Source organism: Vipera ursinii (assembly GCF_947247035.1).
Source record: "Vipera ursinii genome assembly, chromosome: 3".
Lineage (NCBI taxonomy): Eukaryota > Metazoa > Chordata > Lepidosauria > Squamata > Viperidae > Vipera > Vipera ursinii.
The window spans coordinates 194,589,294-194,661,382 of record NC_139516.1 but is presented as its reverse complement, the minus strand read 5'-3'; positions in this window follow the sequence as shown (position 1 = coordinate 194,661,382).

The following is a 72,089-nucleotide window of genomic DNA, read 5'->3' as shown; positions in this document are numbered from 1 at the left end:
TTTTTTCTTTTACTATTGCTGTTCACGTTATATGAATATGTGACTCAAAAGTATACAACAATGAAGCTCTGGAAGCCCATCCTACCTTGCAGAGCTGAAAATGCAACTGTTATCCCCCTGAGCAGGAACTCATAGCTACTCTTGTTAGGGTTCAGCTTAACCTTGTCCTTCCTAGCCAAGCTCCAGCAATCTCCAGGTACTGGAACAAGACCTTGACAGCACCTCTTGCCTAGAAGGCCAGATGTATTGCTGAATTGTGTGATATCTGATTGTGTTGATGAAAGACCTCCTCTAGAGGCTTCATATAGATATGAATGAGCAATACAAGATGGGTAAAACCTAGCAAACTTTACAACTCATTAACATATGTGTGTGTATACACACATACTGTATGTGTGTATGCATACATATACATGTATTACATCAAACTAATTACAAGAATTAGAAAAAAACACATACAAATAGACAAATATAATGTATAATATAATAATAATGTATTGAATTACAGGTTACAAAGTGGTTTGGTAATCTTATTTAATATTTTCAGAGCCTGCCTGTCAGGTGTGAACAACCAGATCCATATGTGAAGGTCCAAATAAACTGATTTATTGTTAAAAGCCTTCACAGGATTTTTCTCAACTAATGGTTAGCACTTGCTTGGAGTTAGATACGAGTCAATAGAATTCAAGGGGGTTGGACTTAGTCTGCTTGTGGCTACATGGGAATTCTAGGCTGATCCCTCTTTTAACTCCATCCCCACATTCTGCCACTCCTTTTCCTACGACTACAATGCTAATGAAGAAATATGACAAAGTGAACTGCTTGGGTGGGGAAGAGCTGTGTCTTGTGGACTTTTCAATTACTGTGGAATTGACTGCAGCTCTCTTTGAAAGCAATATTTGTGCCTAGCCTAGACAGCAGCATTGTTCTTTCTCTCTCTGGACATCTATAGAATGAGATAACTCTTAAATTTTCCTATAAAAAATGGACCTGAGTTTGTTGCATTTGTTTTGGCAGTGGCCTTTCCCCAACCTCCCTTCTTTTACTTCTTTTTCTTTTTTCTTTTTTATGTGCTTGGCACAAATCTCATGGAATTAATCATCCAGAGGCAGCACAGAAAGAAGGAGAGAAGTAATAAAGAAGAAAACTGCATAGTCAAGTTTCCCCCCACACACCAAAAACAAAACAACAAAACCCTCCACTCTTTTCATAGAAACCCTAAGGATTTCCAAAGCAAAAAGCACCTGTCTTAAATTATTTCATTAAGCCCATATTGCCCGGTGCTGGGACAGTAAGATTATGTGGAATCTTGTGAGTTTCTATTCTGTCAAGACAGGCAGAGAAAATAGGATTTTTATTATAAATTTGCATATTGCACTATATAGATTCAAGCCTACTTTGAAGAGATTTTAGCTCCTTTTTTGCTAATAATGTAACAAATATTTTTTTTGCTCCTGAAGAAAAGTAGTAACCCTACTAGAAGCTGTTCTTGCTTCTGAGAATAAAACACATCTCCAGCAAGGTATTTACTACAGAACTTAATCTCCAGAGCAGATTTATAAAGGGAGAAGCAGTCCTCCAGATCATCTGGCCTTAGCCATTTTGGATATTAGAGGTAATACCCAATACTTTAAGTTACAACTAATAAACAGCTGACAGCTAGTACTGTTATTTCACAGTAGAATAATTCTGTATCTTTTTCGATTTAGCTTAAATGCTTCAGAAACTCATCTTTATGAAGTGAGGTTTTTTTTTAAAGTTGAAGATGTCTAGGAAATTCCACGAACTCTTGGTTAGTTAGCCAGTAGCTACCTGTTTTTCTTAAATGGCAATGAGAGCATCTCAAGAGGTACCCTGATCCTAGAAATGTTTCATATTGAATAGTCTAATTTCTTCCTTCAGGGTTTAGTTAATTACATTCTTTCATGTTGTCAATTTCCTCTTTATTTTCCCAGTTACTAAGATAAAGGTTAAGGTTGCTCCTGTTAGGCATCTCTGACTCTAGGGGTTGTTTCTCATCTCCGATTCATGTCTGAAGAGCCAGCATCACCCAAAGATGCTTCTGTGGTCATGTGACTGGCATGACTATACCCCAAGGCACATGGAAGGATGTTATCTTCCCACTGAAGTGGTACCACTTGTATGCTTTCAAGCTGCTATGTTTGCAGGAGCTGGGGCAAGAAACAGAAGCTCAGTACTGTTGCGTTTCTGTTTCTTGTCCCAGCTTTAAGATTCATGGTAATTAGTCTCAAACTGCCAATCGTCCAATCAAGAAGCCCAGCACCTTTACTGCTCAGTCCCTCCACCCCTCCCAATAATTATTTGTTTATAAAACCTACATTGGCTGGTAGATCACAGAATATGTGCAACTGCTATTTGCAATGGCTTTTTAAATTCTGGTGAGATGAATTTATTCAAAAAAATATTTTCGTTCATAATTAACCAATTTCCAGAAATGTGGCTTGTCTGTGATTACACAGACAATTTTGAACATGCATGAATAAAATTTCTAGTGTTCAGAACTTTCAGGCAAGACACAAGAGACTCTTTTTTTTTCCTGAGGAATGGCTTGTTATAAAGAACATTAAGTTTAAAAGGCCCGTCAATACTACTGGGAGGAAAGGTCTGATTTCTCTAAGGCTTCAGTTCTAACAAAAGCAAAGGGTTCTTAGAAGAAACAAGCACATCTAATGCATGCATAGTTTTGCTTTGATACAGATATGTTGATTTATGCAAGGTGTCACAATGTATCACCCCAATATTAATAATAGAATAGAAAGAGACATAAAATACAAAGAGCAAGCCATTTAAAAGAAGTATAAAATATAAAAGAAGTATAAAATGAGAAATTTTGATAGGTGTTGAGAGAACTAAACTTCTCTGGAGAAGAATTCCGTGATTCAAGTGTCTTCTTGGGATATTCTGTTGGTGATAGCTATCTTTCCTTTCACTGAGATCAAAGAACACCAAGGAGGGATCTCAATGGACAAAGATCATCTGTTGTCATATCAGGTGGATCTAAACTGTGAAAACCTTTGAAGTTCAAAAGGTGGCACAGAAAAGGCAAGATTGAACTAGGTTCCCTTAGGTGTGATTATTCATCATCGTCATGGTACCTCTACTACTGTAATATTAATGGAGTACATATTATTATCTCCTAGATACCACTTCATCCACTTGCTTGGGATCAAGTTCAAATTTCAAGGGCTGAGCAAGCTACCAAATGCTTTTCTGACTGCTGTCCTTATTTGAGAGGGTTAATTATATTGACTGGATAAATTCAAAAATAGTAAACACAAAAATGGTTATTGAAAAGGTATCATCTATACCAGTCAAAAATATTCCCCTTTGGGGGGTAAGGTATTTCAGGCAGTAGGGTCTGTGAAGCTGGAGATGCTCTTGGTGGATACTGTCAGTTCTAGATGCAAAGCTGATTTTGTAAAAAAAACTACCTTAAAACATGGAGTACAACTCTGCTTGGACTCCCAGCAGTTTTTACCACTGATCAGTGCTTTTTTTCTAAAAAAAAAAAGTGCCAGAACTCAGAGGTGCTGTCACTGGGAGTGATGCCGGTGTCTTGCTATGGCGTCACCGCCCGTCCTTTGCACCCCCGCCCCTGTGGCTCAGAGCCACATGCCATGGGGATTCCTCTCCCCACAGCCGCTGTGGGGATTCCCCTCCCCGCACTTGCCATGCCGTGGCCCGTGCTGAGCCCCCACCCTGAGCTGCTCCAAACCCCAATCCAGAGCTGTGTTCCTCATGGCAGTGGTCTCCAGCGCCAAACAGCCTCTTTCCAACCACATCCAGAAAAATTTGTAACAAACATTTAAATTCTCAAGGCTATGTTTGGTATTTCCCAGCAATCTGTTACTGGAAGGAAAAAGCAATCCCTGCTGCGTTACTGATTCCAGAGAAGCATTTGCATGTATGCAGGTTTCCTTAGGGTGCCATAGTTATGGATGATAAATATTGGTTGCAAAGTTGGCATTTCTGGATGTAGTACAGATATTTTGGACTTATTTTTGTTTCTTTGCATGTTTGATATTTTTTAAAAAGGCATATGCTACTGACTACACTTATACACATATGTAACATCTTTTGCAAGGATTCTGCTTGTCCAGAATGTGAAAAGTGAAATATTGTGACTAAACAAAATTTTAATGTACAGATAATACCACCAGAAATTATTTTAGCCTTTTTAATAAATGTCATTGATGTTAAGCTCACCATGGAAAACATCATATATTGTTATATATATACTAGGTTAATTATTTAAAGACTGAAGTGCAGCATAACTAGGTTCTAAATAATCTATTTTTCAAAACACACAACAGTCCAAACAGTAAAAGTAAAGTCCAGATTAAGAATATTTCATTTTTAAGAATTGTTTAATTTAAAGTGGTTTAGTTGTAATAGATGGTTATAGATTCAAAATAGTTTTCAAGAGTGTATAAAAGATACTATTTTTTTTCTAAGGTAAAGGTAAAGGTTCCCCCGCACATGCGTGCTAGTCATTTCCAACTCTAGAGGCCGGTGCTCATCTCCGTTTCAAAGCCAAAGAGCCAGCACTTGTCCGAGGACATCTCCGTGGTCATGTGGTCGGCATGACTAGACGCCAAAGGCACATGGAATGCTGTTACCTTCCCACTGGAGTGGTCCCTATTTTTCTACTTGCATTTTTTACGTGCTTTCGAACTGCTAGGTTGGCAGAAGCTGGGACGAGTAACAGGCGCTCACTCTGCTACGGAGCACTTGGGATTCGACCCGCCAAATTGCCGACCTTCTGATCAACAAGCTCAGCGTCCTAACCCACTGAGCCACCGCATCCCTGTATTTTTTTTCTAGCATCAGCCAAATTAGACATATTACATTGAGAAAAAATGTTTCTCATTTCTTTCCTGTTACCTTTTTGATTTCATTGCAGAGATGTTAACATAGGAAATAGATTATTTTGTTATCTAATTTTACCTTCCAAAAGACAGAATCAGATGAAAAACATGAGGTTCTTTCCTGTTGGCTTTTTTGAATTTGCTGTTTTAGATTCTAAAAGTTTAGTTGCTAAAGAAGTAACCTTGTAAATAATTTTAACTTCCTCCTCTAGTGCAGGGTAGGCAACCTTGGCTCTTTTATGACTCATGGACTTCAACTCCCAGAATTCCTGAGCCAGCATGGCTCAGCATGGAAACGTCTCTCTTTCCCCTCAGCGTGGCTGCCTCAGGATTTCTGGGAGTTGAAGTCCACGAGTCATAAAAAAGAGCCAAGATTTCCTACTCCTAAATCCAATAGAGGGAGCTGTTTTTTGTTTTGTTTTTTTGTTTTTTGCAAAAAAAAAGGTGCCAGAAGCGTTCTATGAGAAAAAAAGCCCTGCCACTGATGGTAATATTTTAAGGAGGAACTTCACCTCTATGATTAGAGATTGTAGGTATTATGTTCAAATAGTTCCATTCTATTTGCTCAGACAAAGTTAGAGAAGAATATTGGGTGATTAGGCCTCTATATATCTACATATCATCTATTTATTTATTTTAATTTTTATGCTGCCCATCTCTCCTATAAGGTAACTCTGGGTAGTTTGCAGATTATAAAATGACAAAAAATAGTAAAACTGCAAATTAAAATTTTAAAATTCTATCTATCCATCTATCTATCTATCTATCTATCTATCTATCTATCTATCTATCTATCTATTTATCTATCTATCTATCTATCTATCTATCTATCTATCTATCTATCATCTATCTATCTATCTATCTATCTATCTATCTATCTATCTATCTTTTTTGTTCAAAAGGAATGTTGCTATATCATACTTTAGTTTCTTTTTTTCCTTTGTTTTTCTAGCATGTCTTGTTTTGCTTTTAAGGGAATTTGAGGCTACTAACTCAATTATCCTCATGACTTTGTTGAGCTTGATTTGAGAGCTGCATAAGAATACAGACAGCCAAAGGCAGTGAAGCTGAACAGATGAGAGAATATCAAGAGCATATTGCAAAGAAAAAGAACAGGAGTCATGGTACCAGCTCAACTTTCATTTCAATTGACTGGCTTGGTTATCTGCTTGAAAGCAGATAACCAAGGAGCCGAAAGAGTCATATAATTTCTGGTAGTATCAATTGAAGCAAAAAAAAAGTGTGTGTGTGTGTGTGTGAGAGAGAGAGAGAGAAAGAGAGAGAGAGTGAGTGAGAGAGAGAGAGAGAGAGAGAGAGAGAGAGAGAGAGAGAGAGAGAGAGAGAGAGAGAGATTAAATTGATCTCTCAGGACAGTAATTTTAAATCATGGTCTGCAACAGGACTTTAAGAAGGAGAGATCTGATCAATGAAGAATGGCTAGCAGCAAAGATGGGGAGAGAGACATTCACAGTTGCTGTAAATCATACATGATTAGTTGACAGGAAAGGGTGGGATGGAGAGAATATGTGCACAAGAATAATGTCTGTGGTGTCACTGGAGGCCGTTGAGACAATTACTGACTGTAAGAGGCCAGTGGCTGCTGCTAATAAAACTATTTCAAAGATACAATTTAAATTGTGAATGGATCTGACAAAATGCATGTTAACACTTAGTGAGAATCTTGTACATCTGTGTTTCTGTTTCCCCAAAAAGCAGAATTGCCTTCTGGAAAGAAAAGGAGACCATGGGGGAAGAAAAAAATAGTCTGAATCTAAAGCAGGTGAAAGTTTGAGACTTTGATTGCTGGACTGACATCAAAATAGATTGTCAAAAGTTGCTTAAGGGAAGCTTGGAGGGTTGTGTGTGTGTGTGTGTGTGTGTGTGTGTGTGTGTGTGTAATAGATGTTAGTCCTGCTGTTACAGATGAACTTTAGAGAAGGTAAATCAGAAAGTAGGTACCAGTGAAACAAGGAAGTATAATACTTGAAAAGGGAAGACGCAACAGGGAAAATAAGTGGCAAACTTCCATAATGGAGTTGATGCATCTTGTGGCTTTCAACACAGCTCACTTAATTTATAGGATGACACAATAGTGTAATAAAAAGCCCTGTACTGCTGGATCTAAGCATAAAACAACTAGTTTACCAAATCCCTGATAGACAAACAAGTCGTAATTTACTTCGCAAGATGTTCAGTAAGGCTTTATGCAGAAAGAATAGATAGATATGCATATATCATTGGAAACATACTCACCACTATTATTTTTATAGCACTCTTAATATCTATGGAGGTTTGCAAATATAATTTAGTCCATATAAATCCTATATCAAGATCAGCTTGATTTTGAGGTTTTTTTCCCTTCCATTCAGTTTTGTACAGTTCTGGCAGTCTGCCTGGACAAGTCCCTGCAGTTTTCTTGGCAAGGTTTTTCATAAGTGATTTTACATTGTCTCCTTACTAGGGCTGAGAGAAAGTGACTGGTCCAAAGTCACATAATCCCAGCTGGTTATGTGCCAAAGTGAAGACATGAACTCATGACCTTCAGGTTTCTGGCCCACTACCTTAACCAGTACACCATACTGGTTCTTCAAGTGTGTTTTGCAGAGCAGTAAAATACTGCTAAATAATCTAATAATTGGTGTTAAGAACCAGGAATCTTCTCTACTGCTTCTTCACTTAGTCCACCAGTCATTGCTTCTATACTATGCAGAGATTCCAATATTAACCTTTAAACCCTTCCACCATGAAACATCTTTCTAAGAAACATCTCAATGTGAGTTATTTTGAAAAAAAAATATTAATCATTTTTGTTTAATCTGTTATGTAATGAAAGTGTTGGACATTTATTTTAATTCTATCACCATGAGACTAATATATTTATTTGTACCCAAGAGTGACAAAATGATCATATCCAGCTAATTTTCCCCAAACTCTTTACATACCTTTATTTTTTGGTGAAACTGCAGGGGAGTTCATGAAGAAAACAGCAATTCAAGTGAAGTCAGTTACAGGTATGATAATAGAAAAAGGGGTGGAGCTTCAGTCCATCATGTAAAGTTTTCACCTTGACTTTTTTTTTATGCCAACTTCCCTGCAGATGTCACTGACCAGCTATTATATTGCAGTAGAAAGCACCTTTCTATTGCTGCTAAAGGCTAGCAAAACCAGCATGTGATAAATATTTTTAAGATACCACAATAGTCCACTTCTGCTCTCAGCCATGTATAGCATTTTTTTCTATTGAAAAAGGGAAAGAGAGAAAGAGGGAGGGAGTAATGTAATATTAAGAACAATCTTGAAATCTCTTGGTTCTCATAACCAACAAAGGCCAGTTGCCTTGGTAGTATCACATCTTTTATTTCTTTAAAAAATATGTTTTATTGATTTTGAACATAATCACCTTAATACAGTATTTCGTAAACAGCATGTTGTCTGGGTTAGTATTTAAAACAATAACAATTATTTTCTATGATTCTATAGTCCATATAATGGCTGTACTAGATTTTCTCTTCTTCCAATAATATTCTTTTTTTTGCCAAACTTAAATTAATACAGTTCTTATTATTTGAATAAATGACAATTAAACATAGACATTTTTCTCATGTTTCTGCAAATAATAACCACATCAATATAAAGCTTCTTTTCTAATTGTCTCATCATAGAACCTGTTTACCAAATTCTTATTTGAATTTGTTTTCTCCACAGTATTCAAAGCATTCTTACTGGTTAAGATTTTCTCGAAATTAGTTACACTTAAGCATTTAAGTCTTTTTTCTCAACATTTTTACATTTCTCATATTTTTTTAAAAAAAACAGAGAAAACATTTCTTTTATATAAACCATCCCAACATTTTTATATTTCTCATGTCAAAAACAAAACACAAAGGAAAAAAGAAAAGATACTATGTTACTTGAGGGGTTCATTCCTCTTAAACTAATCTTCATTTATATCTAAAATCTTTCAATTTCTTTAACCATATTCAAACAGATGTTTAATTTTTTAAATATTCCCTCTGTAAATCCCATCATTTAATATCCCTTCATATTCATTGAGAATCTTTTCCTTTCTTTCTTGATTTTATTCATCATTTTTGTCTCTCAAATTCTCATAATTCCCCTGGCAGAATCAATTTTGTCAAATCTTTTTTTTTTGTCCTCAAACTTATTTTGTAATCTTAGGAATAGTCAAGGCTATGGTCTTCCCAGTTGCAATGTATGGCAGTGAAAGTTGGACCATAAAAAAGGCTGAGCGCCAAAGAATTGCAGCCTTTGAACTGTGGTGCTGGAGAAGACTTCTGCGAGTCCCTTGGACTGCAAGGCGATCAAACCGGTCAGTCCTAGAGGAGATCAACCCTGACTGCCCTTTAGAAGGCCAGAGCTTGAAGCTAAAACTTAAATACTCTGGCCACCTATTGAGAAGGAAGGACTCACTGGAGAAGAGCCTAATGCTGGGAAAGATTGAGGGCAATAGAATAATGGGACGACAGAGGATGAGGTGGCTGGATGGAGTCACTGAAACAATAGGCGCGAGCTTAAATGGACTGCAGAAGATGAGGACAGGAAGGCCTGGAGGAACGTTGTCCATAGAGTTGTGATGGGTCAGACATGACTTCGCAGCCAACAACAACAAATCTTAGGAATTCTGGGAGTTGAAGTCCATGAGTCATAAAAGAGCCAAGGTTGCCTACCCCTGTCTTAGGGTATAAGTTACATTTTCCATGTCCCATATTTCCTGTAAGTTTTTTTCCATCTGAGTTAAATCATAGTATCACTTATTTTACTAGAATAACAGAATATCAGTGTTGGAAGGCACCTTGGAGATCTTTTAGTCAAGTCCCCACTCAAGCAGGAAACCCTATACCATTTCAAATAAATGGTTGTCCAATATCTTCTTAAAAAGCTGCAGTGTTGGAGCGCCCAGAACTTCTGGTGGCACTGTTCCACTGATTATTTTTTTATAACTATCAGGAAATTTTTCTTAGTTCTAGTTTGCTTCATTCCTTGATTAGTTTCCATCCATTGTTTCTTGTTCTACCTTCAAGTGCTTTAGAGAAAGGTTGACTCCCTCTTCTTTGTGGCAGCCCCTTAGATATTAGAACACTGGTATCATGTCAGCCTGAGTCCTTCTTTTCACTAAACTAGACATACCCAATTACTGCAACCTTTCTTTGTATGTTTTATCCTCCAGTCTCCTAATTATCTTTGTTGCTCTTCTCTGCACTTCAAAGGCATTTAATATCCTCCATCTTGGGACAGCGTGTCTTTTGATTCTCCTTGCACAATTGTCTTTTCATCAAAGGTTCTATGGACACATAGAAGAGGCTATCTCAAAAAGGAGGACATAATAACTGACAAGGAAGAAATGAGAAAGAATACTTTGGTTGATAAAACTGAAGGCAATAGCTCAGAAAGGAAAAGAGAGAATGGAGGTAACAGAAAAAGTAGTAGTTGGAGAAAACTTTTGATTCCAAGAAACAAACACAAAGAGATGAGCCCAATTCACAGTTGAGGAATGGAAGAAAAATGTTAGCTGAGTGAGAAAAGAAGGAAAACTTTACAAAGCTAAAAACAAAGGGAAAAATATAGTAGTTCACTGAACTCCAATAGCTAGGACACTTGGATTATATTTTATTGCAATAATAAAAACTATACAAAGCCACAATAAAGACAGTTATTACCCCCACTGAGAATTCTGATTCTTCATAATGCTTCTGAAACAGAACAGTAATGGAACATTGGTGGATCATATTTCTAACTTTGAAATTATTTCCAGAGAAGCAAAATCAGGAATATTTCACAAAATACTTAATATTGTTTAAGGGTATAATCTTATCCAGTAAAAGGATCATAGGGTAATTTGGATTTCTTCTTCTGAGACAGAGAGCTTTCAAGGCCACTGTTCCTAAGGCCAGATTTCTCAGTGTTTGAATGATCAGAAAGAACCAGCTGCTGGATGCAACTTCTGAATCCAATATTTCCTTGTGCAGCAGTGCCATTTCCTTCTTTAAAGAGTTTTATGTACTTGCTTATTTAGCAAAACTATGATGACTACCTATCTTAATTTTAGGGCCTAGGGCTTCTATAAAGTAGTAAATGGCATTACCAAATTCTGAAGAGTTTATTGTAAATCTTTGCACGTTAAGTTAAGGATGCGCCTTATCATAGCATTTAACTTTTCAAAGAAGGCCATGATCTCACCCCTTTTCTTGTTAATGTAATTCCAAATGACACTGATTTATATATGAGTGGTAGCTACTTTTTTCACAGCAAAATTATGTGTGAAAGAGCTCTTTCTCCTTAATATTGATGATGTGACTCTTATTTTTCACACCCAGGGTGACTTGTATAGAATGTTATCACTCTTAGCCAAACAGCCTCCTCAAAACTCACTATCAATTATAATCTAACTACAGTTGGTGCTGGTTTAACACATATATACCCGGGCTTCCCATTAAAAATTTTGAATCAATTCCCAATAAAATTCAAAATGTTTTAATTGCAAGTTACAACAAATTCATATAGAACATTCATTAAAATGTTATATAAATGATGCAATGTAATGATGCAATAAATAATATAATAGAGAATAACAGCAATACTGGGGTACTTAAATATGTATGTATGTATGTATTCAGTTTCTATAGCTTTATATCCTAGCAACATGTAATTTAACATATTATTGAAAGGCCAAAAGTCAAAAATCCTGAAATGTAAATGAAGAACTTTTAGATCAGATGTCCCTAACCCCCAGGCCACAGCCCACTCATGGCCGTGGCCCATTTGTAACCGGGCTGCGGGCTGATGCACACAAAGGAACACGCAGCTCAGCTTACACAAACAGTGGGCCAGCATGCATGTGCATGCATGCCTTAGCAGGGGGTTGGACTAGAAGACCTCCAAGGTCCCTTCCAACTTCTTCTTCTTCTTCTTCTTCTTCTTCTTCTTCTTCTTCTTCTTCTTCTTCTTCTTCTTCTTCTTCTTCTTCTTCTTCTTATTATTATTATTATTATTATTATTATTATTATTATTATTATTATTATTGCTCGACTTGTAGTACTGGATCACTACTCATGTGAATTGAACTGCATGCACACGCCAACCCACAGCTTATGAGAGTTGAGCAGTGTGCATGTGCACCAGTCTGCCACTCACACAGCCCAGTTCCCCTCTCCCTCCCCCCAGCCAGGCCACCAAGCCACAAAAGTTGGGGACCGCTGTTTAAGATAACTTTTTTTATAGACGTTTTTCTTACAGAAACGTATAGAACATTTTCCTCTCTATCAGAATCTAGTCTTTGGGAACGTGGCTGGATCATAATATATCATTATATATTATCTTTAAAAATAAAAAAAAAATAGTCAACACTTAAATTAAATTGTAACATTTTGGCATTTACCATGGGACTGTTTTCTGTACCAGACTCCAGATTAACCAATGTCTGTCATTGGGAACAAGTAAGAGTAGTACAGGTCATCAGTAACTTTGGAAAGATACTTCAGAAGAAGTATATGTCTTTAAACTCAATGTTACAACGGTGTGGTGGAAGACATGCTACATTTTCTGTTTTATTGTTCTGATTCCCCCCCATATTTAATAAACGTTTTAATTTATTTTAAAGGGAAACAAACTAGTACAATATGTAGAAAAAGTATTGTCTGAAAACTTCTTGCAATAATGTAATATTACTGCAGTGACAGATTTTGCTTTGCCACTTTCTAACATAGGACATAAAATTTTTACCCTTCCAGCCAGGACTACAGCTATGATGAATATTATCTTGCATGTAATCATTTTGTCAGTTGTATATCCTATGGGTAAATTTATATGAAATTTAAAAGTATTTCTTTTCAACTTCTAATATACAAGGATTGTTGAAATTAATTGTCCTTCATGATATCTGCTGGGGACCAGCTAATATTCTTAAGATGTAGAAAGACTATAAGTCTCAATGTTCTCTTCTAGCATGGTTAAAAAAAAAACAGGCTGGTCAGGAATATTTGGATTTGAAATACTGTATATTTAGGAGAGATTAAAGTTCAGGATAACTAGATCTGGATAATATGAGACGCTTGTCTCAAGCAGAAAATTCAATGATGATCCTTTTTAAGGTTATGTTGTCATTGCTAAAATGACTTCCCTAAACATGTTATTTCTTTTACATGCTGATGCAGCATGTACTCCCTGTAGTTCTTTTAAGTCTTTTCCCCAAAGACTTCATTTTGTTGAGTAGTTTCAAGTTAGATGGAAGTTCAAAAACACAACAAATCTAGGAAGTTTTTAGGATAAATAAAAGTTAGTTGCACAGATAAAGTATTACAAAAGCATTTGGAGAGGTGTCTCATTGTCCAGACAATTTTTATTGCTTCTAAAATATTCTAAAATGCAATATAAGATAAGATAATGAGATGAGATGAGATGAGATGAGATGAGATGAGATGAGATAAGGCAAGGAAAGGCAAGGCAAGGCAAGGCAAGGCAAGACAAGACAAGACAAGACAAGACAAGACAAGACAAGACAAGACAAGACAAGACAAGACAAGACAAGACAAGATCTTGGTAAGGTCACACCTAGAATACTGCATCCAGTTTTGGTCACCACGATGTAAAAAAGATGTTGAGACTCTAGAAAGGGTACAGAGAAGAGCAACAAAGATGATTGGGGGACTGGAGGCTAAGACATATAGGGAACAGTTGCTGGAATTGGGCATGTGTAGTTTAACGAAGAGAAGGGTGAGGGATGACATGATAGCAGTGTTCCAATATCTCAGGGGCTGCCACAAAGAAGAGGGAGTCAAGCTATTCTCCAAAGCGCCCAAAGGCAGGACAAAAAACAACGGATGGAAATTAATCAAGGAGAGAAGCAACCTAGAACTAAGAAGAAACTTCCTGAAAGTTAGAACAGTTAAATCAGTGGAACAAGCTTCCTCCAGAAGTGGTGAATGCTCCAACACTGGAAGTTTTTAAGAAGAGACTGGCCAGCCATTTGTCTGAAATGGTATAGGGTTTCCTGACTGAGCAGGGGGTTGGACTAGATGACCTCCAAGGTCCCTTCCAACTACTTCTTCTTCTTCTTCTTCTTCTTCTTCTTCTTCTTCTTCTTCTTCTTCTTCTTCTTCTTCTTCTTCTTCTTCTTCTTCTTCTTCTTGTTATTGTTATTATATAAGATCATGTCATTTTTTACTGTGGGCACACTGGCACACATTAAAAATGAAATTCTGTTGCTTTAATGGTAAAATGCAGGCTGGGGAGTGCCGCAGAAGAAGTGGGCCAGCAAGGCAAGGCAGGTGTCAATTCATGACTGCCCAGCTTGATTTTTTAGGCATGTGCCTTACCACAAAACTAGGGCTTATTTTTGGGATAAAGCATATATTAGGCCCACCCCTAAAAATCAAGCTAGGGCTTATTTTCGGGGTAGGGCTTACTTTTGGGGAAACATGGTATTTAAAAAAAGTTACAAAACAGACTCTTTCTCCTTTCAGCCATTGTTTTATTAAGTGTAAAAAAAGAGTTTTTATTCAAATACATAGGTCATAAGCAGATATACTGTAATAAGGACTAAAAACTGCTTTTCTACTTTTAAGCCATCTGTCTGTCTGTCTGTCTGTCTGTCTCTCTGTGCGCATGCACACATTTGCTGTTTTTGTGTCTTCGAGTTTTGTTTTGTTTGTTTTTAATCCTATTTATATCCCGCCCTTCTCCGAAGACTCAGGGCAGCTTACAACCTAAAGCACAAATCAATGTGCTTAGCACAGTTTTGACTCTTGACAACTGCCTGGACCAGTCCTGTAATTTTTTTCTTGGCAAGATTTTGGGAATGGATTGCCACTTCCTATAGCAGAGAGAGAGAGAGAGAGAGAGAGAGAGAGAGAGAGAGAGAGAGAGAGAGAGAGAGAGAGAGAGAGAGAGAGAGAGAGAGAGAGAGAGAGAGAGAGAGAGAGAAAAGGTCACCCTACTGGATTTGTGCCTAAATCTGGACTAGAACTCATAGTCTCCTGGATTCTAGCCTGATATATTAACCATTATATCATACTGGCTCTCTTATATGTATATCTAATAGAACATTGAAAATCTTTCATGATATATTCCACAATATTACTCCATAAATAATGGACATCTTGACTTTGTTGAAGCATCTGTGATCTCTCATCTGTTCCTCCCCTTTATCTTCTGATATTTGGTAAGCACCAAATTCAAACAACATTACAAAAAAAAAATGAAAAATGAAATATATCTGAATAAACTACCTTCCTTAAACAGCTAAATTTAATGTAATGACCCATCTTTTTAACACCTGCTATTTTTTCTAACACATTTTTTTCTTGAAACCCATATTGCAAGGATCATTTTTATTTTTATTCCAAGCAAATGTCAAATGACTGTGCATAAGTTGTAAATCAAGAAATGTTCAATTTCATACCATATTCTTCTCCATGCAGGTATCTTAAACTTTGTTTTCTGCACAAAAGAACCATGTCTCTGTTGATACCACCTTAACTCCATTTTAAGAAGATGGTTTCTTTACAGAACAGAATGGTGCAGAATGCTGCTGCGTGAGTTGTGGTGGGAGTTTCCCGATACTCCCATGTAACACCACTACTCCGCGAGCTGCATTGGCTTCCGGTTGCCCTCCGGGTGAGATTCAAGGTGCTGGTGATAACCTATAAAGCCCTAAATGGCTTGGGTCTGGGATATTTGAGGGAACACCTGCTGCCGACATCAAGTTCCCTTCGTCCTGTGCGCTTCCACATGAGGGCCTTCTCAGGGTGCTGCCGGTGAAAGACTGCTGGCGGATAACACCCAGGGGGAGGGCCTTCTCAGTGGGTGTGCCTGCCCTTTGGAACCAGCTGCCCATGGAGCTTAGGACTGTCCCCAACCTTCGGTCATTCTGCCGGGACCTGAAGACCTGGCTCTTTGAGCTTTCCGGCCCAGGCTGAGAGTTTTTAAAATGGGGTTTTATATTTTTCAGGGATCAAATTTAATTATTTTTAACTGTTTTTAACTTTTGTATTGTACTGACGTTTTTAAATACTTTATAAACAGCCCTGAGTCCTACAGGAAAAGGGCAGTATATAAATTCAATAAACTTAAACTTATACTTAACACAATCCAAAGTATTGCATTTTACAAACGTTTCCTTTCCCAAAGGCAATATCTATAGGCCAACCAGTTACCACCTAGTTTTATTTTAATTTATATGTGTGAAACCTCCCACTAGGAGTACTGCTAAGCAAAAATACAAAGCCGCCGAAGCAGAGCATTTTTTTTTACAAGTTTATTCACAGAAGATGCTCAAAGGAGAAAAAATGGTACTTTGAAACTCTAGAGTCTACTAACTAAACTAGCAACTTAATAGATGATATTTGCTGTTTGAATCTGTGAAAATAAAGCTAAAAACCAACAGCTCTCAGGGCAGAAATGTCAGTAAGGTCAACAACCAATAACTCTTCAACTTCAAGGTATGAAATACATCATAAAGAGTCCATTGAAAGGTAGGGAGTAAAGCAGCATGTTTAAACTGCTGTGGATACAAAAGGGAATTTCATTCTCACACGGACAGAGGACAATTTAGCTATTATATGTGGCTTTACTTATCCACATCATTTCTGAGAGACTTTGGCTGAGTCTGGGCCCACCCTCCTTGTGCCAGGATCAAGACGATTTGCTCTTCTTTTTCTGAAGACAAGTGACCATACTGTGGGCCAGTGGGAGTTCTGCAGGTAACTAACGTACCTCAGGCCCCTCCTCCATTTAAATCACAATATTCCAGATTACTTTAACAAAAATACTTTTATTGCTCTTAAAATAATAACAGAAAAAGAGAAAATAATGTAAAAGGAAGAAAACAGGCATTATACAGGTAGTCCTCAATTTACAGCAGTTTAGTGACCGTTCAAAGTTACAATGGCACTGAAAAATGGGATTTGTGATTGGCTTTCACACTTACAACCAATTGCAGCATTTGGTCATGTGATCAGAATTTAGATGCTTGGTAAGTGCCTCATATTTATGATGATTGTAGTGTCCCAGGATCATGCAGTCACCTTTTTTAACCGTCTGACAAGCAAAGTCAGTGGGGAAGCCAAATTCACTTAACAACCATATTACAGATTTAACACCTGCAGTGGTTCAATTAACAACTGTGGCAAGAAAGGTCATAAAATGGGGTAAAGCTCACTTAACAACTGTCTCACTTAGCAAAGAATTTTTGGGCTCAATTGTAGGTCCTAAGTCAAGGACTACATGTGTTGATAAAAACGTAAGGCATACTTAAAAATAAGTGAAAAATACAACAGGGAAAAATGAGATATAGTGTATATGTTGTTACAATGATAAACAATTATAACATATTTATTTATTAAATTTATATGCTGCCCATGTCACCATCAGGCAACTCTAGGTGACTTACAACAAAGTAAACACAACAATACTAAAATTATGTAACTATCTAATGCAAACATTATCCAAGTGATCCCAGGAACAATGTCACTCTTCCAGAGGAGTGCAGTGATGGGAAGATCTAAGACTCTTCAAACCCTCAACACAGATAGGAAGGTCATAGAACCCTTAAACTCCCAAGCCTATGGTAGAGGACCCAAGATTGAGGAAGACACAGGCCACACATACGGGTGAAAAGTGAATTATTTTATACTACACTTATGTGACTAATCATGCTTTTTTTGTTAACCTACTATAGTTTGTACACATGACTCCATCTTTTGTAATATTTATCCCTACGCTCACAACCTGTGCATTTATCCATACATAGACTTTGTATGGATAAATATTAGAAAACGCAGGACTCATTTATTCAAAATACAGTTGGTTTCCAACTAGATAACTTTGATTCAGTTTCTCCTGCCTCAAAGGCAGGCAGGCACTAAGGCAGAGGCTTCATTGTTGGATATCAGAAGCTGCATCTCAGAAGTAAAGGCAGAAGGAGGAGGGACCTGAAAAGGTCCACAATGTTTGTTTAAAGACTAGAAACTAGATGTCTTCTCTAGCAGGCCTCCATAGAAACCTAGTGAGAAAGGCATCACCTGGTGGGAGAAGGCAGCGAAGGTTACCCCTTGAAGTTGTTGTTCCCATGTGGCTTTGAATTAAAAAAGCAAAACAAAACAAAGTTTGATTACTGAGGTCTATTTCCTTCAGCAGCCAAAGCAGAAATGGCAGCAGAAGACTTTGTTTTTTAGTACTCCACCATCGTATAGTCAATATATGATTTATTTTCTAGTTAACAGGAACAGATGCACATCTTAAGTACTTAATGTGTCAGATTGGTTTCATGCAGATTACTGAGCTGCTAAGGTAGAAATACCGACTTTTCATATTCTGTGCCAGGAATGCATCTGTGGTTATTACCTTCTGTGGTTCATCTGTTGGGACTGGGAAACAGTTGGCACCAAACAGTCTAGCTGTCTGTGTTTCTCCTGGATGAGCTGCTTAGCATGACATTCTAGTCTTCGCATTTTCTTTAGATAATTTCTTTCCCTCCTCTTCCTTTCAATAGTGACTATTTTTTCCTTCCTTCATGTAAATCTCAATTTACACAGTTTACTTGTCTGTGCAATTTGTTACAATTAGCAGAAGGTTATTATATTTTGAACTTAGTGTTTTGCAGCCTCCCTGATTTTCACAAAATCATACAGACACATTAATCACAAAATAGTTCGTCCCGTTGCTGTTATATTTTTTTTCTGTGTTAATCACCCATACCTCCCTTTTTTCCATGTTATTCGAAATTGAGAGAGATGTCTGAAATGAGGAATTTCTACCTCAAATTTCAGCTGGAAATTAAAAACTTCCTTAGCTCTATCCATCATTTTAATGTTTCTCAGCATAATATGATAGAGCGAATTTGCATCACGGTAAAAATGGCTTTGCTTAAGTAACATGCTTCCATCTGGACCATTCAACTTTCTGTGATAGCCTGAGTTTCTTATTATGTCAATATATTTTAGTAATCCAATTTTTCACTAAAATTATTATTCTTGTCACCCGCTTCTGCCCTTCTGGCTAGTGGCTATTTTTGTTGGTGAACAGTGAATTATTATGTAGCAAATAATAGGTTTTGAAAGTGTTATTTTACAAGCCTCTATTCCTATCCTTAATATCAAGAAATATGGACTGGCAGTTGAAGAATACTGCTTCTATTTCAAGATGGAAAGGACCATCATGTCTTCTACTGCCCTTGAAGGCAATAGACCAGCATCTGTGACACATAGAAATATATCCGTGGAGGGTACTCTAATAATAGCAGAGCTATCAATTGCTTGAGAACCCTAACCATCTTCAACTTAATATTTGCCATCTTAGGAATGCAATATACTTTGCCTCATGCTAGCGCTGACCCTCCTTCTGGAATTTCTAGAAATGTGAAGAGATTTTTTTTTATTGATGAATAAATGGCCAATGGTATTAATGGTTATTTGAAGCATTTGAAGCATTCCAATTCCAGTGTTTTCCACAGAAACCATGTACTTAAGTAGATTTGTCTTGAGAAGAAACTGAATATCTAAAAAGCCATTAGTTAACAAAGTGTTATGTCTCAAAGGTTAATGTAATCTGTCTATGCTATGCAATAGGTATACCTGCATATTTTATGACTATAGTGTCCACTCGGCTTTTTCCTCAACTTTGTTGGGATTTTTCCCTTCATCTCATGACCAAGTATTCTGAAGAGATTGTGATGTTTTTATTGTCTTGGTCAACTGTTGATTTCAGGTTTTGGATCAAGATGACTGACTTTGTTTTAAAACATCTTTAAATGCACTCCTATCAATATTATACAATATAACTAGGATCCTAGTAAGAAGAGATTTCTCTTTGACTTCTGTTTTCCTTAGGGTTTTGGAGAAAGGGAATCATTTTTAAAAGGTTATTGTCAAGCAATGTTGAAGAGAAGCAATTCATTCCATCTACTCAAAATTTGATTCCCGGATTCCCACTAGGCCTCAACTTATGTTAAGTCGACATATCACTGCTTAAGTCTAACATTTTCTTCCAGATGCCATTCTGGTTGCCAGCCTAGCTATTTTAATTGTAATGAATAATAGCCCAGACAGATCAGATTTTTTGGTACATGTTCTAATACATTTATCAAGAAATAAGTTTTTTTTTTCTTTATGGTCGGCACATATACTTTAAATATATCAATCTTTTATGAAGCATTCTGAAAACTTCTTATGATTTAAATGAAAGCAGAGTATAGCAGACATGTCACATCTGTATCTTTTCTCTCCCCATTCCAAGGTGTTACACTAAGGAAGAATGTTTGGCATCATCTTTCATATCACAATTTAAACATGTTTAAGATTTTACTCTACATATTGGAAAGTTTTAACATGATTCAGATACATATAACAAAGAGAATATAGTTCTGTGCATCATACCTGCAGAAGGATTCAATACAAAATTGCTTGAAGAAGGACAGTGAAGATGATCAGAAGGCAATACTCAATATAATGCAATTATGTTACAGAAAAGTGTAGTTGAATGTTAGGAAAATTCTTTAATATTACAAAAGGCTTCTTAATAGTAGTAAAAAAACTTAAGAGGAGTAAATGATACAAATTTGTCTGCTTTTATTCATTCCCATGGACATAAGCGTGAAGACTAAAATAAAACAATAAAATAATAAAATAAAAGTGATGAAGTTAGACTGTGTGGGGTTAAGTATCTATGTGTGCATGTATATTCATATATTGGCTGAGTCAAAGTATATACTGTACGTTTGATACAATTCTGCCAAATGTTCATTTTTGCCAACTGTTAGATATGTGCTTAAATAATCATTTGTAACAATCAGAAAAGTTTAGCTACACACTATTTGGATAGATAACTGGGGAATTTTACAATCTTTGCTCAGCTTCAGATTATTTTCTAATTATTCCTCCTTTATAATATAAAGGCTCGGGGAAGATTGGGGCTATGGAGAAAACTGATGGGAAAATACTACATGCTAAAAATCTGTACCACAGGCTTGATGATTTAGAATGGCTTTATGTTCATTTTATATTCCTTTCCTAGTTCTGAAAAGTCAACATGCATACATATCACTGAAGCATATTTCAGGTTGTATATGCATCTGAGTATTTTGTAGTGTTTACATTCTAATTCTGTATGACAGCAAAGAGAATAGATTGAATGATTTCTGCTTATGCAATAAAAAAGATGACAACACCACCCTGTTGAGATGTAGATGTCCCAATGATTTGGGGGGAGGGTGTGTTTTGTAGTATAGTCTTGTAAATTTGAAAATAAGTGAGAAAGAAGAGAGAATGCAAAACAATACAACAGTATATCAGACTAACAGTGCATATTTCACTATTCGTTTCCATTCTCTGCTCTTTTTTTCATTTCTATGTCTTTCCCTGAAATAGACTTGCATACTTGTTCTTAGATCTCATTTGGATTTCTCAGTGTGAGGCAGAATAATGTCTGAAGGAAAAAAAAATGGACTAAAGAAATGGTGTTTCATAAAATATTACTTTTAATTATACTACTGTATAATTGTTAAACTGCAACTTTAAACTTCTCAAGCTCTAATTGCACTGACATTCATCTTGATATGTCTTAATACCACCTCACCAGTTATCTTGAATTCACAAACTTTGTTTGCCAGAAAGGTAGAATTATCTTTCTTAACATCTGGTTGCTTATTATTTGATTCCAGAAAACTCTACCGAGGTGGGGAACAATGGCCCTTTTATGACATGTGTACTTCAACTCCCAGAATTCTAATGAGCTTTATTTCTCAAAAGATTATTAAAGGTTTGTAATTAACTTGGAGACTTCAACTCCCAGAATTCCTGAGCCAGCATGGCTCACTCAGGAATTCTGGGAGTTGAAGTTCACAAGTCATAAAGGGGCCATGGTTCCCCACCTCTGCTGTTAGAAGAAGGAATCCAAGTTGAGGTTGTCTCTTGGTAACTTACATGGACTCATCCAATCACCCATGCATTTTTTATTTTATTTTAATAAACAAAAGGAGAGATTTCATGTTATTTTTTTTCCCAGGAGATGATTTTCCAGTTTAACCTGTGATTTTGGAATTCCAAGGCTGACTCCCATACAAATTCGGGTGGAACTGAGTCAAAATCAGCTAGATATTGCCACATGATGAATCAGTTTATTTGGTTAGGTAAACTCTTCTGAAAAATGTAACTAATATAATGAGAACCCTTTTAATAATCCTTTGAGAAATAAACCTCATTAGAACTCTTGGGGTGTATTGTTTTATAATAATTGTATTACAATTAATTGTAAAGCTCTCAGAGCCATTGATTGAGATGGGCAGCTCGAATGAATATATATTAAAAAAATAAAAAATATTCTATTTAAAATTCCTACTTTTTGATTCTAATTATGCTCTTAGAGAAAAAAGAAGTATGTTTTAGTACTTTTGAAATTAATATAAGGCAGCTTTTAGATCACTGAAAACCAGTATTTCTTCTTTTAATATTCTTTTCTCTTGTAAGATTCACTTCTTTCAACTATTTCTGCTGTATCTGTCAGGTTCCCACAGAGACAACGATGACTGGAAACTGCATTTTAGGAAATTGTAGCTATATAAGATAGTTTAAAATTACTGAGGCCAGCAGAAGTGGTTGCAAGAATACTGTATGTGTTCAGATTTAAAATACTTAGTGAAGACTTGGAGCAGTGCAATTTTAAATGAGTTAACTTGGATTTTCTTCTGTGTGTAGCTTCCCTAATGTCTGTTTATGATGGATACTTGTTTACATTCAGATAGGTCTCATTCAGATACATCCCCTAAAATTAGGCCTGCATCTTTCATCTACTGAATTCTTTTTCTTTTTTTCAGAAAATCAGAATAAGAATAATTCCTTTTTAAAAATGATCTATAGCTATGTTTTTCAACTTTGACAGCTTGAAGATGCGTTGACTTCAAGCTGCCCAGATTGAGAAACACTGATCTATAGATTTGAGGAGACATGGAGTCATAATATGATTTTAAAAAGTCTAGTAAGATAACTGCAGTTGTTATTAAGAATATTATTCTTTTTATAAACCTCATTGAACCACTGTCATCAACTCCTACTTTCATTGTTTGAAGTGTTGAATCCTGACGTATAATCCATGTTGATTGTATGCTTTTGATATAAATTCTGAGATTATGATTTTGTATAAGATATTCTTCTTCAATTAGGCCAGAGTTCAAGACAAAATGCAACACCTGACATGCATTCTAGGACTTGTAAAGATAATGATACATCTTATATAATTTGATTTAATAAAGGCATTTCTCTTGATATCTTCAACTTTTGGAACCTTAATTAGAGGCATGTAATTGAAAAGTGACATAGAGAATGAAAACTAAGGACTGCATTGTAAACTGAAAAGGTTCATAATTAAACAATGTGTGATAAGTAATATGTATGTCAAAGGGTGAAAAAAGTAATTTATCTCTGTTGCTCCAAATTATTGTTTATTATCCAAGCTATATTTCTCACATTAACAGACAGACTAAAGTCAACAGGATAACTTTCATTTCTATTATTTTGCTCTAGAATATTATATGCAATTTTTGAAATTTGTTCTACAATATAATGAAATGTAGCTGCTAGGCAGTGAAGCTCATAATTAGCAATGTGGTTATTTTAAAATGTCAGGAAATAAAAGAAAAGATTAGAGGCACTAAGGGGATACAAAGTCATATAGAGTCATCAATTTGTAAAAGAACTTGAATATGGACTCCAGAAGATGGTAGAGGACAGGAAGGCCTGGAGGAACATTGTCCATGGGGTCGTGATGGGTCAGACACGACTTCGCAACTAACAACAACATATACATATACATAAGTGCAAAGTGGCTGAATTTCTTGTTATCTGCTGTGATGCAGGTGGGAAAATAATTGTTGAATATAGAAATGTTTTATGTGTATTTGAGTAAAATATTAATTAGGAACTTTCTAATTAATGGTTGTCCTGCTCTTTCAAGAAACATAGTTCTAAACTCTAGCCTTTCAGAACAGAGGAACATTAATTCAACCAGTATTTCCCTTTCTCATTAGATTTATGCAATCCAGTCTGAAAATGTCAACTATTTAGTATATAAGGAAAACTTTGTGTAATGAAGAAATTTTCATCTGCAAGTAGTCAAAAGAAGATATTTTGCTAAATAAGATATACTGTGTAGAGCTGCACAGATGTGACAGGCTCTCATACAGAATCTCAATTAATTGTTTTACCCAGTTCACATATGTCACACCCTGAATTAATATGTAAATTAAAGTTAATGTGTTTTTACCTATTTTGCAATGGGAAATCTGATTACTAATCTGTTCATTAGATTTCTTGCATACTGAGTCTTTTGTCATCAGCTTGAAAATACTGAATTGGAAACTGTTGTTGTAATGAGAAGTAAAGGTAAGCTACAATTCCATATACCTGGAGTATATACTGAGCCAAGTTCAGGACCCAAATTCTGAGTGTGAATTTGACCTTGAGGAAGCCGCTCCAGGTGAGCCTGTGGAATGTTAGGCTCAGGAAAGACAATGCCAAAAATCATATTAGGCTGATCAAACACAGCACCACCTCAGCAGCTGGAAAAGTCAGTTGAGGTGATGTAAATCTTCCTAGTCCCTGTACCAGATGAGTATTGATGAGAGCAGAGCAGCAAAGGTCTATTAGGCACCTTGTTAAGCAAAGGAATATTGACAGTTTGCTGCAGCCTGATTTAAGAAGCAGCTCTGAGTTGAGCTCTTCATGTTGGAAACAACATTTGACTTGGATGTGACACTCATGTTGATTTTACTCTTGAACCACTGACCTTTGAATTGGAATACAACCTTGCCTTAGCTCTCTTAAACTTGGACAGATGAAAGATGATTCTTCTACATCACTGCATCATGTGATGTGCTGTGATGTATCACAACTTTTTTTTTTTTTTTGCATTGCCAGAGCTGGGGTGGGCACGGCATCTGTATGATACAACTGGTCTGTGGGCTGACAGTTTGACACTCCTGTTCTGCATCATCCTATTTCAAAGCAAACTTTGCAGGCAAAGTTTTGCTTGTTTACATTCCTTTGCCTCATTATTGATTCTTCAGTCTAGAAGTAAAACTGAGAATCTCTTGAGAAACCATGTGTGAATGAAACCTGTGGCTGGATAGGCTCATACATTCTGAATTCAGTGGGACTTATTTTCCACCAATATTCATGCTTCACATAATAAAATAAGTTCTCCCATCAATGAGAAATGAAGTCTATGGTTGACCACCATGTTCTAAATAGAAATATTCAGAATCATTAAAATCTGCTGTGCCTTATGTTTTCTCCCTGTACCTGAACTATCACAGCTGCTACCACAACAAAGCAAAGAAAAGTTCATTGAATTCTTGTACTTTGTCAGCCTTTAATAGTTTTGATTGCCTAATTATCTGCTCTAGTGCAATGGTAAAATGTTGCAACATTTCATTTTCCCCTCAAGGAATGAACACTGTCTCTGAAGAAGTTACCATCTGCTCTTTTTCTTATAAACTAAGCTGGAGAAAAAATTCCATCCATGCTTCTACTATTGTCACCTTTATGTCCCTATTTTTTTTCCTCACAAAAGAATTGAATTCCAGTAAAAAGTAGCTTACCATCTCAGAGAGAGAGACATCATCCAAATATATCTCTAATGTATATATAACAGAGCAATTAGGCTTAGATGTTTTTCCCCCCTCATACTCAATTCTCTGTGCCACATTCAAAGAATGCAGATAGTCCCTCAAGTTTTAGAGAGGATTTGCAGTGTTCTATGACTTTACTATATCTGTAAAATAGACTTTGCATACAAAACTTTGAACTGGAAATGGCAGTTGTGGAGTATGTCTAGCACTAAAATATTCTCCCTGATTTCTAGAACTCTTTACTATCTTGCCAATGTATTTTTTTCTATAATTTGGATCAATAAAAGGCCCTCTGTATATACCTCATTTATTAAAGGCTAGGCTAAGTCTTGGATATATGAATGCTTTATGTTTTAACACTGCTTAAAATTGAGCCATGGTGGCACAATGATTAGAATGTGGTAATGCAGACTAACTCTGCCCACAGCCTGGAGTTCAATCCTGACCCGCCCAAGGTTGTCTCAGTCTTCCATTCTTCAAGGTTAGTAAAACTAGGACCCAGGGAATAATGTGCTGACATTTGTAAACAGTTCAGAGAGTGATATAAAGCATTATTGAGCAATATATAAGTACTATTGCTATTTACTTATTCTATTAAGACTCCTTATCTCAGGACTGGCAGCTTCTAGCCAACTTTTGGCATGGAAATTAAACTGGGCCAGGTTTGGCTGGATTTAAATTAAAGTAGGCTATAGGCTAGATAGAAAGGAATGCCATAGCATACTCTTTTCTCTTTTTATGAAGGAAAGTGCTATGAGCAAGTCTTCAAGGAGCTCGAAGAAAATATTATCTTTCTATCTTTTACAATTCTGAACTGTGCCAGGAATTTATAATTGCTTTCTATTATTTGATATTAACATGAACGTTTCAAAGAAAAAAAGTGAAATAGGAATGTTATCTATAACTGTCAGAAACCAATTAAATATGGAAGATATAATTTCAGATTGATAACATCCAGAGTTTATCATATGGAATGGGGAATTTGATTATTTTACCTTGCACAAAGAATATAGTCACAAATAAGAAATGCATCTTAGGTGAATATTCTTAAGAAATTGCAGGATATATTTGCAATTCACACCTGCTTCCTATCAGATCTTTGCTTGTCTAAATGACCATGGATTATTTTCCACTTGTTTATTTTGTAATCTGTTCTAATGCCAATTGTGCACTCTGTCCCTCACTTAAATCAGTATTAAAGTTCCTGTTGTTTGAAATGAAAGAGGGTTAATAGTTATGGCTAATATTTTATGCAATAAAATAGAAAACAAGCAAATAACATTCATAGAATGTCTAGGACTTCAATTATTTCTTACTTCCCTTCTTTTCCTACCACCAAATTCCCTAATGAGTCACATCGGCTCTGGTAATTTATCTAATCCAGCTGTGTAAGAGCAGGTCTCTAGTACATAATCTTGGTTCAAAAATAGGGTGAGAATTTATTTGTGGTTATATGTATACAAATTCAGTGGAAACATAGGAATTCAGAATTCTGCTCTACATCAGTTTAAACTTTCATTGACTATTACATGAACTTTCAAAGCTCTTAACTTTGAAAGCTGTCAGTCCAGATCTTATCTGATCCTGATTGTTTGTTTCCCCATACTCTCTGTGACAATTCTCTATGCCAAGTGATACCTCTGTTGTTCCTGTGTTTTATTCCTTCCTCTACACTTCTGCATTTTTCACGGGTTCAGTTCTGCCTATATATTTCTCCCAATAGTTATTTATTGCAACATTTTGATTTTCTTCTTGCAGATCATGATTTATATTGTTTTTTACATGGAAATTAATCTCTCAGCTAGTGCTGTTTTTGTATGTTTGTTTGCAGACATGACCAAATAAATTACACGTGTTTGATTATCCTCCAAAAGTTCAAATGGACCAGAAAGCCTTGCTGATGCTCACCAACACCTTGGTTATTTCCCAGTTGGACTATTGCAACATATTGTACAAGGGCTTGCCCTTGAAGACCATCCAGAAGTTACAACTGGTCCAGTGTGCCACAGCTCATACAGTACTGGGCATTCTTTGGTTTGTGTTGTACTTTTGCTATGAAAGCTGCATTGGTTCCCAATTTCTTTTCAGGGGTGAATCAAGTTTCTAATTGCCAGTGATGGGTAGTAGCAACAATCTGGAGGAACAGTTGGAGGAACTGTAATAAAGACAATAGACTATCAAAAGAAACTTGAGTCTGAAACAGAAATGTACTTTGAGAAAGCATCTACCCTGGTTCTCTTGAAGAGTGATATGGTGCAATTAGACTTGTAAGATTGATGAAATTTTTGAGATAGACCAGGCTGTCAAAACTGCGTCTCCGCCGGGGATAACAAGCACTCCGGAAAAAATCACGACGAAGTACGGATGACTGCAGAGAGCACCTTTAATGTCAGGATCTCTAAGCATTAACAAAGTCAGCGTTGAGAGCCACACGCCCTCAACGCACCTTTTATTCCATATCTGTAATTAGGTAGCAGCCCCACCCCTAGGCCCCACCCCTCCCCCGTGCAGACCAGCATCCGCCTGGCCTGCATAAATACTCCACCCCCCTACTCCTTCAACCCACGCCCAGCTCCCTCCACCGGCACCGTGTTTCCCAGCGTGAAGGTAAGTACAAGCCCACCCCCCTCCTAACATCCTGAGCGTGCTCCCCGCCACCACTGCATCTCCCCGCGCCACACCCATGACCCCCTGGCAGCCCCCAAGGTCCGGGCACAGCCGTTCAACACCCTGCGTCACTGCTGGCGTGCCCGTTTCTGCCTGCCTGTCAGCTGACTGTGCCGGCGCGTACTGTCCCCCGGCTGGCTGCCCTGGCGTAGCCTCCCTGCAACCACTCACGACCGCCCTCAGCTGCCTCTCTGATCGCAGCATGCCCGCGGGTCCGGCGCTCGCCCGCCGGACAGCTGGAGGGCGTGGGCGCGGCTGAGCTCTTGGCGTCGCGCGGCTGCTCGTCCGCCGGACAGCAGGAGGATGTGGGTGCGGCTGGGCTCTCGGCGTCGTGCGGCTGCTCGCCCGCCGTACAGCTGGTGAGCTTGGGAGCGGCTGGGCTCTCGGCGTCGCGCGGCTGCTCGCCCGCCGGACAGCTGACGAGTTTGGGCGTGGCCGCTGCTGTTGCTGAGGGCTGCGGGCTGCGGCTGAATCCCTCTCCCGGTAAGTATGTCGAGCCCGAAGGGCTCGACACAGGCTAGGAAACCAAAATGTATGCATGCTAAAACTCCTTTATTATTTATTTATTTATTTATTTATTTATTTATTTATTTATTTATTATTTTATTACATTTATATACCACCCTTTCCCGAAGGACTCAGGGCGGTTTACAGGGTGATTAAAAACAAAAATACAAAAGTTAAAAACAGATTAAAAAAATTATAAGGTTACAGTAATAGAATCTTTGCATTTTTACATCCAGATATCAGTCCTCCTGAGAGTTATCCTAATATTTTCACAACTGCTATTTAAAATCACTTTTTGAATATATTTACTGCCATATTTCTTCTGGAATTCATCTATATGCTGAGGCGGTGTCTCTGACAACTCTCTGTGGCCAACTCTCCATGGCCAACTTGCCACTGCAACCTGCTGCAGCCGACTTGCTGTGGCCAACTCACTGTTGGCTAATTCACCATGGGATAACTCACTGTGGGACAAGAATTACCCTAATATTGAAGAAATAGCAGAATAGAATCATTAAAGATAGGATACCAAAGGAGGAATAGAAGGAAGTGTGAATAACAAAAAATAAAATATTTTTAAAATTATTTTAAATAATTAAATTGAATTGTTGAATTGTCCCACAGAGAGTTGTCTGGTGGTAAATTGATCATGTCAAGTTTTCCTGTGGCAAACTGGCTATGGTGAGCTGGCCATGGGAAATTGGCCGTGCCGAGTTTACCCTGGCGAGTTGGCCATGGCAAGTTGGCTGCAGCAATTTTTTCCATTCTGATGCTGGGGATCTCTAGTTCTGAGGGGGAAAAAATAGGAGCAGTGAATAATAAGTAATCATTAAAGATCAGGACATTTCACAAGTTGCATCATGCAAGCTTCTAAATGTCTCTTTAACATAACAGAAACTATCTAGCTAAGATATATACAGGTATTCCTCATTTTGCTATCACAATTGGGATCAGGAACTTGATTGTTAAGTGAAATGGTTGCTAACTGAAATCATAACTGTGCTTATGAGCTTTGTTCAGTTTTCCTTTGCTTTACAAACCTTGCAAAGGTCGTAAATGCAAGGATTGTAAAATTATTTTTTTATTACCACTGTTATTATGAATGGTCACTAAATGAACCATTTGCTAAATGAGGATTACCTTGTGCCCATCCTCAATTCTATGCATTGCTTCCTTAAATATAGGTCAGCCTTCATAATGTCTCACTTAATAAGGGAGAGGAGAAGGAAGGAAGGAAGGAAGGAAGGAAGGAAGGAAGGAAGGAAGGAAGGAAGGAAGGAAGGAAGGAAGGAAGGAAGGAAGGAAGGAGAGGGAGAAAGGAAAGAAAGAAGGAAAGAAGGAAGGAAGGAAAGAAGATTGGTTCTGGATTTCTCTGATTTTACTGTTTTCCAATTGTTTGTGATGTGATTGTATTTAAATTATTGTACTATACTGAGGAGTATAACTTGCTCAGAGCTTTTTTCAGACTAGAGTGCTTTATATATCTATAATCCATACTTGTAGACTATTAGAAAAAAAATAGTCACTTTGTGGCCAGCTATTTTGAAATTCAAACTTTGTACTCCTTATAAAGGGGAAAAATTGCAAAACTATCTACAGTGCCAGAATTCTCACTCACTAAGATGAGAAGAAAAATTGCTTCTGATTTTTTTTTAAAGAAAGTATACCTTTGACATTTGCAAGACACGATAGAATTCTTTCATTTACCTGAAAGTCTTTGAGAGATAGATGTGAATGTGTTTCACTGCACAACTGTCTTCAGTGCTGTGCCATTGCCCTGCCTTCATTTAATTAAATCCCAAGTGAAGAGATTATGACAAAAACATGGAGCCTTTTTGGATCAGGATGTGTGTGCATTTCAGAAAGATGCAAAGTGATGGAGATGTGAGTAGAAAAGTAATAACCACAAAAATCTTGGCGACTTTACCACAACAGGCTAACCTTGGAAACACAACTGAAAAATGTCATCATAAAGAAAGCCAAAACTACCCTGAGAGTCAAGTATTGATACATAAAGTTCTTTTGCAGAAGAAAACTTTTGGAATATTGGAAGACCAGTTTCAGCATGTTGTTGGTCCATATGCTGAAAACTTATAATCCAAGTATGATAATTTTGTTAATGTCATCCTTGACACCAAAGTATACACTGTACAGATGTCATGTACATATGTCAGTGAAGACTGAGTCACTCTGGATAAAGATTGGATATTAAGGCATTCAGAAAGAATTTGAGAGAAACATGAACCAAATTACATGAAAACAAACATCCTCTTTTGCTTCTGTCCGAACAGTTACAAAAAGTATCACTGAACTGACTATCCACTTAAATTTTCAGGTATTTCCTGATTCATTACTCTGGATTTTTTTCCCTGAAATCCTAAGTAAACATAACAGTGAGCTTTCCTTGTTACCACAGCATTTATATGGATATACGGTAGCTACATCGCCAAACCTCTGATTTTACCACAAACAGGGCAGTCATATCTTCCTGCATTACATAGATAAAAAGAAATATATACCTTTAATGAAATGTAGTAAGCTTAGATTCCCCAGAGCAGCGGTAGGCAACTTCGGCTCTTTTATGACTCATCGACTTCAACCCCCAGAATTCCTGAGTCAGCTATGCTGAATCAGGAATTCTGGGAGTTGAAGTCCACGAGTCATAAAAGAGCTGAGTTTGCCTACCCCTGCCTCAGAGGAAGGGGATGCCTTCAACAGAATAAGAGGCAGCTCGGTCCAGATATTTTGTGTGAAAGAAAGAGGATGATGAAAGCCCTTTCCTAATAGTTCACAGAATATATGTCAGATGCAGATAATAGAGAGCTTCAGTTATCAGATTCAAAAACCAAGAAAGGCACATGGTGATTCTTCCAAGCAGAGTTCTTTATAGTATCACACTGATAGACAAAATCTTCTTTCACACAAACTATCTGAACTATAAAGCTGCCTCTTATTCCTCTGGAATGTAGCCCATTCCTCCTTGGAGTCCAGCTTCTAATTTCAATTAATGGAACAGAATAACAGAGTTGGAAGGGACCTCAGAGGTCTTCTAGTCAACCCCTGCTCCAGCAGGAGACTGTATACCATTCAGACAAGTGGCTGTGCAGTCTCCTTCTTAAAAGCCTCCAGTGATGGAGCACACACAACTTCCTGAAGGCAAGCCATTCCACTGGTTAATTGTTCTCCACTGGTTAATTGTTAATGCTTCTCTCTTTGGTTGGTCTTCATCCATTGTTTCTTGTCTTGCCTTCTAATGCTTTGGAAAATAAGTTGACCCCTTCTTCTTTGCAGCAGCCCCTACAATATTGGAACGCTGCTATCATGTCACCCCCTGGTCCTTCTTTTCATTAGACTAGAGAAACCCAATGCCTGCAACTGTTCTTCATATGTTTTAGCATCGCCCCTAATCATCTTTTTTTTTTTTACTCTTTTCCACCCTTGTTTCAGAGTCTCAATATCTTTTTTATAATATAGTGACCAAAACTGGATACAGTATTCTAAGTGTTGTCTTACTATGGATTTGTAAAGTGGTACTAGAATTTCATATGAGCTTCATACTCTGTTAATGCAGCCTCAAACTGCTGGCTCATATTTCTTCATATTTCATCACATGAAAGGATTTAATTCTACATCTATACCACATGGATAAAGTCTTGACAAAGTACCTAGATGCTGATGCTGATGATGTCAGTATACTGTACATGACATATAACATAGTGTAGTAAACTCTGATCTATCATATATGAAAAGCAAATGGGAGAGTCTTTGGTTTATTGTCCAGGCTCTTAAACATGATTGTTTACCAACATTATGTTTTGTGATAAATCCATTTTAGAAGAAACCAGTCTTGAAATAGTGTCTGGAATAGACAGCCTGCTAAAATAATCAATGCAAAATAATTTTTAATCTCTAGTGATTAATGTTGTAAGCCTTGTTAAAGGTCTTTCTCATATGCATAAACCATTTTTTTATATTTCCTTTTTAGGAAGCCCAAGAGAATGTAGAACAGTTATGTTCACAGTTATTTTTTTAACTTTCATTTGTCATTTTTACAGGACAACCTGATCCCGCATATTTTAGTGCTTGTTTGCACATATAGCTAATGTGTGCTATAGCCTTTCCTTTCTCCTTCATCTGCTGCATTCTGTAAAAAAAATGGTATATCCAACTGTGCATTATATGGCAATTCTGTCTTAAGCCCCCACAAGCTCAGTCCTTGTAAAAAAAAAAAAACTCCAACAACAAACTAAACTTGGAACTCAGTTTGTTATCAATCTGGCTAGAGTAACTAGCGATGTGTAACCTTTTTTTCCTGGATTAAACAATATTTTAATAATCTATTTTTAAACAAGTTTTAAAAAAGTTTCTTTTCACTTTATATAGAGTAAGAAACTAATTGTACAGAGATGGCTGTGTCACATCCAGCTATTAATTTGCTTGCTGTCAGTGTAATTCTTATATTTTCCTTTCATAACTCCTCTGACCCATTTCTTCATCCACCACCCTTTCCTCCAAATAAGAGCTTCCTGAGCTGACTCATCCAAAGTGCAGTGAGATATTAGATCATTCAATGGTGTCAGGCTAAGTTAAGAAATAGTTACCTCAAAGATTCAAGGAGTATTACTTCATTGTTCACAGAGATCTTACAGATTCTTGAAAGCTTTTTCAAACCTTCACTCCCCCCTTCTAAGACCAGCCAAACCAATGAAGAATCATTGTTCTGAGATTTTGAGATTGAGCAACTGTTTCTTTTTATCTATCTCTTCTTCAGGATGAAAACTAGATTTTTGCATAAGTATTAGCCCTAATAGGAATATCTTATCTGCTAGTAATAGTTGTATATAAAATTATAAAGTCTGTAATGGAAATGGAATTAGAAGACACTATGAATTAGAAGCTCTTTGTATACAGTATGTCTTTTGAAAATTAGAGTATGACTATCTTTATAAAGCTGCCCTTTAATGCATAAAATGCATTATCTATCTATCTATCTATCTATCTATCTATCTATCTATCTATCTATCTATCTATCTATCTATCTATCTATCATCTATCTAATCTTAACTTCCCATCTCCCTCAGATGCAACAAGAATCTTTGTAATTTAAAATCAACTAAATCATTTATAGTCCCCTATGATCTACTTGTTCTTCCATTCAGCTTTGATTTCTGCAAGTCTCTTCCATCTCTAATCATTTTATTCTTGTCATCAATTTTCTTTGCCACTGAAACATACTTTGTTGCTATGTAAGTGATTACCGGTATGCTTCATCAGAAATTAAGATATACTGCCCAGGAAAAAAAAAGAGAACAAAAGGAGGGAACAGGTATGCACCAAATTTTCATGTGCCAAAGACTTTAGAGACATATTTAGAAATGATCACTGTAAGTTAAATAGAAATATGCAGTAGTATAACTCAAGAACAAGAGAAAGGTGCCTTTGCTAATGCCAGAAGTAGCAGCCAATCACTTGTTAAGTGATGATTTCATCATTCAGCTCTTTTTAAAATATCTGAATAGGTGACTCTTGTTCTTAATGCATCCGTGTTTGGACCAGTGTCCTATATAATGAACTCATATGTATTATGAACTCTCAGCAAGCAATGCTGTTATCCTGTCAACTTCCTTAGCTTATGTCTTCATTTGATTTCAGCATAACCCTTTAACTGGTTCGTTTTATATTTGACAAGAGATGTTGATTAGTTACTAAGTTGCAATTAATTATGATTTGAAGATTTCTTTTAATTGTTCTTGTTTTGAATGAGCAACAAAGTTCTGTAAGTTCACTTATATATGAATTGTCTTCTATCAGAAAGCACACTATAAATAAATTTAAACATAGAAATAGATAAGTGGAGTTGAAAGATTCCCTGAATCTTTTTACAAATAAAATCCTTTAGGTTAGTATTTTCTAATCTGCACCCTAGTCTGAATGGTTCTCTTGTTACCTCAAGAACACGTAAAATGATACAAGTCATTTTTATTGAATTGACATCTTTCTTTTAATGACAATTGGACATTATGGAGATTTATGTTCTGTAAATAATGCAATGTTAGCCGCTCAGGTATGATAAAAGAATCAAAATGAATTACTTCCAGATTCAATAATATAAAGAACGGGGAAAAATACAATAAAAGCAGCATGAAAAATGTTAAATGCTGTCTGCAATCAAATTGTTCACAGGACATGAAATTTCTTTAATACCAGTCCAGACTTGTTTTGCTAATAATTCCCACAATAGTTCTCAATTACCATTCAAATCTTATTTTACAGATTTCAGACGATGACATACTATGAACCTATTGTCCTTATTCCATTAACTTGCTTCCTAATTACAAGTTTTCTCCCTGGCATTGTTGCACTATTCTGTGACTTTTGAGGGTGTTCTCCAAATCTCAATATTATAATTTTAGAGAAAGATTGTTCACTTTTTCTTTTATAGCCATCAGCTACAAAAAAGATTTCGATTGTTGACCAACTGCATATAACAATTACCTGGAAGGTTCAACATTTTATACTTTGATGCCATGCATGAGAAACATTTCAAACATGCAAATACAGGTAGTCCTCGACTCATGACCACAATTGAGCCCAAAATTTATGTTGCTAAGTGAGATTTGTTAAATGAGTTTCTCCCACTTTTATGACCTTCCTTTCCACAGTTGTTAAGTGAATCACTGCAGTTGCTAAACTAGTAACACAGTTGTTAAGTGAATCTGGTTTCCCCCATTGACTTTGCTTGTCAGAAGGTCACAAAAGATGATCACGTGACCCCGGGACACTGCAACCGTCATAAAGATAAGTCAGTTGCCAAGCATCTAAATTTTAATCATGTGACCATGGGGATAATGCAATGGTTGTAAGTGTGAAAAACGGTGATAAGTCACTTTTTCAGTGCTGCTAAACGGCCACTAGATGAACCCTGGTAAGTCAAGGACTTTACTCATTTATTCCTTACCTATTTATTCCTGGGACACTTTTCACTGAGCTAGCTAACATTTATCCTCATTTTTCTCCTGGCCACACAATCACATTATTGAAAGCAGAGCATGTCTAAATATTGATAAAGGGAAGAGTTGATCCTGTAGAATGGACAAAAAGAAAAGAATAAAACCTACAGAAAATTTTATATTGAAACAATGAGTTTGAGATGTACACCTGGGAGAAAGTAAAGAGATTCTCATAGTTGTAATTTTTAAAAAATCCAAAGGAGAATGGTAGTAACTAAGGCTTACGGTATGTGTTTTTTTTTAAAAAAAAATAAATGTGGTTGATTGAAAAAGTTACTGCCAGATTTTGTTGTGTCTCATTTTGCCTTGGTTTGCAATTGGGGGAAAAAATGGCCCAATTATTTTATATGCATATTAATATCTTGCTTATTTCATACATGCATATATGCATCTCTTATAAGTATTTTCCCTTAAAATATGCAATTTAAATTAATTTCAGCATTAATCCTTCAGTCTTTTGCAATGTACATGAATTGGAGTTCTGCTTGCAATAATGTGCTTTTTTGATAGAAAGCATTATTTTTACTGTGACAAGATAAGCTATGGCATATTCAGGCCCTTCAATATGTATAGTAAATGTAATTACAGATAATACAGGTTCACCTCTAATACCTATATCAGATGCCTGGAACCAAGTACTAAATGAACCCTCTGCCCCTCCCTCCCTCCCTCCCTTCCCTTCCCTTCCCTTCTCTCCCTCCCTCCCTTCCTCCCTCTCTCTTGCTCATCACTTCTCTAGCTTGCAATACCACCAATCATGTTGTCCAAATGAACAAGGAAATAAAGAAAATTCCATTTAGTGTGGATACAGAGTGATATTTTCCCCTCTGATATTAGCATTAAAGATGATAAGTAAAACATCCCACAAGCTGAACTTCTCTCTTGATGAACAGGAAGACACACAGAGGTAGCTTTCTTAGCAGAATTACATGTTGTTTGCCACTGACTTCTTCAGGGATATTTTTGTTCACCTTCTCACTGTAAACTATATCTGTGAGATTTTCTGATATTCTTCCTTCCATAGACTATCCGGTCTGACCCTGCTGAACTTTTGTGACCTTAGTCAAGATCTGGGACATGATGTCACTTGCTACAATAAATATCATAAGCTTGTAATTTATTTCAAAATGTTATTAATAGGAGAGAAATGGTGGTGGACCTAATTCCTTCATTCTCTGTAATTCAAAGATTACAGTAAGTAATAACACTTCAGCTGTTTTAAAAGTGGCTTAAATGATTAGAACTCTGGTGCTGGATCAATCATGTATGCATCACTATAATTTAGCTGTAGTTGTTCACTTTATTGGATGATTTTCTGAAAGTAATTAAAATAACCATTTTAAAGATTTCACAAAACACAATTAGCATTATGGTGAAGTTAAAATAACCGGGAAAATCATAACATAGAAGTTAATACAATTACACTGAATAGCATCTCTATATATTTCTGTATGTGGTGTGTTTTGTTCAATTGCCTAAAAATATCAATAGAATTAGCCTAATAGAATTCATTCTGATAAATTCCTATGCTTAGGAAGACTTTAGGATACTGCTTATAAGCCTATGTGCTTAGAGCTCAAAGCATTGTTAGAGACCCCACACACCCACTTCATGGTCTGTTTCTGTTGTCCCCCTCTGGGAGGAGGTTTCAAAGTACTTATAGCAGAATTACTAGATTCTGTAACAACTGTGTTCCTTATGTCATCTGTCTTGTAAATTCACAGGATTCTTTTTTTTGCCATGTATTTGAACTAGACTGTGATGTTTCTCTGTTATATATGTGTGTGTATCTGGATATATGCATAATGATATGAGAGTGAATGAAATGAAATTTCATTTTAATGTAGGCTGATTACTGTAGTGTACATTTAAAGTGACAACATTTTTTTCTATTCTATTCTGTTCTGTTCTACTTGGGTTTTTTTGTTGTTGTTTTTGTTTCCCTATACAAATAGTGGAACCATATTATGTAATATTATTACAGTTTGTCTTAATTAAGAGCCATGGTGGCTCATTGGTTAGAATGAAGTATTGCAGGCTAACTCTCCTTACTGCCAGCAGTTTGATTCTCACTAACTCAAGTTCGGTACCTTTGTAAACTGCTTAGAAAGGCTGTAAAGCACCGTGAAGTGGTATATAAGTCTAAGTAGTATTACTATTCCTAATTCATTGGAATTATTTATGAGAAAAGATGTCTCAGATCTCAGTCAGATAGTGCTAGATAGATCACAGTGAAACCTTCCAAATAACTTTGAAAACACAATAGAAGCATTGAAGAAATGTTATGCATGAACTTCTGTGAGGTCTTATCTCAGACTAGTCGGTTTCTAAACTGTTTTGAAATACAATTCATTAAAGAATTTGAGGAAATTTTTTTTCCACATCATTCAGATTTGAAAGCAACAGTTTTATGGGCATAATTCAGAAAACAATTGATTATGACCCATTAATGGATTATTAAAATGAATATAACCAAACTAAAAACATATTGCATATAATATCCTCTGACTTCATCAGTGTGCTTTTCTCTCTAATCTACTTCACTAAACACATGTAAAAACATTAAGCTTTTAAAAACTTATTATACCGTATACTACTTTTACTTTCTGCTGGCATTTGATCCAAATCATTCTTTCATAACCTCTCAGTTCCTTTATCAATCCCACTTAGTACAGTAAACTTATTGCTCTGTTAATATTTCAAGAGTAGTTAAGTTGTAGGAAAAGAGAAGGCAAGACTCAGAGGTATTCCTGTAGTTATATTACATAGGAAATAGTGGATTGAAGATATCAAAATGGATAACCGTTAACTTCCATATTTTATATTTTCACATGACCTATCTTAATTAAAGGCACATAAAACAAACAAAACAAAAAGCAAAAGCTTGGTATCATTACAATAAATCACTTTCACTTTTTGAAAAGCAGAGAAGATTCCTGCAACACTCTATAAACCTTGGCATTCACTTTTAAAACTGTTTTTTCCCCCCCATCACAGCAAGAAATGAAGGGAAAGAAATAAAATGCCCTTTCAGTATCCCAAATGTACTATGAGTTACTTGTTTCCAGGCTATTAGTATTGCAGGTAATTTCTAAATTGTATTCTATTCTGGAGTCAATAAATATGTTTTATTTCCTTGTATTATTTAGCTGGGAGAAAACATTGTTTACAATATAAAGTAATAACTGCCATATTTCATTGGAGCAAAAGAGTGCATATATGAAAATCTAAGAGAACAAGCTGTTCAGCTTTTTGTGATTCAGATACAGTCACTAACAGGATTCTCTTGTTTTGTTTTGCTTAATTTCCATAAAATATGAACTTGCTCTTCACAAAAAAATGCATAACAACTTTACCAGAAAGGAAAAAAAAAACAAAAAAACTTGAACTTCTCATGTCAATTTCCACTTGCCATTACATTTTTAAATTCTTAGTTTAAACATCTAGCCTCTATCACTAATACTAAATATACCATTTCCCTAACAGGAACATGATCTTTAAACTTTGAAAACACCGGGTTGCCTAAAGCTTTTAACTCTGCAAGACAAGTAATTCTTTTTCTTAGCACTAGTATACTGAGCACGATAGCATCTATTTACAATGGTTGATTGTCCTTAGTTTTGTTTTTTTTATTCAATAAAGTTGGATTGCCTTGCTGAAGAAAACTGAACAAATTGATTACGGTATTAGAGTTTTTATTTAATGGAAGACATTTTTCTCTTGTATTATTAGAATATTTTGTAAATATTCAACATTTATAGTTAAGCCTATGACCTATCATCTAGGTAAGGTATTCCATTCTAAACTCTTGTGGCATATTAACTGAAGTGTTGGATTTTCACCCTGGAGCATTTTATGCAAAGTTTAGTTCATTTGTGTAATTTATATTGGCATATTGAGCCATCACTCCCTCTTAGCTTAGCAAAGAAGGTTTATAGGTTGATTGGTTGCAAACCTGCAAAGCAAAGCAGATTTATAGGTTGATTTCTGAGTCAGGTGCATAGGAATTTGGGACACCTGGAATATAAAAGGTAAAGAAATCCTGTAGAAGTTTGCATTTGGCCAACTTTGTTGGAATTAACATGTTTGTAACACAAGACATACTGCATGTACAATGTACTACCTATAAAGTTGTATTATGATTCAGTTCTGTACATGCAACCTTAAGAGCCATGGAAATGTTTCTCTATTAATTTTGACTATTATCCTGTTGAAATCAGTTTGAAAATGAAATTGACTAAAAAAAACCCCATTCAAACCTTGGAGTGAAACAATGTGTTGGGTTGAAAAAGGATGGATATGAGGATATTTTCTGGACAGTGCAGTCCATTAGTAAGTACTCAGCAGTAAACATTTTTTTGGGGGGAGCATTTTTGGAGCACTTGGAGATGCTTGGCCAACTTCATACAATAAGAGACATATAGTACATTCTTATTAATGGTCTTCAGCATCATTTTTTTTTAAAAATGTTATAATTTGTTCCTGTTCCTTTACAAATACTTTTGTCAAGCAATGTAAAAGATGCCCCTAATATTTATTGTTTATTTTAATCATATACAAGAAAGAACCTTGGGTGGCAGATGGTATGGCATGAATAGAGGTCTGATCTTGGACGTCCAAATAAGCTGTGGTTGATAATTATACTTCATCATCTTTGTTGGAATAAAGTGAATGGATAGAATAAATAGACACCTTATCTAGAATAGATATGAGTATCATATTATCATTCATCCCAAATTGTGAAGTGCCTTGGGACTAGGTATTATTGCAGTCCCAATATCGCTGCAGATTCATTTATAATCAACATGTGGGTTTTTCCTGTTTTTGCAGATAATCCTCAACTTACAACCTCAATTGAACCCAAATTATTTGTTGTTAAGTGAATTTTGCCCATTTTATGACCTTTCTTGCCGCAGCTGTTAAATGAATCATTGCAGTTGTTAAAGTAGTAACACTGGTGTTAATTCCAAATTGACGTTGTTTGTCAGAAGGTTGCAAAATGTCATCACAGGACACTTGCAACCATCATAAATGCAAGTAAGTTGCCAAGAGTCAGAATTTTGATCATGTGACCATGGGGATTCTGCTAGGGTTATAAGTGTGAAAAATGGTCATAAGTAATTTTTTTCAGTGACATTGTAACTTTGAGTGGTCACTAAATGAATGGTTGTAAGTCAAAGACTACCTGTATTTGTTAACAAATTGTCCAATTAACTTCAGTGACACCATTGTATTCAGTTTGTTTCAGGGGGTTTAAGATTATATGCTGGAGCATACCTTAAGCATAAAAGGACATTTGTGTTATATTAATCATTAATTGAACACTTAAAATGTGCTCTGCTGGCCAGTCCCTTTCATCTCTCCATTATTAATTCACTATCTGATTTGATTGCACTCTTTACTTTCTCTAAGATCTTTCGGAACATTTGGTATTTACGTTATAATTCCACCTAATGAACTGCATGGGGCAGAGAAGTGAAAGAGTTTTCAGTTATTAAGTTGATGCTTGGGTAAATGAAATCTAACCAAATTTATTCTAATGCCCTGCCTTGATTAAGAAACTTGCAAATTTCTAACAAACTCCCCAGTGACATCTTGTGTTCATTCTGATAGATTTAACCAAGCAAATTTTAAGTTTAGAAGAACTGTGAAGGAATACTTCAAAATGAGGTAGGGACAGAATAAAATTATGTAAGGTGCTATCATACAGACAGCACTCATTTTGCATCTTGGTTGCCATCTGTGAAATACTCTTAACTTAATATTTGTTTTAATACTTAGATTTTGCTATTGTTATATTGACCCAATGTTTCTAAAAACAGTAGTGTCATAAATACGGCGAAGTCATCTACACACAAAAATATGGAAAACTACATAGCTCTCAGGATCAGACAAAACTGGCTATGTGTTGTCATATCCTGGTACTAAGAGTTAAAATATAATAAAACAAATAATTCAGAACCATAGAGAAGACACTTATAGTAATTCTCTAATCCAAAGGCATTTTTATTTTTTATTTTTTAAAAAACAAGCCTAAAATATGGCTATATCTGTGCAAAATGTCTTTAGAGGCCTGACAAATGTCAGGTAGGAATTCTGAGTTGCTGAGCATAGAGATGAACTTGAAAGGAAGGGTGTAAAATTGCCCAGTGAAGAAAGTAGACATTCAAAACCATTGTTCTTAACTAGCATCATGGCACAGTTTCTTCTTATAGGTTATGTTACATTTTACTTCTTCCAGCATTCAACATCCATCTTCCTAGAACAGGCATGTCAAACTGCCAGCCCACGAGCTGGATGCATCATACTGAAACCGCGCCCACCCCATTGCCGACAATGGGGAAAAAGTTGTGATATGTTGCACGATGTCACATGATGTCGCGAGTTTAACATGCCTGTTCTAGAAGAAGATGGAAATGTTTTGGCCTTCTCAACACTGACTAGTGAAAAAGAGTGTTACAAACTTGTTTACAATTTATATTCACTGTAAACTAGGCAGATGACATGGTGGTGATGATGAAGATGATGATGATGATGATGATGGCCACCTAATCAAAATAACTTTGTTTTGTGGTAGAAAAGGTACCATCCCCACATGTATTACCAAACCTATGAGATATCCTCTCCATCCCCCAAATATATATGTCAACTGCTTAAATGGCCCTTGTAATAAAATATTGTGCTGTAATAAAATATTCACAACAAGCTGAATCAACCCAGAGTTGTGACAAGGAGAGGAATCAGACAGGAACCAGTGGCCCAAGAAGCCATTTCTTTATATCACTGACTATATCTCAAAGATAATATAGCTAGAATGCTGTCATGGTAGAAAGAGATAAATCATAACAAGGTCATCCAGATGTGCTTATAAAAAAGGACCAACATTATGCTATAATTTACACTGTTTTCTGCATTCTTCCTTGTCTTGTCTTTGTAATGTACAAGGCCAAATGTACAAAAAGTGTGATTCTGGTTTTACTCAGAGCTGCTCAGCAAGCTGCCAACGGAAACTTAACAAACACTATAGGTGTTTGCATGCTTAATAAATGTATGTTAGACCTTGAAAGTAATTTGGTTGAATTGATTCAGGTTTGGCCACAACAGTAGCATTTGTCCAGAGAACAATAGCCTTTAGAGGAGATGAGAAGGAAAAAAACCAACCCTCACCCTTGCAATTTAAGAATTTTATTAAAAAATAATAAAAAGGAAACTTGCTTATAGTTTGATAGCCAAAATGCCTGAACAATTGCCATGGGATGAAATAGTGCGGATAAAAATACAGAGTCTCAATATTAGTTCCCCAGAGAAAGCATAAGAGATCCAGTAGGAAACATCTGGATTGAAATCTTTTAAGATGGAAATATTTAATGACAATTAGTGCTTGAATCCTGGTAAGATACATTTTTTTAAATATGCACATTATAAAAGTACTGAGATGGTATAGCACAAAGACTATGGTCCTGAAAATGACTGTGTATGTCAAATTTCTGACCTCTTTGCTCCGTAAAGTGAGACTTTAGTATATGAGCAGACACATGGAATACAATGGAAATGAGTTATTTAAGAAGTGTGTGTGTTAAAACAATGTGAGAAGGCCAAGAATAAATGAGGACTAAATGAATTTGACTGACAAAAATGAAATAGGTATTTTGAATGTATAGAAAGAAGGAAAGAAGATTAAATAGCAAAGTTATATGTAGAAAGAGCAAAGGAGTTGACAGGAGGGGTGAAGACTGGTAAAGTTGTTGCTGGATAGATGTGGTGAATAAATGAGAACTGTATAGCAAAATAAATATATGAAGAATTACTGGGATTGATAACATGGGGAAGCCAAGAAAGCTATTGTTGGATATCTTTGTAGGGATCTTCAGAAAGAGAGACGTTAGAAGTTTTAGGAAGAAAAGATTATATATGAAGCAATAAATGGATGGGCTGGAAACAAGGAAGGTTTGCAAGATACAACAATATGGAAAAAAAAGTTGGTATAAACAGCTTCAGCTATATTTTCTTTTCATTTGCATTTGCATACTTACAGGATATGCTGACACTACTGCCAAGATACTGGGAAGAGTCTTATGATCTTTCGAGTATATTTCTTAATTGTTTCCGGCCCTTTGCTTAGCACTATCTACACATAAAGGGATGTATGCAATTTTCAACAAAAGTATATATGCAATTTTCAGTATGTATAGAACTCTTTCTAAATTTTTATGTTGCAACTCTGGTAGGCTATTCCAAAACAAAAAAAAAAACCCTGCTTTTTATTATTCTTACAGCCACTGTTGTTCCAATGTCAATTATAGTGTATATTCCAATAATACACAATTAGTATGATTACAATATAATAGCCATCTGAGGCTTTCCTAACTCAGTAATAATTATATATTTGGTTGATATATATACTCTTGGCCTTGGAGATTATTAGCTTGCACTATGGATATTATTACCCTGTAAAAAAAAAAGAAGCATGATCAAATTATCAAAATAAACTCCACTATTTTGTCAAGTCAGATATTAAAGACTCTTACTAAAGTGCCTCCCTTGTATTTTGCTTTTCATTTGTAGTTGATCCCATGGTTCTCTGTTGTTGTTTTTTTAGCAAAGAAAAATCTGTTCACCCAAAATTAATTTCTTGAAACATTGCTAATTTGCATATCACACTCTTAAGATAATACTAATTGTCATTGAACTCCTCCAAGCTAATTTAATGCATGTTCCTAACTTTTCTGAAGGTAGACTTTCTTAAATTGATAGTCAATATGCAACTTCCAGCACAAGAGAAATATCACCATATTGGAAGTCAAAGGAGTAGTAAGTGAACTGAAACTTCCAAATATGGTGTAAATGAAATGTTATACTTGAGCTAACACATTTGCTTGCAGGTTTAGCTACTAGATGTCTGCTTTTCCTGTTTAATTTGGGAACACATGAAATTAGTTCATAGATTGACATTAGTAGATTTATAATTCCCAAAGCTATAGCAAATGCAGGTTTAGGCTGAATTAACAACAACATCAGCCAAAAGCATTTATGCATTAAAACTTACTGATTATTTTTTTCCAGATACTGCTTTTTCCTTCCAATTTGCAATTCATAAGTTTTAGGACTATTCTGAACTCCAAAGCTACTTCATTAAATAATATCCATATGAGATAGTGGTGGTTATCAGGGGTTTCCACAAAGAAGAGGGAGTCAAGCTATTCTCCAAAGCACCTGAAGGCAGGATGAGAAGAAATGGATGGAAACTAATCAAGGAGAGAAGCAATTCTAGAACTAAGAAGAAATTTCCTGACAGTTAGAACAATTAATCAGTGGAATGACCTGCCTCCAGAGGTTGTGAATGCTCCCACACTGGAAGTTTTAAAGAAGAGACTGGAAAGCTGTTTGTCTGAGATGGTATAGGGAAGACATGTCAAACTCACGACATCACATGATGTTGCATGACTGTTTTGCCATTGCCGGCAATGGGGTGTGTGCGGCTTCCATGTGACACATCTGGCTCATGGGCCAGCAATTTGAAACCCCTGGTATAAGGTTTCCTGTCTGAGCAGTGGGTTGGACTACTAGAAGACCTCAAAGGTCCCTTCCAACTGTATTATTGTTATTTTTATTGTTATATAAACATACACACATCTCAACTTACAACAAAGTAGTCATGCCTCTCTCATGAGGTCTTCAGTAAGTTACAAAAGAGGTGCAAATCTTTTTGGAAAGATTGTAGAAGCAGTTTGGAAATTAGGGAGACAGCAGTTGGTGAGTTTCATTGGGTAGGAAATTGCCCAGTGATTATCGTTAGGGATGAATTAAGACTTGGAAAGCCAAAAGATATAGAAGCTGATAGACCCAGACTGGAGGTCTAGCATAAGAAAAGGAACTATGAAGAGATTAATAGAAGAAACTCTATGCGAGGGTTTGCCTATCGGATTCATTACAATTGTCTCGGCACAGAACGTAGAAACTCTTTGCCAGGGGTGTCCAATCTTGGCAACTTTAAGACTTGTAGACTTTGACTCCCATAATTCTGCATCCAACCATGCTAGCTGGGGAATTCTGGGAATTGAAGTCCACAAATCTTAAAGTTGCCATGTTCAGACATCCCTGGCATAAATTTCCTATGCAGTGCAATTCTATGCAATTACAACAAATCAGGTAGAAGTAGGATATGGGGTAGGATATGGGGTTGGAATTGGATTGTTTATATAATGTAGCCTTAAGGAGACCATTCAAACTGTTACATAAGAAAGACAAGTTTAGCTTAGAATAACCCTCTCTGTGTTGGGAAATTCATCCCCTTTTAGATCAGTAACTTTGTATTGTTTAAAACTCCTGTACTTATGTTATATCTTCATAGGCTTATGCATTTTTTTCTATTTTAATTATTTTTCTACAAGTAAAAGGTGTGAAAATCAGCAACTAGATGTGACATGTTTTTCTTCCTTTTGGATGTGACAGAAATCATTATATAAACCTTTAGACACAAAAAACCTGTTTGTAGAAGGTTTGGCAACAAGATGGATGAAAATTAATCCAATAAATGCTAAAAGTTAATCTCCTTTTTGGGAAATTCTGTGTGGGAATCTGCTGTCCAATCTAGGACCAACTTGTATTCCAGCAGAAGCTACACACACACACACACACACACACACACACACACACACACACACACAAATACCTTCAACAGAGAAAAATAAAATTACTTTCCCCCTGAAAATTTCAAGGTTTATATTGAGTATAAATTATTTTAAATTAAAGCTTAGACACTTTCACAGTTAATTTACTTTGTAAGTGAAAAATAAATCACTTTATAAAATAACTTTATTTATGAGGAATTACTAACTGGCATAAATAAAGTGGCTTTCCATTTAATAAATGTAAGCTAATACTGGAATGAGATGAAGCTATGTCATCGGGATGAGACTAATACTTATCTCAGCTACTGTTCTTGAGTGATCAGCAGCAGTTAGAAACTCAGGTTATTTGACTAATTAACACTTTTGCTTAGTTATTCCTAACTTAGTACAACAGCTGCCATTCTCATGCTGATGCTAACTGAATAATCTTCAACACATCATTCTAGCACCATAAGTCTAGAGTGGAGTCTGGTCTCTATGCGACATGGCCCATGAATGTATTTAGATGCTAAACCCTTTGTTCAAAAAAGAGGTTTCATGCAATACAAAGCACTACAATCTATCTGCTTAAATATTTCCATCTCCTGAGGGTTCTTGCCTAGCTGGAATAGGTTTTCCTGCAGTTTCCAATAAACACATATGGTTCGTTCATTCATTCATTCATTCATTCATTCATTCATTCATTCATTCACTCATTCATTCATTTTCTATGGCTGCCCACTTGTATACAGCCCTGGGAAGGCTACGAGGGTTAAAACAATAGTACAAACAATTAAGACAGGAATCAAAAACTTGGGGAAGAAATTACATTTTGCAAAAATCATTCAGACTCAATGGCTTGGCCCAGTACCTGTGGAAAGAGCCAGATCAACAATGACTGAAAAGGCTCAGATGATTGCAACTGTAGAGTCTGACATAGAGGGAAACATGACTAGCTCTTATGAATCAAGATTGTCGTAAAGTTTATGTAGTGCTTCAATGTCACAGGTAGAATTTTAGATTGTAAAATTAGTGACTAATGCTTGGTGTGCTCTGTTTTGTTAGGCCACAGGGTCAGATATGTCCCTTCAAACGCTTCAGTGTGGTTTCAGATATGCTGGTTTATCTGAGGATCTTGAAATAATTAGAATAGGATTACACTTTCAGAGTAGAACTACTTTTGGGCTTTGATGGAGCAAAGCATTCTCAGGATCCTGGAAAGCTCAGAGCAGGAAGCAATGCATTGGTCAACCCTCGGGGCATGAACTGTTTTTTCTAAACCCTGACAGTGTTCAACCTAGGGGTTAATAAAATTGATGGACGGATGGATGGATAGAATCCATGCCTGTGACCTTCATGGATGCAGAGGCTTAGGAAGCTGTATCTCAGCTTTCATTTACTGGAAGGGCTAAATTATAACTTTAATTGTTAATTTTTACCCCTCATTTTTTCCATCTCAATTTCTTCACTATAGTAATAATCTTACACATTAGGTTTGGTTGAGTGAACTCTGTTGTTAAAGGGGACTAAGGTCTCCCAGCTCCTCATTCATCAACTTAACCATTGCATCTCAGTGGTTTTAGATGGAATGCTGTGAACTTGGATCACCCAGGTCCCTTATATTTCAAAGCTTTGCTAATCTGCTGGTAGGGAACATAACAGTCAGAGTTCATATAAAGCTTTTCACGGAGATGCAATTGTTAATTTGATAGAAGACCCAACTTATTAAACAACATGTGAAATGATGATACTATGTTTAGTTTAATAATTAAACTAAACTAAACTTATTTATCATATTTATGCCTGCTGCAGTCACAAAACTCTTAGTAGTTTACAGTAATTATGAGTAATACAAGCATTTAAATTAAATTTCTATTAGGAACTAGATGCTGTATATATAAAATTCCAAAATCATAAACCAGAAATATAACAAATAGCCTCAATCAAATTGATGTCGTACATTCACCTCTGGGGAAAATAAAAATAAAAATCAGATTTCAGAATATGGGGCCAACCTCCTTTCTTAGGAGAACCTGCTCCATAAAGCAAGTCACCAACATTTCCTTCCGATTTGCTAACTATGTTTTAGTCTGTATAGAAGCAGTAGGAGAAGAAAACACAGAGAGAGACACACACAAACCCCTTAGCAGCATTCACATGGTATCATTTGTCATTTTGGCACATAACAGTAAACAGACATTATAGATACTATCTAAAGGTCAAATCAAGGAAAGTAATTGATAAATTTTATCTTCAGGAAATGACTGAATAATATAATAAGGGATTAGTTTCTCCAAGTAGTACAGCAGGTGACACAAGCTAGCTGCTACCAGTATATCCCCCTAGATAGGATCTCTCAAGTTTCACCTTACTTTGAACAAGCCTGCTGCTGTTTCTTCAACCAGCAGGGGGCTCTTGTGCTCTTGCCTTATACTTCTTGTTTATTAATAATTTACTCTTTCCTCTTTACATAGTTCTTTCCCTGGTTTTTCTAGCGGTTGCTCAGAACTAAACATCTGCTGCATTTTTTTCTCTTCATATATGTGCATCTTGCATCTGCTCCACACCTTACTTCAGGCTTTCTAACTCAGTTTTTGAGTTTCATTTTCTGCCTCTCTTTTTCTACGGGTGGCCTGAGGGCCCCAATTCTAAATTCCTCCATTGTTTCTAGTTGTCTAACGTTTCTGTCAGCAGCAACAAGTCAACCCCTCTTACCTTCTATCTTATCTTTGCTGTATTCTTTTTTTTTTAGTAATTTAATCCTTGGATTATGACCATTCATTAATGAAGGTTTGAAGTTATATGGAAAATATGTTTTACAACCCATTTTCACAATTACAACTATAGTACCACCTCATGAGATTGCAATTCGGATGCTTGGTAACTGGCTCAAATTTACAATGGTTGCAGCATGTTACAGACACATAAAACATGACTGGTGACTTTCCCATCGGTTTTAGACAAATAAAGTGAATTGGGGAAGCTGGATTCATATAACAACTGTACGATTCACGCAACAGCCATGTGATTTGCTTGACATCAGTGGTAAAAATGATAATAACATTGATTTTGGTCAAGAGGACTCCCTTAACAACCACATCTCTTAGCAACTAAAATTCTGGTCTCATATCCATGGCATATGGTGAATTTTGAGATTAATATAATAATATAATAATAATATTATATTATTATATTAATATAATATAATAATAATTTTGAGATTAATATAATAATAACAAATGAAATGAACGAAGATAAGGAAAAGGAACACAGTACATCTGAACAAAGTTGATCTGACATGGTGGTCAGTGGCGTAGCGTGGGGGGTGCAGGGGGGGCCGGCCGCACCGGGCGCAACATCTGGGGAGGCGCACTCGGGAGGGATGGAAGACGCGCCGAAGCGCCCTTCGCGCGGCTGGAGTCCCGCGGGGGGGATCCGGGGCTGAGGCGCACTCGGGGAAGCAGCAACTCACAAGCAGCTACTCTTGGGGGACGGAGGCACAAAGCCGGCCAGACAGGGCTCGGAGCCATCCCAGACCACAGCTGCACTTCCACCTTTCCCAGGGCGGCCCCCGCAGACGGAGCGCAGTGCAGGGCACCAGCATGCCACACTGCCAGAGAAGCGCCTGCCAGTGCGGCCCCGACTCCCTCACCCCGCGGCAGGTGGCGGCGGTGTAGCGGGGCTTGCGAAAAGCGGGGCGGTCGGCAGTGGCTGCTCCCGGCGCCGGGCAAGGGCAAGCAGGGCAAGGTCGCTCCTGCTCAAAAGCCAGAGTTCAGCGGCTGGCGAGGCGCTCGCGCGGGGCTCTCCCGGGGCTGGCGGGCCAAACGGGGACCGGCCTCCCCCTCTCTGCGCTAGAGCGGCCCCCGCGGTGGCGGCCTGGCGCACGTGGCTGAGGGGGTGGCGGTGGCGGGAGGACGGTCAGAGGAGCGAGCCGAGCTCTCCCGGGGCAGCAGGTGTGGGCTGGTGCGGCTCCAGGCTCAGCCGCAGCTCCGGCCAAGGGCTGCCAAGCTCACGGGGCGTCGTGCCGGCCCCCTCCCTCGCTCCCCGCACCCGGATGCACCCCCGGCGGAAGCCCCGGCCAGCCGCGGTGCATGCCTGAGCGAGACGGGCAGCTGCGCTGGCGGGTCCCGCTCTCTTCCAGGCATCAGAGGTAAGAAAGGGACGGTGGCGCCCCCAGCCGCCCCCCCCGCCGGCTCTGAAGCGGAGGCTCCGCTGCGCCGCCCGGCTCCTGGCACGGCCTCGGGTCCCGGCGCTTCTGCCGCACATGAGGGAGGGGATGCCGGACCTTCCCCCTTTTCCTGGGGGAGGCGTGGGTGGGGGGTGCGGCAGATGCCCAGGATGCGGGGCTCCCTGCGGCAGACTCGAGTGCTAAAATCCATGGGTTAGGGGGCGCAAATTACTTGCCTTGCCCCGGGTGCTGACAACCCACGCTACGCCACTGATGGTGGTTGATTAATATATTCAGGGAACTGAAGTTGACAGTTTAATTATGAATGAAAAGCCTGAAATTGTGTCAGAAATTGTGAAATGGTGTCATGTAAATACACACATTGTGTGTATTAAAATAAGCATCCATACATTGAGTGATAGTTACTTGGTACATAAGGGAAGAAGTAAATATGAGTTCTGCATACCTATACATCTACATCTACATATAGCAAAGACATTAGAGAATAAGAAGAAAATACAAAAAATGAATATAAATCTAAAACATGGTGAAGCCAACTGCATATTATTTATTTAATCACTTATTTTCTTATATGATTGATATGGTTGCCTATCTCATGATAATGACTCTGGGTGGTATACAAGGACCAAAACCTGAAATAATTGGTAAAGGATACAAAGGTGATGGAAGGCTTTAAATCATTTTCTTAATATACATGGTGAAAGAAAGAAAGAAAGAAAGAAAGAAAGAAAGAAAGAAAGAAAGAAAGAAAGAAAGAAAGAAAAGATAGATAGATAAATGATAGATAGATAGATAGATAGATAAATGAATGAATGAATGAATGAATAAATAAATAAACCAACCAACCAACCAACCAACCAGAATAAATGTCAGTGATTGGAAACCACTTATGGACTTTTTTGCTGGGAAAAAAAAGTGATTTATGGGTTTGAAGATTAGAAAGGGTAGCCTACAGAAAGAAGAAAATTATGAAATAACTTTAGAGAGAGAGGGTAAAATATAAATGCATTCATAATTAGAAGCTGCTTCTTTATAGTCCTTTTCTTGTTTCTATTTTCTACTTTCTATTTTCCTTCTTACTTATTCATTATTCTTCCTTACTTTCTTGGTTTCCTATCTAATATTTGTATTGTTTCTATCTTGATAAATATGCCTTCAGTAAAAAGTTATGTTTAACAAAATAAACTAATGTAAAAATAAAGGATTGTACAAGTGAATGCTTTTTATGATTTTTTTAATGAAAAATATTAGATGATATGTAAATTCCCCAATAGAGTGAGTGTAAGGCAAGCTCAAAAAATACAATATGGATGCTGCTTGGAACAAAAGAAAGTAAATTATATTACAAGGTGTGATAGTGAGGATTTAGGCATACTAATGAGAATGATTTGCTGCAGATGTTAGATCACATATGATGAAGCTATAAGTGTGGAGTTTAAAATGTATATATCAACATCACAAGTGATTGTATTTGACAAGGACATAAAATGAACAACTGCAAGCAATACATAAACTGTAAACTAGAGCAAGGAGATGAATTTCTGTATAGAGGTAGTCCTTGACTTACAACCACAATTAAGCCCAAAGTTTCTGTTGCTAAGTGAGACAGTTATTAAGTCAGTTTTGCTCCATTTTATGACCTTATTGCCACCGTTGTTAAGTAAATCACTGCAGCTATTAAATTAGTAACACAGTTAAGGGAATTTGGCTTCCCCATTGAAGAGGATTACATGACCCCAGAACACTGCAACCATCGTGAGTTAGTTGCCAAGCATCCAAATTTTGATCACATGATCATGAGGATGCTGCAATGGTCATAAATGTGAAAAATGGTCATAAGTCACTTGTTTCACTTGCCATTGTAACTTTGAATAGTCACTAAATGAACTGTTGTAAATCAAAGACTACCTGTACAAGAAGAATGTTTATTAATGATAGGAAAATGAATCAAAAAATTGTAAGATGCAAATACTAGTACAAAGCTGGTTATAATACATGCAAGGCAATATTTGTGAAAGAGAGAGAGAAGGCAAAATTGCCATAAGAGAATGCTTCTGCTCACTTTGTGATATGGAAATGAGAAATGAGTATGCCAAGAAAAAAAAATACCTAAGTTGAACAGAGAGGGATTGGAGTACTTAAGACAGTCCATGGTAAAACAAGAGAAGATAAAGCCAACCATGAATAGATGCAGAATGAGCATGGACTGAAGGCAAAAATGAACGACAAGTATGAAAAATCTTGAGAAGATTTGAAGGAAATAAATTAAGTTTTAATTGCAAAACAAATATTTGAAGGAAACATGTATGAGCCAGGTGGGGAAAAAAAACCACAACAGAGTTAATGTTTGATGGAGCAATGCTTAATGTAGTATATGACTTTTTTGAAGCAAGGATGATTTCCAGAATGGAAATATATGAACAGGAAATCATGACGATATGGCAGAAGCAAAAAGAAGTTTTTTAAAATTCATTATTGCTTTGATTGTCATTGCCTAAACTCCAAGGAGCATAAACTCCTTAGAATTTGCACCATATTTTATCCCATCTGCAAAGTATTTTGAAGTGCTCAAACCCTTCCTGAAATATTCCATCGTTTTTGTTCTATTATCAATGCTAACTCAAAAACTTGTATTCATTGTTCTTTTAGGACATGCATTTACTAACAGTTCCTTCATTTTGCAAGAAAATTAAAAGAAAAAAAAATATTTCTTCAATACCAACATATCAGTCTTATTTCTTGCTCTTCAACTGTCCATGGAATCAAAAACAGCTCAAGCTGGGAAAATCTGTCATTCTCTCGTCCTTTCTTGACCTAACCCAGGGGTAGGCAACCTCGGCTCTTTTATGACTCATGGACTTCAACTCAGCTGACTCAGGAATTCTGGGAGTTGAAGTCCATGAGTCATAAAAGAGCTGAGGTTGCCTACCCCTGACCTAACCCAACCAAAACAATTTAATATTTCTGTATGTTTATTGCTTCTAACAGTTTATTGCTTCTAATAGATGGACCCTTACTGCAGCTACAGCTGGTTATACTTCCCATACAGTATCCAGCTTAGGGGCCGGTGCTCATCTCTGTTTCAAAGCCAAAGAGCCAGCGCTTGTCTGAGGACGTCTCCATGGTCATGTGGCCCGCATGACTAGACACCAAGGTGCACAGAACGCTGTTACCTTCCCACCGTAGCGGTCCCTATTTTTCTACTTGCATTTTTATGTGCTTTCGAACTGCTAGGTTGGCAGAAGCTGGGACGAGTAACAGGCGCTCACTCTGTTACGCGGCACTCGGGATTCGACCCACCAAACTGCCGACATACATACATACATACATACATACATACATACATACATACACAGACATACATATACATACATGCATATACATACATACATACATACACAGACATAGATAGATAGATAGATGATAGATAGATAGATAGATAGATAGATAGATAGATAGATAGAAAAACGCCCCCACAGCATGAACAAACGAGATGATACCTCTTGTCTACCCGCCTTGATTGACAGACGAGTCCCAACCACCAAGAATGATACCAGACCCAAACTCATGATAACATCACATGACATCACCAGCACACAACCATTCAAAAAGCAAATCCGAACCCACAATGATAACGACGCACAACCACAAAACAGAAACCTAACTACAGCTGCAGCATCAGCCACTTTAAACCCCTCCAAACCACACAATAAGCAAACTGACACCCACTATAAAAACATGGCACCACCACAAACACGAAGCCGAACAAAAGCAGCACAACTCACCAGCTCAGGTCTAAGGCTGGCAGCTGAGACCAGCCCATCCACTCAAAACACACCCCCACCCAATCAGAACACACCCACCATTCAAAACACACTCCCACCCAATCAGAACACACCTAATCCCCCACCCAATCAGAGCACACCTCCACCCACAGAACACACCCCCTCTGGCAGTTTAAAAAAGAGGAACAAACAATATATATATATTAAACAATAGAAGTTTAATCATACTTGGATTCCAGCTCACATAGAAGTATTTGTAAATATATTTAATATTACAGTTCTCTAAATGATTTTAATTAAATATAAAATAACCTTCTTTCCTTCTCAAAAGAATAGTTTCAGGATTCAGAACTGAGAGAATGTGCCTGATCTGCTCTTGTAATGAACATGTAGAAATAAATAACCTTATAATATAAATTAGAAAATATTTCTAGGCCTCCATTAAGACAAAATTGAAAGAACAGGATTTAAGTAATTATTTATTAGGCATACTTATTCATATTAAAGGTATTAGTTTATATCTCTGTATCGCTGTGGTAGGAGCAATAAAAAGACTGTTCATAAAGATGGAAAGTAATAGAAATATACAGTAAACAGTGTTTTTATGGAAACTAATTTTAGACAGACTGTTATTTTTTCTGTGTATATACATCATGTCTGTAGCTGTCTTCATTTTTATTGATGCAAAATCTATTTTGTGCATGCTAAAAGTCTGGATGGTTGCAAGTACCTTCATAACACAAGATTGCCTTCAGGTAAGCAGACATTTTTGCCATTTCTTATCCATCCAAATGTTTACAGTCTCAAACCACTAGTTCTAGCTTTTGTTCCAAGACATACCACTTCATGATCCTGATCTTGTACATATCTTTTTTTTGTTTTTTTGAAGCATGGGCCAGCATAGGAGAGGAACAACAGGGAACAAATAACAAAATGTGTTATAGTGCAAGCTCCATCCTTTTTCTACATATATCTTGACATCACACATGCATGTAAGGGAGAAAATTTGTGATAAAAATCCTGTGGACATGTTTAAAAAACACTCCAGATTCAGAAGTAGTTCCTATTTTAAAGTTTTCTAGCACACCTCAAAGACTTGTTTATTTCTGGCTTATCCAGGATGCTCATTAAAATTACCTCTATGGATGAGATATTGCTTTTCCTTCACTCTTTAATCTTACTGTCTTATTTTATATTCCTTCATATTCTTCTGAAATTACAACTTGCTTGCTGAAGGAGGTTGCAACACCCACACCCACACAAACCCTTCAACTGAGTGAGTGGTACTGCTCTAACAACAATGACTTCTCTTTCCCAATTAGGCAAATTAATTAACAATGCTAAAGCAATGATTCCATAATGAAGCTAATTAACACAATGTTTTGTGCTCCCTTTCTAACAGACATTTATCTCCAGATACTCTGGATTACTGTATTTCCATTCCCAATATTAATGATGCACAATTCAGAAAACATATGTATTAAATGATTCCAGTAGACAATGTCTAATATAGCTGGCCAGCAATTTATATCCATGAAGTATATACTCTATAGGGCAGGAGCCTGTGTGGAAGATTGCTGACAGTAAAAATAGAATGGAGGCTAAAGGGTTTGTATTGTCTAAAATGGTATAGGGTTTCCTGCCTGAGCAGGGGGTTGAACTAGAAGACTTCCAAGGTCCCTTCCAACTTTATTATTATTATTATTATTATTATTATTATTATTATTATTATTATTATTATTATTATTATTATTGTTGTTGTTGTTGTTGTTGTTGTTGTTGTTGTTGTTGTTGTTGTTGTCATCGTCGTTGTCATTGTCATTGTTACTGTTGTTGTTGTTTTATGTTCAGAGCTGGAGAAGGTAGACACTATCTTCTTTTTTCCTGATTGTGAATAATAATAATAATAATAATAATAATAATAATAATAATAATAATAATAATAATAATAATAATAATAATAATAGTTGGAAGGGACCTTGGAGGTCATCTAGTCCAACCCCCTGCTCAGGCAGGAAACCCTATACCATTTCAGACAAAGGGATGTCCAATGTCTTCTTAAAAACTTCCAGTGTTGGAGCAATCACCACTTCTGGAGGCAGATTGTTTCACTGGTTAATTGTTCTATCAGGACTTTTCTCCTTAGTTCTAGGTTGCTTCTCTCCTTGATTAGTTTCCATCCATTGCTTCTTGTCCTGCCTTGAGGCGCTTTGGAAAATAGCTTGACTCCCTCTTCTTTGTGGCAGCCTGAGATATTGGAACACTGCTATCATGTTCCCCCCCTCACCCTTCTCTTCATTAAACTAGATATACCAAATTCCAGCAACCGTTCCTGAATATGTTTTAGACTCCAGTCCTCTAATCATCTTTGCTGCTCTTCTCTGTACTCTTTCCAGTGTCTCAACTTCTTTTTTAAATCATGGTGACCAAAACTAGATGCAGTATTCCAAGTGTGGCCTTACCAAGGCATTGTAAAGTGGTATTAATACTTCACGTGATATTGATTCTATCCCTCTGTTAATGCAGCCCAGTACTGTGTTCGCTTTTCTGGCAGCTGCAGCACAGTGCTGGCTCATATTTAAGTGATTGTCCACTAGGACTCCGAGATCTCTCTCACAGTAATACTATCGAGCAAGGTACCACCTATACTATACCTGTGCATTTGATTTTTCCTGCCTAAATGTAGAACCTTACTTTTTTCACAATTGAATTTCATTTTGTTAGATAGTGCCCAGTGTTCGAGTCTGTCCAGATCCTCTTCTTTGTGGCAGCCCCTGAGATATTGGAACACTGCTATCATGTTCCCCCCCCCTCACCCTTCTCTTCGTTAAACTAGATATACCCAATTGCAGATCCTCCTGTATCTTAAGCCTATCTTCTGGAGTATTGGCTATTCCTGCCAGCTTGGTGTCATCTGTAAATTTGATGAGTTCCCCATCTATCCCCTCATCCAAATCGTTGATGAAGATATTGAAGAGCACTGGGCCCAGAACAGAGCCCTGGGGCACCCCGCTAGACACTTCCTTCCATGTAGATGCAGTTCCATTGAGGACCACACACTGAGTATGGCCTGTCAGCCAGCTACGAATCAATCTGGTGGTGATGCTATCTAACCCACATTTTTCTATCTTATCAAGTAGTAGATCTACTTTATCAAATGCCTTACTGAAGTCCAAGTAAATTATATCCACAGCATTCCTCTGGTCCACTAATTTTGTCACTAGTTCTGTCACTTGGTCAAAGAATGCAATAAGATTTGTCTGGCGTGATCTGTTTTTGACAAACCCCTGTTGGCTTTTAGTAATGACTTTGTTTGCCTCTAGGTGTTCGCTGATTCGTTGTTTGATTATCTTTTCCAGAATCTTCCCAGGTATTGAGGTCAGGCTGATAGTTCTGTAATTTCCTGGATCCATTTTTTTTCCTTTTTTGAAGATGGGAAATACATCAGCTCTTTTCCAGTCCTCCGGTAGTTCCCCAGTGCTCAAGGATCTTTGAAAAATATAGTTCAGTGGTTCTGAGATCTGCCAGTTCCTTGAGAACCTTGGGTGTAATCCATCTGGTTCTGGTGATTTGATCTCGTCTAGGCTGGAAAGGTGCTCACTTACCATTTTCTTCCCTATCTTAACTTGTGTTTCTATTCTGTGTTTTATGGCACTATTTTTGATAGGTTGGTCTGTTTTTTCCCTTTATGTAAAGACAGATGCAAAAATTGAGTTAAATAGTTCTGCTTTCTTCCTATTGCTTGTCACCTTCTTGCCACTTCCCCACTAATGGACCAATCATTTCATTCACTTTTTTCCTGTTTTCTACATGTTGAAAGAAGCTTTTTTTGTTATTTTTCACTTTGGTCACAAGCCTTAGTTCATTTTGAGCCTTAGCTTTCCTCACTTCATCTTTGCAGGCTCGGGCTATTTGCTATTATTCTGACTTAGTTATGTGCTCCTCTTTCCACTTTCTATGCTTGTACTTTTTATCTTTCATTTTATCAGAGAGTTCCTTATGCCGCCATGCTAGTTTCTTTTAAGAGCTGTTATTTTTCCTCTTTGTTGGTATTGTGCTACACTGGGCTTTTATTATCTCACTTTTCAAAATTTCCCAGACATCTGGAGTTGTTTTCTCCTTGAGAATTCTCATCCATGGAATCCTTCCCAAGCCATCTCTAAGGTTATTAAAATTAGCTCTCTTGAAGTCCAAGCTAACTAAACTCTCTACTTAGCTCTCTAGAGTCCAAGACTAATTAGCTTTCTTGAAGTCTAAGACTCTAGTTAGCTACTATCTGCCTGTGGAGATTCTCAGTCATTCAGGTCATAGTTATCTCAAAGGTGCTTTGGCCTCAACAGTTCTCAGAGAGAGTACTATTGACTAGATCAGAGGTCTTCAAACTCGGCCCTTTTATGACTCATGGACTTCAACTCCCAGAATTTCTCAGCCAGACATGCTGGCTGAGGAATTCTGGGAGTTGAAGTCCATGAGTCATAAAAGGGCCGGGTTTGAAGACCCCTGGACTAGATGATTGCATCCCCCCATCCTAGCAAAATCTATCCTTCCTTTCCCTCCACCATCTAGTCTAAGTATCTATCCTTCCATCCTCTCACCCTCAAAACTGATGAAGCTTCTTGGATGATAAACTTTGTCTTCTTCCAGTGGAAGGGCTTGCCTTCAGAAGTTGTGGGTGCTCCATCACTAAAGGCTTTTAAGAAGAAATTGGAAAGCCACTTGTCTAAAATGATATAGGGTCTCCTGCTTGCACAGTGGGTTGGACTAGAAGACTTCCAAGGTTCCTCCCAACTCTGTTATTCTGAATACAGATAGTCTTTCAAAATTCTCCAGGTGGAAACTTTTGTGGTCTCTTTTCTTGGGATATAACAAGATTGACAACTTGGAGAGAATGCAAATCAATAGAGAGATAATTGTATAATTAAGGATAATAATAATAATAAGTTGGAAGGGACCTTGGAGGTCATCTAGACCAACCCCCTGCTCAGGCAGGAAACCCTATACCATTTCAGGCAAATGGCTGTCCAGTCTCTTCTTAAAACCTTCCAGTGTTGAAGTATTCACCACTTCTGGAGGCAGGTTGTTCCACTGGTTAATTGTTCTAACTGTTAGGAAGTTTCTCCTTAGTTCTAGGTTGCTTCTCTCCTTGACTAGTTTCCATCTGTTGCTTCTTGTCCTGCCTTCAGGTGCTCTGGAGAATAGCTTGACTCCCTCTTCTTTGTGGCAGCCCCTGAGATATTGGAACACTGCTATCATGTCACCCCTCACCCTTCTCTTCGTTAAATTACACATACCCAATTCCAGTAACTGTTCCCTATATGTTTTAGCCTCCATTCCCCCAATCATCTTTGTTGCTGTTCTCTGTACCTTTTCTAGAGTCTCGACATCTTTTTTACATTGTGGTGACCAAAACTGGATGCAGTATTCCAGGTGTAATGTATTGGGCTTGCTTGTTAACACTACGTGGTAATGGCTGGTAGGCTGCTGGAGCAGAGAGCTAGCTAATGGCTCTCCAGCACTGCCATTGGTTGCACCTAGGTGGCAATAGGTTGCTTCAAACCTATTGGCCACCGCCTAGGGGCCAGGGTATAAATTGCTGCATATGCAGCCCTGTTCTGTAGTTCAGATCCTGCAAGCAATAAACCATGATCTTTGCTGAACTCATTCGCCTCGTCTTCATTCCTGCGCAACGAACCCAGTACACAACAGATAGGACATTTACAGTTACACCTTGGCTACCTTGTAACTAAATTAATGTTAGAATATCACATTTTACCTGTAAGAAATTCTGTGAAACTCTCTTCTCCTTTAAAAGAATTTCAAAAGGAATTTCTCATTCATTAAGTTGAATGAGAATGGGTTGTTAAAATGCACTTCTGCACTAATCAGAAATGAGACTGCTTCAGCTTGTAACTTTATTAAGCTAGTCATTGCCTGTAATAAACCAATTTGAACTTGATGTGAGTTTGTTACTCCTGACGGGCATCTGTGTTTTCATTAATTGTAACTTCATAACATTCCTATAAGTCATGAGCCCCAATAGACAAGATATCCTATGTAGAACAGAAACTGTTATCATTTATCAACACTTTCTTTTAAAAATATCTACACCATTATCAATTCCTGGGAACTGTATTCATTCAATAAGATCCTTTCCTGAACATATTATAATTAAGTAAAAGAATATTTTGTTTGTCATTATGGGATTTCAACAACAGACTAAAAACTTTTTAACATTCCACCCTGTATTCTGATGCATACAGTCCAAAAAAAAAAGGTAACAAGCAATCTAATGTGCTGCCTAGTTCAGGGTAATGTATAGATTAGTTTTGAGATTGCTTTGTTCTGATTTACATTATCAGACTGACTATAAAGTACTGTCCAATTAGTTAGCAATGCTTAATCACTGTCACAGATGACAGACTTACATTAGAACAGAATAGAGCTTTGAATTTACATGGAAAAAGTTGCTTTGGATCATTTAGTGTTGCTCATATACCTTCTACTGGCAATTCCTTAAACCAAATCTGCCTCTTCCAGGATTATGATGCTGCCGCAAAGTCACATGGAATATGGTAGTATATAAAAATGTAATATATTAATTTAATATGCAATTAAATTAATTTTTCCTTTGAATTTGGCACAGTAGTACCTCAAGGTAGCTGAGCAGATCTAGAAGAAGAAGAAGAAGAAGAAGAAGAAGAAGAAGAAGAAGAAGAAGAAGAAGAAGAAGAAGAAGAAGGAGGAGGAGGAGGAGGAGGAGGAGGAGGAGGAGGAGGAGGAGGAGGAGGAGGAGGAGGAGGAGGAGGAGGAGGAGGAGGAGGAGGAGGAGGAGGAGGAAGGGACCTTGGAGGTCATCTAGTCCAACCCCCTGCTCAGGCAGGAAATCCTATACCATTTCAGATAAATGGCTGTCCAGTCTCTACTTGAAAACTTTGTGTTGGAGCATTCACAGCTTCTGGAGGAAGGTTGTTCCACTGCTTAATTGTTCTAACTGTTAGGAAGTTTCTCCTTAGTTCTAGGGTGCTTCTCTTTGGTTTCCATCCACTGCTTCTTGTCCTGCTTTCAGGTGCTTTGGAGAATAGCTTGACTCCCTTGTCTTTCTGGCAGCCCCTGACATATTGGAACACTGCTATTATGTCACCCTTCGTCCTTCTCTTCATTAAATTTATGATTGATAAATTAATTTTAAGTGCAACTGCTCCCTTGGCTGAAACAGACATGACAACTTCGTTTTATATTTTATTATTTATGACAGTATTTCTCAACCATGGCAACCTGGACTTCGACTACTAGAATTCTCCAGGCAGAATGTCTTCAAGTTGCCAGGTTCGAGAAACACTGTCCCAAACATGAAGATATAAAATGAAGTTTGAGAAACTTGGCAACTGGCTTAGCTATAGCCTTTTTAATAGGGTTATATGGAAATAGCCTATATAAAATTTTGATGATATCTTTAATACCTTCCCAACGATATCTGTTCTTTCTGAAAAGCAAAGGCTGGAAGAATGTCTCCCCGTCTTCCTCCTTCAGTACTGGAAAGCATAAATCTCAGTTGGGAATAGAAATTAATTCCACAAATATATTTCAATATATTTGCTTCAGGCTCTATGGAATGGGGAACTGTGGCCTTTGGTTATGACACTGGGCTTGTTGACTAGAAGGTTGACAGTTCGAGTTCTAGTACATCCTGATGGAGTGAGATCCCATTCCTGCCACAGCTCCTGCCAACTTAAGCAGTATGAATGTGAGTAGAAAAATAGATACCACTTTGATGGGAAGAGAACAGCATTCCATGCACCTCCACATAGTCATGCCAGCCACATGGCCACATCGACTAGAAAATGGAGATAAGAACCACCTCCTAAAGTTGGACACAACTGGGTAGAGAAAACCTTTACCTTTTTTAAAAAAAATAAGGAATTAGATTTACACTTTATGAGCATCTGTATATTAAGCTAAGCATTTACTATGTTTTCAACTTTATCATCTTGCTGCTTGTTCCCAGTGCATTCTTGCAAATTTGGAACTAGATTGGAGAAATCTGATTTTAGGGAATTATATATACTCATAACATAGTGCAGAATTGTAAGACAAAATGGATCTTTTACTGCCAGGGAAAGACCAAGAAGACCAGCTTTTTGAGAGGGAAGATGATTTTACATGGAGACTACTCTCACAATAATTTCCACCCTGTTCATCTCACCTAGACCTTTGTGTATAGGTATCATATGGAAGGACTCCTCAGAATGATGCTTGGTGAAAGAACTGGGCAAAAATTGAGTTGGATAACTGCATACCTTAAATATTATAAAGTGCTTTCTCTAGAGACAGATGGGGAAATGTAGGCTTGCTGCCAATTTCCAAACAAAATGCTTGACCTTGATATTGCTATCCTTGGTGACAGTCACATGTTTACATTTTTTTGTCTATATAGATCTTAAGAGGATGAACAATGAAATGGATATCTCATCCACTGATATCTCTAACACTTTCATAAATTATATTCTGAAGAATTGTTTTAAAGAGCTTTCCAAACACAATGGAAAGCATAAGTATGCTTTCAATCATCAACACTATCAATGGAAATTTTTTAACTTTCCCCAGTGACTTGCTTTAGAAATGATCTTCAAATGCCATCAGAAGAAGTTATTAATTGTGCAATTATTTAGTGCTGAAATGAAAGGTATCCTGTTAAAAATTCTTACATAATCTGAGCTCATTATGATTAAGTAGAAATGCCTCCAACATTAATGCATTATTTAACAGGATGGATTTAAACTGCCAGAAGAAGATCTGAGTTAATACCTTATCAATGTATGATTTCTCTTCATCCTCAACAATTATTTCTGAGAATTCTGGATTTTAAATTAAATGGGCCTAGCTATAAATACGGGGTTCAAAGAAATAATGCCATTTCAAACATATAATGTGCTAATTATAACAAAATCAAGTTGTATCTAGAAATAATCCATTTAGTGAACCGCAAACAGTAGAAGAGATGGTTACTTAGCTGCAAAACTGATGTCATGTTTTACTCTACCACTATCCCAGCTCTGTCAGCTCATCTACAAAAACAGAATTGATACTTGAAGGAGAGACGGGCATTTCACAACTGCTGGCTAACAGTTTTATAAGCAATAATAATTTCAACTATTTTTAAAATATAATTTAATTGGAGATAGGTCTATCAGTCTTTATAGGTCATTATATCTCAAATTTAAATAGCCTGTCATTTGTTCAAAAGGGAGTTCCTTGAGAAAGGAGTGGCAAAATCCAAAGTTTCTAGTCAAAAATTCTTTTTAGAAGAGCAGCTTACCCAGCTATCAATATTCCTAGGAATATTGATCCCTTGATCTTTCACATTCATTCATTCATTCACATCCGTATCTTTTAAAGAAGACCAAATTATTGATATTTTCTATGGTTTCAGCTATGAAGCAATAATCCTTGGCTGTACTTCTTCCTTGCTGATAATGTGAATTCAAAAGCAGTACCTTGGAATTCACTGGGGTGTTTATTCCCATCATGCTCAGCCTCAGGGTCCCTGAAACTCCAAATTACTCTGAAACTGAGCCTTTGAATAGAATAGTTGATAATGGCTCAGGATTAAAGGTTTGCAATTTGAGAGGTGTCCAGCAATGCAGATATCATGAAGTGCTAGAACGCAGTATGGCTGGTGATGATAGAGAGGGTCAAAATTGCCAGAAGTGTTGTTCAAGCTCTATTCCCAAAAGATGTTTGATAAGGACAAATTATCACCAATACAACTACAACAGGGGTGTCAAACTCAATTTCTTTGAGGGCTGCATCAGCATTGCAGTTGCCCTCAGGGGGCCGGGTGGGTATGGCCTGGGTGGGTGTGGCCTACTGGGTGGGCGTGGCTAGAGTGTGTATGGCCTACTGGGTGGGCGTGGCCAGCTCTACATTGTTCGCATCAAGGGTGCCTATGGGGGCCCGGGCAGGAGTGGGACAGATCAGAGGGTCTCTGGCAGAAGGAGGGTCTCTGGGCCAAGGCCAAGGCAGTGGGGGCCGTTCCCTCACTGTTTCCAGGATGGCTTTGCGGGCCACATGAAACCACTTCGCGGGCCGGATCTGGCCCCCGGGCCTTGTGTTTGACATGTCTGAACTACAAGGACAGTAAAACAACAGCAGATCCTGATCATTTTATTTCTCTGGAATCCTAAGGACCAAAGACAATCCAGAGCTTATTCTCCCTTTTCCTCTGACAATCTGAAAGAAAAATCTAGATGCTGATGCTGTGGAAAGAAGTGCAAAAGAAAAGTGTTTGATTTTCTTTTTAATTTGCATCCCTATTTTGTATTATAATTTCCTGAGCAACACATACTTTATCATAATTGTTAACTGTTCCTTCTACAGTAATGGTCAATAAGAGAAAGTGACTGGAGCCCCATGGCTCCCTGTTGCCATGGAACATGTTCTCATCGACATAGTCCATGTTCTCATGTTCTCCATGGTCTTAACTTTCATCTAATGTTCAGAAAAGCAGTGGATTAGGAGGGAGAGAAATAGACAAGTTGCTGCTATGATGATATCCCACATTACGCTGGGTGAGATTGTCCTTGCTGTTATAGTATGGTAAATGCAAGGTTTGAGAAAACACAATATACTGACTAAGCCAGTTAACAATACACTGCAACCAGGCAAACTAGTGCAATTTCACATTATCGTCCTCCCAAAGAGAACTCATTTATACAAACATCACACAACTCTTTTGCTGAAAGACAAGAGCATACTGTGTATACCTGCTAATTCTTTAGATAATACTTGGGCTCAATCAATCAGAATAAAGCTGGAAGGGACCTTGTAGGACTTCTAGTTCAACCCCTTGCTCAAGCAGGAAATATAGACAAGTGAATTTCAAACAAGTGACTGTCCAGTCTCTTCTTAAAGCTTCAAGTAATGAAGCACTGATAACTTCAGATGGCAAGTTGTTTCACTGATTAATTGTCCTCAATGTTTAGGAAGTTTCTGCTTAATTCCAGGTTACATCTCTCCTTTATTAGTTTCCGTTCATTGTTTCTTGTTCTGCCCTCTGGTGCCTTGGGAAATAAGTTATAATCATAATAGTAAAGTTGGAAGGGACCTTGGAGGTCATCTAGTCCAACTCCCTGCTCAGGCAGGAAACCCTATAGCATTTCAGACAAATGGCTGTCCAGTCTCCTCTTAAAAACTTCCAGTGTTGGAACATTCACAGATTCTGGAGGCAGGTTGTTCCACTGGTTAATTGTTCTAACCTCCTTCCTCTTTGTAGCAGCCTCTCAAATACTGGAATACTACTATCATGTCCCCCCTAGTCCTTCTTGTCTCTATACTAGCCAAACCCAAATCCTGCAACTGTTCTTCATATGCTTTAGTCTCCAGGCCTTTAATCATCTTAGTTGCTCTTTGTAATTTTCCAAAATCTCAACATCTTTTTTGTAAGGCAATGACCAAAACTGGATTCAGTATTCCAGCTGTGGCCTTACTAAGGCTTTATAAAGAGGTACTAATACTGATTCTATAATTTTGATTCTATGCCTCTGTTTATACAAACAAGGATTGTATTAGCTTTTTTGGCTGCTGCCATACACTGCTGGCTCATATTTAAGTGATCGTCCACTAGGGCTCCAAAGTCCCTCTCACAGTTTCAAGATTACTCAAACAAAATTGTATCTCTCAGTAAATGATTATCTTTATAGCCTCTCTCTCACAGTTGCTTCAAATCTATTACCAAGTAAGGTTTACAATCTCAAATTAGTTCAAGATCTGGTCTTACTGGGAAAATAAGCAGAGAATTTTTATTCCTTGAGAAGGAACAATATGGTACCCCAAATATGAAATAATCATTGGGTTATGGGCTGCAAAGTATATATTACATGGATTTGGGATTATGTAAAATATGAGTGACAAAAGAAAGTTTTTGTGACTCATATCTTTTCCTTTGTTCTGTTGATCAAATTGTATGTACCACACAGATAAATTGACCCTCAAATTTTGAACAACAATAACATGAATAAGATGCCCCTCAACATTTTCATAAATCATAATTTACACAATTCATTTATCTATAAGTATTTTGGTTAAACAATTGAGGGCCAATTGGGTCATCTATGGCTATATACAGGGTAAAGGTAAAGGTAAAGGTAAAGGTTCCCCTGCACATGTGTGCTAGTCATTTTCAACTCTAGGGGCCGATGCTCATCTCCATTTCAAAGCCGAAGAGTCAGCGCTTGTCTGAGGACGTCTCCGTGGTCATGTGGCCGGCATGGCTAGATGCCAAAGGTGCACGGAACGCTGTTACCTTCCCACCGTAGTGGTCCCTATTTTTCTACTTGCATTTTTACGTGCTTTCAAACTGCTAGGTTGGCAGAAGCTGGGACGAGTAACAGGCGCTCACTCTGTTACGCGGCACTCGGGATTCGACCCACCAAACTGCCAACCTTCTTATTGACAAGCTCAGCATCCTAACCCACTGAGCCACCACATCCCTTATGGTACTTTAAAAATAATACCATATACACTCAGGATAAGCTCATCTTGGATAAGTCAAATATTTGGCACATATTTTGGCGCTTAAAATTCTTGGCTTTTTGTGCATATATATAACAGTCATTTAAAAAAAAACATCTCCCCAAACCATTTTTTAATCATGAGATTTAGATTGCTAGCTGTGTCTCTTTTTTCTTATGCTTACATTGCTTTAGATACCTCAGTTCTTTAAATTTTCCTTCTCTATGTAAGCCTATAATTTCATCTGTGCAGTCTGCACTTCCCTCTCGATCGACATGTAAAAAGTGATTTTCTCTGCAATCTTCACAGAGAGAAAGAGAGGTCCCCAGTGGTTTCCATTTAAGCATAAGTGATCAGCAATTTTGAAATAACAGTATGATACATAGAACACAATTCCTGTCAGAAATGTGTTTCATAAACTTCTGATTAACTTTTTAAAAGATTTTTTTTTAAAAAACTGGCAACAAAGATGCTTATCAATAAAATAGAATGAACATCAAAGTACATTGTGAGATGGTTAGAAGATTGTGAAGCACTTCTAAGGTCTTATTATGCGCTTATGTACATGTTACTATTTTAGTCCTTTTTTGGCTGAGGGTTGTTCTCGTTTTTTTGTTTTTTAAAAAAATCAAAATACTTGAGAGAAAAAAAAATAAACAGAGTATATGGACTGGACAGAGGAAACCATTACCTTTACCTTTGTACACATCGAATGAGTGAGAAAGAGATATTTAATTACTTTTTTTAACAATATTTCTTGATTCCAATCTATTTCATTTAGCGCTCCAAAATATGGTGAAGAGGATTAATATACAAAACTTGCCTTCTTCTTTTACTAATTTATTTCTTTATCTTCAGAGATTTTGTGACAAAACTATAAAAATGAATGCTGAAAGAAAGAAGTGAAATAGGAGAGAACAAGGCTTTTTGTTCTTTTTGAGTTTTGGTCTACATTTGTTTAATGTAGGTACAGGATTAAAGTTATCTCTGCTTACTACTTTGTTGTATCCTGCAGGACTTTTTCTCTTTCTCTTTCACAGTAGCTAAGCAAATAAAGGATTGAGCAAACATGTCAAAATATAATTTATAAAAAGTTATTCTCAATTGAAATCCAGACCAATGCCACACATTCAGTATTTTTTTAGGCCTAGTCTGGTTAGCATAGCTATAAAAATCACAAGTATAACCCTGACAAGTTTCATCTTTTCCTTCCATGGCCCTTTTTTTTTTTAAAAAAAAAGCACGCTAGTTGGTTTTTAATAATGACAGTGACAACATGTCAAGCCCAGGGCTGTTGGTCATCTTGTCACATAATAATAATAAACCTTTATTGTCAAAGTACAACATGTGTACATTGAGATTAGCTGAGCCTCCCCCCGTGCTCTCTCCCCCCAACACACAGTGACAACAAACCCTCCATCCCACCACACTATGTGAACCAACTACACCACACACCAGCCTCCCAAGTCAATTCTGCATAAGCTTATGTCCCATTTAAAAGCCTAACAGCCCATGGATAAAAGCTATTTTTCAGCCTGTTGGTACGGCTGGCTATATTCCTATATCTCCTACCGGATGGTAGGAGAGTAAAGAGATACCGTCCAGGGTGTGAGTTATCCCTGAGAATCTTCCTCACTCTTCCAAGGCAGCGAGCCCTGGCGATGTCATCCAGTGGTGTCAGGGAACAGCCCACAATGTCTTGTGCTGTGCTCACTACCCTCTGTAATACTTTCCTATCCGCGGCTGTCAGACCAGCATACCAAACCACAATACCATACGAGAGGACGCTCTCTATAGTTGACCGGTAAAAGAGGGTCATTAGCTGTTGTTCTACCCTGTTCTTCCGCAAGACCCTAAGAAAGTGAAGCATATAAGTATATATATAAGTATACTTGCCAAATGTATACACTGTTGTACTAGGTAGAAGCTGAAACAAGAGATAACACATTTTCTCACTGACAGTAGAGAATGCAGCTATCCTGACAAGGGAGAGAGAGAAAAAACTGAAGACTTAAAAAAGAGATAAAGGATGAGGTCGAAGAAAATGGATGCTAAACTAAAAAGCATTCTAGGCAGTATTGGCTGTTGAAAGCTTGTTGGTTACAGGAGAGCCTCAGGCAAGACTCCTGAAGTAGTGGTCCAAAGATAATTGAAGGCAATGAGAACATGTCTTCCTTGTACAGATGATTTCCAAGGAAATCTGAAGAGAGAAAGGATGCTGAGAGAAGCTGCCAGCCCACATAATGAGCTATGTATCAAACTCTTAGTAAGTTGATGAAAAGAAATGTAGAAATAGTATTCCATAGATACAGTATTTGTGCACTGCAGGCTGCACACATTTCTGGAAGAGAAATAATTAATTACAAATGCATGACAAGGTACAGGCAAATCAGGCTGATGTTTTGTGGCTCTATTTTTATTTATCAGAAAAGGAAGGAAGCGGAGCAGAAGAAAATCATAAAGCTATATTGAAATTAATGCTTTACATGAGTGTGAGCAAAATTGGTGAGGTGCCTTATTTTGACAATAGAAAGATGGAAAATGTGAGACAACGATAAGGCTGAAAATGAGGAAAAATATTCAGCCCCATATAACAACCACAAAAATCCAAGAGTCTGTCCTTCCAATAAAAAAAAATAATAATGCCAGTAATTCATCTTCCTGAAATACCTTAAATGTATTAACATGGAAATTCCTCTAAGTCCCTCTATCAATCTTGAAGTAATATTGATTTTGGAGGGTTTGTATCTTTGCTTAGAAACTCACTTGGATTTTTAATGATTGTGTGTGTGTGTTCATGCATAGATTAAATATTTACATCTACAAATAGAGACTTTTATTTCTTGGGATATGTTTTTCAAAGAATTCAGAAACCAAGTAAAGCTCCAATTATATGGATGTCATGCATATATTAGGGCTTGGAGATGCTATATGGTACTTTCTATAATTTGTAATATGATTGATTTATATTACTAATTAAATTGTATAATTGTGCATATTACTAACTTAATAATTTAATTATAAATAGTATATTTGCATACAATAATTTGTTGATCAATTTGTAATGATGGAATTTTCAATTTACAATTTGCTTTGTAATGATGGAAGTGATTCCAGTATAAAGTAAGAGATAAGAGAGGATTAAGATAATCTTTGATAACATCCATCTGACATGGTAAAAGGTAAACAAACTAAGTGAAAACAACATTACCTCTGGGAGATGTATATTCTTATTGATTAATATGGTAAAAAATAGTCTATGAGCCTTTTTCATATATAATCAATTTGGATTTAATAGAGGACAAATTGGATAGTATGAACTGGTTTTGCCTGTAGGTTGTATGCCTTTATTAGCTGTTTTTCATTTCATAATGGTTACACTCAGATATAAAGATAGTAAGGTCTTACTTGAACTAAGTGTAAGATGAGATATATTAAATATAGTAAATGTAAAATGTAAAACAAAGAAAAAAGACAATAAAAAGAACTAAGAGTAAGATGAAAGAAAAAGGGAAGAAAGATAAAAGCAAAAATAATAAAAATATATAAGCAACTTTTAACCTTCATCACAATAAGTACAAATTGAATGACTCTCTAACTCCGCCAAGTTACAATTATCTCTTCATCCTATATCCCATCTCACCTCTATAAACAAATCCATAAAACATTAACTTTCATTACTGATGTCAGCAGGAAATCTAGAAGGAGTTGCCAGAAGTAACAACGTACTGTATATTCTTGTAATGCTGATCAAATAAATAAACTTCATAGCCTTTTCATTAACAACTTTTATACTTAGTAACAGCAACAACAGAGTTGGAAGGGACCTTGGAAGTCTTCTAGTCCAACCCCTGCTCAGGCAGAAAACCCTATACCATTTAAGAAAAATGGCTGTCCTATCTGTTCTTAAAAATTTCCAGTGTTGGAGTACAAACAACTTCTGGAGGCAAGTCATTCCCTGATTAATTTTCTTTAGATCTAGGTTCTAAGTTGCTTCACTCCTTTACTAGTTTCCATCCATTGCTTCTTGTTCTGCCTTCAGGTAATTTGGAGAATAGATTGACTCCCTCTTCCTTGTGGCAGCCCCTGAGATATTGGCAAGATTTGATTTCATTTCTACTTTGTTCCATCATACAGAGTTCTTCAAGGCTTTAACAAATCTCTTTTGTAAATCAAGTAGGAAAAGGTTGTCCAGGTCACTCACAAGGTTTGTGATTTGTATTTCCCTTTTAAATTTTAAAACCTCATCCAATTTCTTTTGTAAAACCAGTGAAACATCATTTTCTAAGTTATTCTCTTTCCCGTCAGTTATAAATTAAGTTTTGATACCACTTTTATCTTTTCAGATAAAATTTGTTCTATACTAGCCATTACTTTAATAACATCTATCCATAAAAGCAGATATCATTATTAATATTGTTAATATTATGGCTACTATTTTCTGACTCCATTCTTCAAAAGTCTCCTTTCTATTTTCACTGATTATAATGTTTTGCATCATTTTAGGTTAGTATTTTTTCTCTCTCTACCTAAAATCTTTAGTCCCCTGTAATGCCCGGTAATTAAAATCATGAAATTACTAATCTTTGTTATGTCTTAGAAAAAACAATACAGGATCTATTTCCCATGAGAAGCTATTTGTTCTTTATAATAAATACCAAATCTTATTGTAAATGTTTCAATCTTTGAACTTAGAATATTTAATGCCTTTTAGTAGCTAGTTGTGACCAAAAGAGCCTTGGTGGATCAGTGGGCTAATGCCTCCTTAAGTAACACCAGCTGCCTGCAATTAGTGCAGGTTCGAGTTCCACCAGGCTCAAGGTTGACTCAGCCTTCCATCCTTCCGAGGTAGGTAAAATGAGGACCCAGCTTGTTGGGGGCAATAAGCTGACTTTGTAAAAATGCTGCTGGGGGGGGGGGCAAAAGCCCTAATAAGCAGGCATATACATAGAACGAAGGCTATTGCTAAGCACATTGGTTTGTGCTTAAATTGTAAGCCGCCCTGAGTCTTCGGAGAAGGGCGGGATATAAATGGGATTAAAAAAAAGTCCATTCCCATCATCTAGCAGAATTCAAACTTGTGGGACACCATTATCCTGCAGTCTTGTTGTGAGGAACACAAAAAATACATGTGGGCAATTTCCTATCCTCTCATTTCCAGAAGTTCCAAAGAATCAGTCTATCAGCAGCTCTTCATTCTATGTCACAGGAATTGGCTCCATTTTTTCAGAGATGTCTTCAGTCTGCCATTTCTCCTCTGGAAGTCCTGGCATGTTCATGCAATAAT